The 71,797-nt window shown below is 35.0% G+C and overlaps 7 protein-coding genes across 7 annotated transcripts; 3 read left to right on the forward strand and 4 right to left on the reverse strand.

The window, feature by feature from the left end:
- Positions 1-13,476: 13,476 nt before the first annotated feature.
- Positions 13,477-21,681, reverse strand: LOC116130780 (protein transport protein Sec24-like At4g32640). Its single transcript, XM_031416474.1, has 14 exons — positions 20,764-21,681; positions 20,400-20,636; positions 20,098-20,172; positions 19,766-19,864; positions 19,515-19,626; positions 18,698-18,825; positions 17,868-17,987; positions 16,770-16,850; positions 16,337-16,414; positions 16,095-16,187; positions 15,405-15,459; positions 14,907-14,983; positions 14,798-14,803; positions 13,477-13,704 (listed from the first exon to the last, which is right to left on the reverse strand). The coding sequence occupies exons 1-14, from the start codon at positions 21,625-21,627 to the stop codon at positions 13,477-13,479; spliced, it is 2,253 nt and encodes a 750-aa protein (XP_031272334.1). The 5' UTR covers positions 21,628-21,681.
- A 1,957-nt stretch (positions 21,682-23,638) lies between these two features.
- LOC116130846 (BTB/POZ domain-containing protein At1g21780-like) lies at positions 23,639-25,830 on the reverse strand. Its single transcript, XM_031416535.1, has 4 exons — positions 25,565-25,830; positions 25,321-25,466; positions 24,802-24,917; positions 23,639-24,608 (listed from the first exon to the last, which is right to left on the reverse strand). Exons 1-4 carry the CDS (start codon positions 25,675-25,677, stop codon positions 24,003-24,005), a joined length of 981 nt encoding a protein of 326 aa, XP_031272395.1. The 5' UTR covers positions 25,678-25,830; the 3' UTR covers positions 23,639-24,002.
- Positions 25,831-29,310: 3,480 nt separating this feature from the next.
- On the forward strand, positions 29,311-31,816 carry LOC116130875 (V-type proton ATPase 16 kDa proteolipid subunit). Its single transcript, XM_031416571.1, has 3 exons — positions 29,311-29,617; positions 30,045-30,330; positions 31,420-31,816. The coding sequence occupies exons 1-3, from the start codon at positions 29,539-29,541 to the stop codon at positions 31,550-31,552; spliced, it is 498 nt and encodes a 165-aa protein (XP_031272431.1). The 5' UTR covers positions 29,311-29,538; the 3' UTR covers positions 31,553-31,816.
- A 1,750-nt stretch (positions 31,817-33,566) lies between these two features.
- LOC116130877 (acetyltransferase At1g77540-like) lies at positions 33,567-35,049 on the forward strand. Its single transcript, XM_031416573.1, has 2 exons — positions 33,567-33,906; positions 34,721-35,049. The coding sequence occupies exons 1-2, from the start codon at positions 33,646-33,648 to the stop codon at positions 34,790-34,792; spliced, it is 333 nt and encodes a 110-aa protein (XP_031272433.1). The 5' UTR covers positions 33,567-33,645; the 3' UTR covers positions 34,793-35,049.
- A 1,282-nt stretch (positions 35,050-36,331) lies between these two features.
- On the reverse strand, positions 36,332-40,039 carry LOC116130836 (F-box protein 7-like). The gene is made up of 11 exons (XM_031416522.1): positions 39,944-40,039; positions 39,701-39,784; positions 39,408-39,520; positions 39,090-39,206; positions 38,910-39,006; positions 38,689-38,762; positions 38,150-38,203; positions 37,926-38,030; positions 37,675-37,733; positions 37,351-37,561; positions 36,332-36,718 (listed from the first exon to the last, which is right to left on the reverse strand). Exons 1-11 carry the CDS (start codon positions 39,951-39,953, stop codon positions 36,659-36,661), a joined length of 984 nt encoding a protein of 327 aa, XP_031272382.1. The 5' UTR covers positions 39,954-40,039; the 3' UTR covers positions 36,332-36,658.
- A 5,288-nt stretch (positions 40,040-45,327) lies between these two features.
- Positions 45,328-49,194, forward strand: LOC116130876. The gene is made up of 3 exons (XM_031416572.1): positions 45,328-45,473; positions 48,473-48,669; positions 48,748-49,194. Exons 2-3 carry the CDS (start codon positions 48,487-48,489, stop codon positions 48,952-48,954), a joined length of 390 nt encoding a protein of 129 aa, XP_031272432.1. The 5' UTR covers positions 45,328-45,473; positions 48,473-48,486; the 3' UTR covers positions 48,955-49,194.
- Positions 49,195-59,793: 10,599 nt separating this feature from the next.
- Positions 59,794-61,806, reverse strand: LOC116130865 (pentatricopeptide repeat-containing protein At5g44230-like). The gene has a single exon (XM_031416560.1). The coding sequence runs from the start codon at positions 61,645-61,647 to the stop codon at positions 59,941-59,943; it is 1,707 nt and encodes a 568-aa protein (XP_031272420.1). The 5' UTR covers positions 61,648-61,806; the 3' UTR covers positions 59,794-59,940.
- Between the last annotated feature and the right edge of the window lie 9,991 nt (positions 61,807-71,797).

Below are 71,797 nucleotides of genomic sequence, written 5' to 3' on the forward strand. Positions count from 1 at the left end.
CCACTTCCCCACTATCAATCTATTAATTAATTGTACTAATATTCCTAGTCCTTGAGATGGTGGGGACGAATATTAGAAATGGCATTGTTCTTACCCAAAAAAGAAATGGCATTGTTGGGACAGCAAGAAATGTTGAAAGCCAAAAACATTTGTTGAAGTTTCTATGAAAAGAAAAAAATGTAAATTAAAATAACAACGACTAAACTAATTATTATAACTTTATATAAAAGCTTAGATCATAATTCCACTCAAACTAAATACTCAGATTCATCACAAATGAAAACAAATTAATTCTACGTGGATAAGATTAACAAAACTAGACTTCTAGTAACATACGCCATTATAAAAATGTTATCTAGCTCACTTTACAAAAGTAATTAGGACTGTTGTGGTTTTTGTTTTCTATATATATTAAAACCCTGGCACTTTTCAGTCATCATGAACACACGAACACATTCTTATCATGTTAGAATATCCTATAATTAAGAGATGTTAGAATATCCTATAATTAAGAGATTGATATGATCAATATTCTTAATTATAAGATATTATTTCTTTCATAATTATATGATATTTTCTGTAATATTCTGTAACTAATTCTTTTATTCATTCCTTGTAAATGTTCTTGTATCTAGCCTATATAATATTGTAGAAGGAAAATGAATGAAATCATTAGAAAATTATTCCACAATTGTGTTTCTTGACATGGTATTAGAGCCTCCTTCAATCTCCTCTTCTTTGCCCTAGTAATTGAAGTTTGGTCTTTTGTTCACAATTGTTGTTTTTGTTCATATCATTCTACTACGAAGTTTTTTGTTATCTTTACCGCTGTGGGTGATTTAGAAGAAAGTAGTAATGATTCTCTAAAGAAGAATGAATCTACTACTATATTGGTTGGATTCCATACGTACGAAACTTCTTCTCTAATCACTTCGGAATGACTTGATGGCACCAATTATGTTGAGTGGTCTTTGAACTCTCAAAATAAGATCCGTGGGTAAAAACATTGGGGTTTTATTTTGGGTACTACGGCCACACCAAAAGATGTTCATTCGGAGGAATATGAAGCATGGGAAGATGAAAACTACTTAGTCAAATCTTGGCTCCTTGATGCAATGACAAAGGACATCAGATCTTTCTTCCTTCGGTTGGCTACGATGAAGGAAATATGGGAGGCTGCTAAACAGACATATTCGGTCGACTAGGATGCATCGAAAGTCTATCAACTACACTGCGATGTAATTTATGTCTGCTAGAGTGGAGGTTTTGTTATTTCTTAGTTTGGCAAACTACAAAAAATATGGCAAGAACTTGATGATATTGATGACTATACTATGTAGTGTGCCAATGATATTGTGAAATATACGACTAAGGTTAATTCTCAATGTGTGTATATGTTTTTAGCTAGTCTTGACCTCAATTAGATGGATTTAAGGTCGCGTACTTGCTACCAAACCACTTCCAGATTTACAGGTTGTTTATGCTATGGTTTGTGCGGAAGCTAATCGCCAAGATGCTATGCTTGGAGGAAAAATTGGAGAAGCGGCTGTAATGGCCTCTCAGAAAATGCCTACCTCAAAGAAGGGTAGGAAATGTAATCATTGTAATGGTATGGGTCATACAATAGATACATGCTTTCAAATCGATGTATATCCAGATTGGCATCCAAAGGGTAAGAAAATGTCTCAAGTCCATTTGTTTTAGTATTTTGGATAGGATTTTTGATATTTTTAGAGTTGGGTGGGAATAAAGAGGTAGGATTTAAAAATTAACAAAAACAACCCTTTAGGTTTGCTAATTTATGAAACACCCCAATATATAATTTTTTGTAAAATGACAAAAGCACCCCCACCTATAGTTGCCAGATTCTAGCCACTACCATCGAATCTAGCGTTACAGCGCACGACTGATCAGATCTGGCCGTTCGTGTGCTGATATGGCCTTTTCCAGCCAGATCCACCACAGATCTGGCCAAAAAAGGCTAGATTTATGGCCATTTCTGGCCATCAACGATGGCCATATCTTGGCCATCATTGACGACTAGCTATGACCAAAAATTTGGCCGTGGATTTGGCCGAAAAAGATATCTTGGCCATCATTGACGACTAGCTACGACCAAAAATCTGGCCGTGGATCTGGCCGAAAAAGATAGATCGGTATACTACCGGTCAGATCTAGTCGGTAATGTGCAATTATACCAAATTCCAACCACCTTCCGAGGGTGGTGGCTGGAATCTGACAAATGTGGGTGGGTGGGGGTGTTTTTGTTAATTTTTAAACTTTCTTTTTCTGAGGGTGTTTAGTTAAATTAATAAACTTAAGGGAATTAAAATATAGTTGAAGAAAATATAATAGCATTTTGAGGATAATGAAACAAACAATTATTTTGAGGATAGGATTGGAAATAGGATATGGAATAATGAAATAAATGGACCCTCAGATGTCTTCTAGACATTAATCCAAAGGGGAATCTAGCCACAACTCCTGGATTTACTGCTAAGTCAGGTATGTCTTTGTTGTAGATAATCATGCAAAATCTTACAGATATTGCATGATTAAGTGTATAAATCTATAATAAGATATTAGGATTATAATCAATATATATTAAGAACAAATCTGTAAAATAGGAAGTTAGATTATTCATTTCTTAGATTAGATTATTTGTTTCCTAGATTAGTTCTTTATTTTCCTATATATTGATGTATAATTTATCAATACATACATAATAAAATTACAATAAGTTCTCTGTTTTTCACATGGTATTAGAGCAATTCTAGGTTGTTTCTCAATTTCGTTTTCTTTTTCTCTAGCCAAGTGAGCATTATTTGTGAGTCACCCTAGAGAGTGACCTTTTTTTTCTCACTGCCTACCTAGGAAGAAGCCCCTCCTGCCCATCGACTATTCGTTAAAGTCCGATCACTGGATGAGCACATGTGAGTCTCATGTGCCATCTTTTTCATCTATTGCAGTCTCTACGCGCTAGCACGTGGAGGCATGTGTGACAAAGGACAATGCTCTGATCACCCTTCTCAGCTTTGTCTTGATATTTTCAGCAAGTCTGTGTGATTAGTTCCTCAGTATCTCAGCCATGTCAGATCAGTTTTGTTGATTTCTATTAGTATCAGATTTCATTCTTTGAAGAGTTTTGTTGGCTATTTGTGTTGAGGTCAGTTTGTTAATTTTTGTCTGTAAGTTGTGTTGTTTATTTGTGTTGAGATCAATTTTCATCTTCTTAGCATGGTTGATAAGCTTATAACTAATATGGTTCCTGTAATGTTAAAAATTACGGAACATAAGCCTAATGGGTCTGATAACTATTTTGATTGGAGTAAGACAATTCGTCTTTACCTGCAAAGCATTGGTAAAGATGATCATCTCACAAAAGATCCATCTGAAGATGATTCAAAGCAAACATGGTTGAGAGAGGATGCCTAGTTGTTCTTGCAGATACGAAACTCCATCAACAATGAGGTACTTGGTTTAATTAATCACTGTGAATATGTGAAAGAGTTGATAGACTATCTAGATTTTTTTGTATTCTGGGAAATGAATGTTTCTCGTATTTTTGCCGTATGCAAAGCCTTTTATCGAGCTGCGAAACAAGATAGGTCTCTTACAGTCTATTTTGTGGACTTTAAAAGGATATATGAAGAACTTAACGTCCTTTTACCGGTGAGTGCTAATGTGAAAGTTCAACAAGCTCAACGAGAGAAAATGGCGGTTATGAGCTTCCTAGCCGGACTCCCTTCTGAGTTTGAATCTGCTAAATCTTTGGTTCTCGCCAATTTTGAGATCACCTCCCTCTAAGACGTATTTACTAGGGTTCATCATACAGAAAGCCTTCCATCTGTTCAGTCCAGTAGTGCTCTTGTAAGTCGGAATAATGACACTGGGCGTTCATATAACAGGAGAAATAATAGAGGAGGGGGTTCAAATAATCATGATGATTAGAGTAAGAAGTCAGGAGGGATTGTGTGCTACTACTGTCATGAACCCGGTCATACAAAGCGCACGTGTAGAAAGTTGTAAAATAAGGTCCAGAAAACTCAGTCAGCTCATGCTGCCGCTATTGATATTTCTGAGAAGACGGTTATGATTTCAGTTGATGAGTTTACCAAGTTTTCTCAGTATCAAGAATCATTGAAGTCTTCATCTACTTCCATCATTGCTCTCGCTGAGTCAGGTAAACCAAATACATGTCTTATTTCCTTATCCTCTAAATGGGTCATTGATTCTGGTGCCACAGATTATATGACAGGTAATCCTAGTCTCTTTTAAACATATCAGTCACATAATTCCTCGTCTAATATTACTTTAGCTGATGGGTCAACTTCTTTTGTTCTTGGGTCTGGGTCTGTTAACCCTACTCCGTTAATTTCTTATCCTCTATATTGAGTCTACCATAGTTCGCTTTTAATTTAATTTATGTGAGTAAACTCACTCGTGCTTTTAAATGTTGCATTTCTTTTTTCCCTAATCACTGCCTGTTTCAGGATCTTATGACGAGGTAGATTATTGGTAAAGGACATGAATCTGGAGGGCTTTACATCCTTGACGCATAGGTGCCCAGAACTATTGCATGTTCTAGTATTTTGACCCCTTCTGAGGTGCATTGTTAGTTAGGACATCCTTCTTTATCATTGTTCAAGAACCTATGTCCTCAGTTTAATAATTTATCTTCGTTAGATTGTGAGTCATGTCAACTTGCCAAACACCATCGTCTTCCTTCAAGTCTAAGAGTCAATAAATAGGGTAGTCTCCCGTTTGAATTAGTTCATTTAGATGTTTGGACTCTCTGTTCTATTATGTCTAAATCTGGATTTAAACATTTTGTTACCTTTGTTGATGACAACTCTCGTGTAACTTGGCTTTATTTAATTAAAAATCGTTCTGAGTTGTTTTCTCATTTTTGTGTCTTTTGTGCTGAAGTTAAAACTCAATTTAATACTTCTATCTAGACATTAAGAAGTGATAATGCCAAAGAATATTTTTTGAGTTCTTTTCAGTTTTATATGAGTCAGCATGGCATTCTTCATCAATCCCCTTATGTTGACACACCATCCCAAAATGGAGTAGCCGAGAGGAAAAATAGGCACCTTCTTGAAACCGCCCGAGCCCTATTATTTCAAATACAAGTTCCTAAATAGTTTTAGGCTAATGCAGTTTTCACGGCCTGTTTTCTAATTAACCACATGCCTTCATCTATTCTTAATGGTTTTACTCCTTACAATGTCCTCTTCCCATCTAAGCTTTTGTTTCTTATTGCACCAAAGATATTTGGTAGTACTTGTTTTGTTCGTGATGTTCGACCCTAGGTAACAAAGTTAGATCCCAAATCTCTTAAATGTGTTTTTCTAGGTTACTCTTGCCTTCAAAAGGGATATCGATTCTATTGTCCTAGTCTTAATAGATATCTAGTGTCACCTGATGTTACTTTCTTAGAAAACACCCATTTTTTTCCTACTTCGTCTACCTATACAAGTCAAGGGGAGGATGATGACTTACTAATCTACATTGTCACATCCCTATTGGCTACTCCTACCCCTGAGGCTTCCCCACCTACTGTTCCTCCTCCGGCACCACCTCTTGTTTGTCCACTACCTCTAATTCGCATTGTCTATTCTCATCGATAGGAACCTCCTGTACCAGTCAATTCGTCGTCAAATCCAGTCTCCAGTTATCTCGACACCTGTATTCCTAGTCAGGAAGACCCTTAGAATTCATGTCCTGCCTAAGACTCTTCGTTGTTGGATCCGACCTTGAGTGATCTTGATCTTTCTATTGTTCTATGGAAAGGTAAACGTTAGTGTATTTATCCTATCTCTTCATTTGTTTCTTATGATCACCTATCATCTTTTTCTTGTTCTTTTGTGGCATCCCTAGACTCTGTCTCCCTTCCTACAACTGTTCATGAAGCCTTATCTCATCTTGGCTAGTGTGATGCTATGATAGAAGAGATGAATGATTTAGATGTTAAAAGTATTTGGACCTTGGTTGACTTACCTACTGGAAAGAGACCTATTGGATGCAAATGGGTGTTTGCTATTAAAGAAAATCTTGATGGGTCAATGGCTAGATTTAAAGCTTGTCTTGTAGCTAAAGGTTATGCTTAAACTTATGGAGTGGAATTGGCTTTTGTTCGCTTATTTATCTCTATGGTGGCTACTCATTCTTGGCCATTACGTCAGTTGGACATCAAAAATGCTTTTTTACATGGTGACCTTCTAGAACAAGTTTATATGGAGCAACCACCTAGGTTTTTTTGCTCAGGGGGAGTATGGGAAAGTTTGTCGTCTTCACAAAACGTTGTATGGTTTGAAATAGAGTCCACGTGCTTGGTTTGGAAAGTTCATTCATGTATTTGAAAAGTTCGGAATGACAAAGAACAAGTCTAATCACTCAGTCTTTTACAAATAATTGGCAGTTGGCATTATTCTTCTTGTCGTACATGTTGACGACATTATCATCACTGGGAGTGACATTATAGGGATTTCATTACTTAAGTCCTTTCTTCACACCCATTTTCATACAAAAGATTTAGAAGTGTTGAAGTATTTCTTGGGGGTTGAGGTAACAAGGAGCAAGAAAGACATCTTTCTCTCTCAAAGGAAATATGTACTTGACTTATTAACTGAGACAGGAAAATTGGGAGCTAAGCCATGCAGTACGCCAATGTTTCCTAATTTGCAACTTACCAAAGATGGTGAACTGTTTGAAGATCCGAAGAGGTATAGAAGACTAGTTGGAAAGTTGAACTATCTAATAGTCACTCGTCCTGATATTGCGTTTTCTGTCAATGTAGTAAGTCAATTCATGTCTTCTCCTACGGTTGACTATTAGGCAGCGTTAGAGCAGATTTTATGTTATCTGAAAGGAGCTCCAGGACGTGGTATTTTGTACGAAAATCATGGACATAATAATATTGAGTGCTTTTTTGATGTGGATTGGGTGGGTTCCAAGATAGATAGGAGATCCACTACAGGCCACTGTGTTTTTGTTGGTGGAAATTTGGTCTCATGGAAAAGTAAGAAGCAAACTGTTGTGCCCCGGTCTAGTGCAGAATCGGAATATAAGGCTATCGCCCAGTCTATGTGTGAAGTAATATGGATATATCAGTTTTTGACTGAAGTTGGTCTTATGGCCTCTTTGCTAGCGAAATTGTGGTGTGATAACCAAGCCGCTCTTCATATTGCTTCTAATCCTGTATTTCATGAATGAACTAAGCACATTGAAATTGACAGTCATTTCATTCGTGAGAAAATACAGTAAGGTTTAATCTCTATAAGATATGTGAAGACTGGAGAGCAATAAGAGATGTTTTCACTAAAGGTTTGAATGAGATTCAAATTGATTATATTTGTAACGAGTTGGGCATGATTAACATCTATGCTCCATCTTAAGGGGGAGTATTGTAGATAATCATGCAAAATCTTACAGATATTGCATGATTAAGTGTATAAATCTATAATAAGATATTAGGAATGTAATCAATATATATTAAGAACAAATTTATAAAATAGAAAGTTAGATTATTCATTTCCTAGATTAGATTATTTGTTTCCTACATTAGTTATTTATTTTCCCATATATTGATGTATAATTTATCAATACATACATAATAAAATTACAATCAATTCTCTGTTTTTCACATTCATTTATTGGAAATATGTCAGAGTCATGAAAGTGACTCGATTTTGGTGATAAAAAAAGCCTATGTGCGATTAAAATGAAATCATATAGAGGCAGTTAAGAAATTTATGAATTTATTCACGAAAAATTGCATCCTAATATTTTCCTATGAATTTAGCATATTTGGAATGAATTTGGAAATGGCATGAGTTGATATTCGGTTGTGGTTTATGGATTAGGCGTGATTTTGTCTCATTTATGCTATTCAGGGGGTAAAATGACATGTTTCAAGAGGTTGATTTTGTCACTTTTCAATCATGTAGGAACTAAATGGATATTTACCACATTTTGTATAAAAATGAAGCGAAAGGTCACAAACAAGAGGCAGTTGCCAAAGACCTTCACCCATCACTGGAGTTTGGTCACTGGTCGGCGACCTTTCATCTTCCAGGCCGACGACTCTTCGCCTTCTCACACAGATTAGTCACCCATGTCAGTGACATATCACCGTTTCCACGTAGTGACTCTTCACCTTCCATTGGAGTTTGTACCATTCTTCGGTGTCGATTGAGCTCCTTTTGCACTGGCCATCACCCCATCAACTTCCCCTCACATTTCCACCGCCGATCTCCCTTTTTTTCGGCGAGATCCATCACCTTGATCCGACAAATCTTTGACTTCCCAACATGATTTTGCTCCCTTTTTGTCGGCCTTTTATCTCGCCAGGACTTGATCCGAACTCCCCATCACTTGAGATTTCCATTGGTACCTTCGGATCCCATTATACTACCATTTGCCGGAAGACCCACCAGAAAACTAACATTTCTTGGTGAGTGCAATTGTTCGTATTTCGGGCTATCTGTTGGTTGTTTTTGCTCCTTCTTCACATCATCTTATTGTCGGTTACTTTCTCTTCACCATGACCAGCTTTGTTTCCACCATTCCAGCCTTTGTCGACACCACCATGAGCGGCTGAGCTCCTAGTTGCCTGTTACGGTGTAGGGAGATCAGGATTGACACTCATGGATCTTATTGGCAATTCTTGACTAGTTAGATGAGCCTGAATGTTGGATATTTGGTTAAGTTTCTTGTATTCAGATGATATTTGTTTTCGTTTCAGTTTGTTTGTGATGCTTTAATATTATTCTGATGCTTGACGTGCTGAATTGATAATGTCCATTGAAAACGTTTGTTGACATATAACTTTTCGCATAATTGAATGTTGGTTTGAGATTATTTAATGTTGATTATGACTTTAGATTGCTTCGATACTGTGCAATCAAGATGTATTAGCGTTTAATATCATTTCTACTAGGAATGCATTTGTTATGTATTTAGTTGATTGGATGATACAAGTTGATAGGTTGTACTTGTCAACGTTGTACCAACTAGTGGTGTTTAAGGGTTTAGCATTTTTCGGTTAGTCGATGATAGTCTTTAACCAATCGATCTATAACTAAGACGATGGGGAGACAAGATAGATTATACCTAGATTGCCAAGAGATGTTTTTATTGATTTGCCTAGCCTTGTAGGTTTAGGAAATTGAAGAGCGAGGAGAGGAATTGTGAGAGTTGGTCTTGAGTCAAACCGAATCTGTAACAGCAACGCTTTTAATACTGTGTTTTAGTTAGCAATTTATTTGATGCTTTTAATTTTCCTGCAATTAATTAGTTTCTTTAGTTTTAATCAATCAATTTGCCAAGTTCTCTTTCGTTAACTCAAATATACATTAGGTCATTAGTCTTGCTCTCTGTGGATTCGACCCTGCTTACCACTAACTATGGTATTTAGGTTTAATTTTTGGCCATGATGACCGGTTCGACAAAATAGTGATTGGATAATTGACTTTGGTGCAACAGACCGTATGACATGTGATCGTTATAGGTTTAGTTACTTATCCCCTAAATGTTCCAAAACTACCATTGCCAATGCCAATGGCGTATCATCTTCAGTTATTGGAGTTGGTACAGTCCCGTTATCCCCCACCTTAGCTATCAAAGATGTCTTATTTGTGCCATCATTAAACTATAACCTTCTCTCTATTAATCAATTAACCAAATCTCATAATTGTATTGCTCTATTTTTTCCTACTCATTGTGTTTTTTAAGACATCCATACCAAGGAGAAGATTGGCTATGATAGACAAAACAGAGGATTGTATTATCTGGAGGATGGGTTCCAACATTCCAACAGAGAACGGCAAGCTCACTTGCTAAGGGAAGATTTGATGAATAAGAAAAAAGAGTAAATTTGGTTGTAGCATAAGAGACTAGGACATCCCTCTTTTAGCTATCTAAGGAGATTATTTCCCTCTTTGTTTAGAGGAGGTCATTTTTCGGATTTTAGTTCTGAAACTTGTGTAATGGAAAAAAGTCATCGTACTATTTTCCATTTAAGTGATAATAAAGCAAATATACCTTTTTCATTAATTCATTTGGATGTTTGGGGACCGACACCAATTTCTACTCTTAATGGGATGAGGTGGTTTGTAACTTTTGTTGATGATTGCACTCGAATGACTTGGGTTTATCAATTAAAACATAAGAGTGATGTCTGCTCGGTTTTTCGCTTGTTTCATCAAATGGTAACTACTCAGTTTGGTATTCCAATAAAATTCGTTTGTTCCAATGATAGGGGAGAATACTTNCAATGTCATCAACATAAACAACCAAAAGAATGATGCTAGAACTAGATTGCTTATAAAAGATAGAATGATCATAAGCACTCCTATGTAAACCAAACTGAGTCACCACTTCGCTAAACCTCCCAAACCAAGCCCGTGGAGATTGCTTTAAGTCATATAAAGGTTTCCTCAGTTTGCATACCTTTCCTAACTCCCCCTGACCAACAAACCCCGGAGGTTGCTCCATGTAAACCTCTTCAAGAAAATCACCATGTAAAAAGACATTTTTTTACATTAAGTTGGTGAAGAAGCCAATAATATGAAGTTGCAAGTGAGATGAATAGTCGAACAGAGGTCGTTTCAGCCATTGGGGAGAATGCCTCAGAATAATCAATACCATACGTCTGGGCATAACCCTTAGCAACCAACCGAGCCACAATCCCATCGGAATTAGCCTTCACTGTGAAAACTCAATTGCACCCAATGACCTTTTTATTTTGAGGCAAATCCATTAGAACCCATATATCATTATGTTCTAGAGCCAACATCTCTTCTTCCATAGCCCTTCGCCACCCATCATGAGTAATTGCTTCAGACACAAAGTTAGGCACAGACACAGAGACTAAAGAGGCAATAAAAGACTTGGAAGATGAAGACAAAGAGTGATAGGAAACAAATGAGGAGATATGATAGATACAAGAGCACTTACCTTTACGAAGAGCAATGGGAAGATCATGGTCAGAGGTAGGACGAACTGGATCCGAGGGCGAGGCAGTCGATAGAGGCAATGGATCAAATGTTGATGCAGGTGTCTCATGGTGCTGGTGAACCCTGCGAGAGTATACTTGGGTGATAGGAGGACGAGATGGTAGAGGACTATGATGGGTAATGTTGTAAACAAGAAGATCATCAGGGGGTGCTTTAAGAGAAGTAGATGGAATGGAGGACTCAACATATGGAATGGTTTCAAAAAAGGAAACATCAACTGAGACAAGGTACTTACCTAGGATAGGAGAAAAGCAACGATAACCCTTCTGATATCAGGAATAACCTAAGAATATGCACTTGAGGGATCTAGGTTCAAATTTAGATACATGAGGTCTAACATCTTGAACAAAGCATGTGACCCAAACACTTTAGGAGGAAGAGAGAATAAAGGCTATGATGAAAAAAGGATGGAGTACGGGATTTGACCACCCAAAACAGAAGAAGGCATGCGATTAATCAAATGACATGCAATAGAGATAGCATCTGCCAAAATTCTGTAGAGACTTTCATGTGAAAGATGAGAGTACGAGTGACTTCTAATGAATGACGATTTTTTCGTTCAACTCCATTTTGCTGAGGTGTATAAACACATGATGATTGATGAATAATACCTCTAGTAGACAGAAAGGAGGAGAAAGGTGCAGAAAAGTATTCTTTGGCATTATCACTTCTGAGAATTTTAATAGATGAAATAAGTTGATTTTGTATTTCAGCATAAAAGGTATAAAATATGGAGAACAATTCAGAACGATTTTTCATAAAGTACAACCAAGTCACACGTGAGAAATCATCCACAATAATAATAAAGTATCGATATCCAGACTTAGACAACACAGGGCAAAGACCCCAAACATCACAGTGTATAACATCAAAAGGGGTTGTGGCTCTTTTGTTTATCCTAGGGCTATAGGACACTCTGGTGTTTTCCAAACTGACACGCCTCACACTCAAGGTGTGATGTTGACCCTACACTAGGACACAACCTTTTCAAAATGGGAAGGGGAGGATGACCAAGGCGACTATGTAATATGGGTAGAGATGAATCACTGGTACACGTAACAGGTTGAGGGACAGGAGTGGAGACATCATCGAGCATATACAAGCCACCTGATACACGGCCCCTACCAATAATCTGTCTCGTCCCAAGATCTTGAAATATACAATGAGTAGGAAAAAAGTAAACACCACAATTCAATGCATTAGTAATTTAACTAACAGATAATAGGTTAAAGGGAAACTAAGGAATGCACAAGACAGAGGAGAGAGACATAGATTTCTTGAGATAGGCAGTACCACATCCAATAATAGGTGCAATAGACCCGTTAGCTAAGGTAACAGAAGACAAATTGGGAGAAGGTGTAAATGAGGAGAGAATACATGTATCGCCCGTCATATGGTGGGTAGCACCAGAATCAATGACCTAGTTACTACTAGAAGTGGACAAACAGACTACAGGATTACCTAACTGGGTTAATGTAGTGGTAGTCGATGGGATGGATGACTGGGAGCAACAATTCTGAGTGAGGCGAGCATATTCTGCTGCAGAGATAGTAACCTGTGATAGGGTGGATAAGAGACCATCTTGAGTTGCAACATGAGCAAACTCTGAATGCCTTGCATATTCAAGGGCTTGCTATGGAGCTTCCAACAAGTCTTTTTTACATGACCCTCAGCACCACAGTAAAAGCAAGTACGAGGGCCATTACCACAATTGTTCCCAGTATCATGACTTGTCCCTTTGTTACTTTTGCCATCACTAGGCTTCATGCTAGCTAGGGCCGCATGATCTACATTAGGATCCTTAAGGGTTTCTTTGTCCTTAGAAACTCCTTGATCTTCCCCCTTACTAACTCCGAGAAGTTGAGCAAAGACATCCGTAAGAAAGGGAAGTGTCTCACTAATAAGAAGTTGTGTACGAACTATCTCATATTCCAATCTCAACCCAGCCAAAAAACATTGCACTACCACTTGTTTTTCACATCAGTAGGGACAAGAAACATAGCCCTTTTTTCTTCAAAGGCTTGTTTTATCTCTGTATAATATTCAAGCAACATCTTCTCTTGCATATTTGCTCGATAGATCTTCAATAACAATTCATGGGCATGAGACAGGTCTTGTTTACCAACATACAAGAACTCTAAATACTCTCATAACTCCTTGACGGTATCACAATTACCAATCACATGATCCACAGACGAATCGAGAGTGTTCTGAATCTGATTGAAGAGCTTATCATCTTCCATGAGCCATTTTTTTTTAGTTTTATTATCACTTTCTGTTTCCTCAAGTGGATCCTCGATTAAATAGTCTCCCATGTCAATGATGTACACATATCGTCGGATAATCCGCTTCCATTGAATATAATTCTTTTTTTCCAATAACTTCCGATCAGTGATTTTGGTGGAGGAAGTGACGATTTCAGTCACCATCTTCTTACCGTCCTCTGCCATATTGTCTAGCAATTGACAATGTCAAATAACTCCCAACTCCACAGATTCACAACAACCTCAACACCGAACAACCCAAGCAAACACAAAAGCTTCCCAATCTCAAACAACCAGAAAGAGGCTAGCCAAAAGGATTCACAACAACTCCAAGCAAACACAAAAGGATTCACAACAACTCCACGCTTACCGCACCAAACAACAACAGAGAAGAGAGAAACCAGAGGAGAGATTGCAGCCTACACCAAACAACAGAGAAGAGAGAAACCAGAGGAGAGATTGCTGGAACAGAACCAGCATTTGCCGGAAAGGGAGAAACCGAGAACATAAGTTGCCGAAAAGAGAGAAACAAAGGCCAGATGTTGCTAGAGATAACAGAGGAAGTCGGGGTTCCTCGAACAGGTTCAGACGTTGCCGGAAAGAGAGATACTAAGGGTAGACATTGCCGAAGAGAGAGAAACCATGGACAAAAACGTTCAGACGTCGCCGAAGATCGCCAACTGCCGGAAAACAGAAACGAAGAAATGGGTTTAAGGGTTCATGCGTCCCGCTCTGATACCATGTTTTGTTTTCAATTTTTATTTGACTTAATTCTCTCAACAGTACAACCTAACAAATATATATACACACACTACAATTACATATATACCCTTGACTATATATACATAGTTTCCAACAATAAGAAACAGGAACCCTTTTTTATTTTTAAGATTTAAATACATTAGAACATAGTAACCATACTGTGACTATTTGCAAAGCACAACTTAATATAAACCCTAGGATTGAAAGCAAAAGCTAAACCTGCCATGACAAACTAAGATGCAAATAATGCAAAAGAAAAGCAGTCTAGAAAGAAGTGTGGCACAATAATATAATCATAAGCATGGAATTCATTCAACACAGACACAGAATATGAGGCCAAAAGTTAACCTAACACAATAGACACTAAACGTGAGCGAGTGGCCATGCAGAAAATTAACTTCAGTCAGCAGCTGAAAATTAAAACCTTTTTGTAGGTATGAGTTTTTAGGAAGGGTGAACCACCCAGCATATTCAAAAGGAAAAAACAGCCCCATCAGGCATATCGAAGCGTATTGGAAAAACAACAATCCAGTAGGGTGCATTAAGTCAAATTTCTAATGCAGTAATTGTCCTAACAAAATGAGCACATTTGTCTTATTCTTTAGTCCTAGGGTATATATGTGAATGAAACGGTAGATTTAGGGATATTAGCAAAAGGTTAGAAACAATGAAATGAAAATATACATAGTAGCACTAACAAATGAAAATGTCTGATTCCCCAACTGCACATTAACAGGAACAATCACCCACCTTTATCTGAACAAAACAACCAACTTCTAAAGAAAATGCAAGTCAACACAGTACTACAACTCCAGGAGAAACAGGCATCAAGAGGAAATAAGTATGAACATGTGTATACCTTTTCCCCCACTGAGACATTAGTTCTTGCTTCGGATTCCCTTGAAGAAAGAGTTCCAACACCAGCTGATGGCAAGACTGAACGCAAAATGCTACAATGATCAGAACACACAGGAACGTACTAGTATGCTTTATAATAATATCATCTAGTTGATAATTCCCAGACTTCCAATGATGATAAGTGGAAGACATGAGAAACTTGCATGAGCATTTGTGATAAATATATATGAAGGTTCCTCTATAAACATATTGTTCCAACTTGAACAAAAATAAAAAAATAAAAAAATAAGAGCCAGATGCAGTTCAATTTTGATGACAAACCAGCAGCTACTCCACAAAATATATTAAACTGGAGACAAAGTGTTGTTCTTCCCTTTTCTGTTTGTCATATATGTGAGCAAAACCAATCAAAATAAAGAAGGGGTGATTCACAACTGATTGCACTAGACAACAAGATCAAGTTAGAGTCAAACAAATATATATAGGTTTATGAGCTTGCCTGACTGAAATACAAGAAGCTTCCCTCCAGTACCCTTCAGTGCCAAAAAGCCAGCCTGAACTTGGAACAAAGTTAGAAGGTATTAACATATCCATATGATGAATAAATAAATAACTACCATAAAAGCCAAACACTCTTCCTAGCTTTGGAAACCTAAAAATCTTTCAGCATCAAACATCCAAGTACCAGTAAGAACCTAAATGACATCAATCTAGAATTTAAGTCTAGCCCTGCCTAATTAAACTTCCAAACCTACCCACCTTTCCAACACATTCACAATCCTTGATCATATTGTCCGACTATTTCCTACCTCTTAGCTACTAGTTTTCTCACATAAAAACCCTTGATAATCTCCTTTGCTGAATACATCTGTTAAGCATATTATTTTAAGCAGAGGTGCTCCTATATAGTAATGGAATTGCAAGGAACTTTTGTAAAATGAACTAAAATTGGTTCACACGAGACTTCATTGTTTGGAATAGATTGGTGGACCATAAGGTGAGTGTCTAAGTGTGTGCACCTCCATGTTGCCTGTGCCATCACATTCAATGGAGCTGCACACTGTGATATAGTTCATAAGCATATCGCACCCCCATTGCCATGGAACTGTTAATAGATTCACTTCTGCAATATGCCAAGCACACAAGAAGTACCAGGAATATGGATTATAACTGGACAAAAATGGCATACCTTGATTGCTGCACCAAAGGCTGATTCCACACTTTTATTGTTCTCAAACATCGTTGGGATGTTCTCCAACAGCAGCTCTAAATGTTGACGACACTACATTATCAAAAGAATAATCAAAGTTACTAGGAGACATTCAGAATTTCAAAAGATAAGAACAGAAGCCCATCCATCATTGTTTAAATTCGAATGACGATATATCTAATCTAGTAATAGACCCTAAAGGACTAAAGTCTAGAGCTTACCTCAGAAAGCTGAACAATAACATCTGTTTGGAGAGGGGTATAAACATCTTCTACATCAGGAACAATAAGCATTAATGGCTGCAACAACAAATGGAAAATTAAAATAGTTGGAAACATTTTTCAAGTGATTCTGCAGCAAGATTACAAGTCCTTGCAACCATAAAAAATCCCAGCTTTTGGGCAGAGATATTAAATAAAAGAGAGCTTCTTGACAGACCCGTTTTCCCCTCTCCCCTACAAGGGAATTGTGCTTAAAAGAATAGGAAAAAAAAAAAATGGCAGTTCAGTGTAATGGAATGGGATTCTTATCCCCCTCCACAAAAAGTCATATATTAATCTCATCAAAAAACTATCCAGTATCCTTTCTGTAAAATAAAAAAGAGAATGACCCAATAACTCTAGAAAAAGGCAAAGTGCCCAACTAACAGTTCACCTGCTGTAATGCACGTTTTAAATTGTAAAAATGAATTGTGGAGTCAAATGTAGCTACTCCCACCAATGTCCGAGGACCTTCCTGAAAGAATTGATCATAGATACCAGTCACCACAATGCCAAAGTATTCCATGTGTTGAATTCAAGAGATTTTCAACAGAATGAACCAAGAAAGAAGATAAAGAAGATACTTATGTAACAACCAGCAATTCAACAGACTGTAACAGGCATCCAATGAAGAAATAAATAGAAAAGAAAGAAAGTGAATTTGCAGCTATGCAGAAAAGATTCTACTGGAATATCTATCTTACCTACATTATTTCTCAAGCATTTCTCAATGGTTATGCAATAGTTTAAACACAGGTTGAATATAAGAGTGAAATTCAGGATCAGCATAAATCGAATTTGGAGACATATCCAGTAACTTTGGGATATGAGACAATAGTAACAATTATTAAATCAAAGAGGTACATTACTTTTTACATGGGTCCAAAGTCAGACCTTATAATTTCTAGTAGACAAGAAATCTGGTTACAATATGTGCAGTGTATTTTGGACAAACATATTGCAGCCTTATTTCTGGTCCTAAAAATACCTTAGATTCTAGCTAAGAAGGAAAGCTCAGGATAAGACTGCAGACAAGTCAACTTTTCTAGTTCTAATAAAAGGAATGGAACTCAAGAAGTTGCCAATTATCCACGACTTCATATTCAGATAAAGTATTTTCCACTTAGGCAAAGTTATATTAAACTTTAGTTGTAGAACAGAAACTGGGCCTAAAACTGTTTTATCCATTAGGTCTGCATAGTTAAAAAATATACAATAACCTCTTCATACTTTTGTAGCTAGCAATAGTGAGGAAGAGTTAACCCTAGGCCTTCTTTTAAAAGGTTTCCTTACAAACATTCAGTTAAAGAACTTGCACATATAAAAATAACCATTAATCATCACAATTGCTTGTGCAGGAAGAAATATCTAAACAGAAATATGGCCACAAGTTGTGAACACCAATTAAATTGAGCAGAGGAAAAGAAAGTGCACCAGAAATATACTTACTATACAGGAAAAAAAATATCATAGTAATGGGAATGAAACTCACAGTAAGATCAGAAATAACTTGATTAATTGCGCTGCAAGCTGCAGCAGTTGCACCAGTCCGTATGGCAATCATGGATACATCAATGAGAAAAAAATACACAACTGGCATTGGATCACGCACCTGGAGAGGAGGCATTTAATGAAATGAATCACTACTGTGATTAACTAAATAAAAAAATAAAAGGTTAAAAGACTTTGATAAGAGGTCTCAATCCTTTCACAATAATAGAAATGTCAAGTAATCACTTTGCACAGGAGGAGGCAAAGATCAGCCAAAGGATGCAATTTTACTAACAAAATCCTGCAAGCAAATCTAGACCATAATCTATATTTCTCATAAGTAAAACAAATCACATAAGAAAAAGTTTTCAGGTTGAAGACCCTATCACCAACAGAAGATCAATATGTGCTCCATTGACGAAATCCAAACAGTTTTAGATCTAAATTCATTTTGTTCTTTATATTCTCTTACACATATAATATTTATCTTCAAAGATATATGTATACTCACGTACATACAACAAACAGACCATATATAAACACACTAAAAAAATAAAGCAAATAAAAATATAAGTTCTGGTACAAAAAAGGGGAAGAAAAAGGAAGATAAGGTTATAGAACAAATTGATTGAATACATATTAAAAAAAAAAAAGGACAAATACATAAAAGTCCAAAAAGTAACATAAGAAAGTGTTTTCCGTAGGTGTCCTGAAAGACATTGGAGACAGCAAGGACCCAACAAAAAGGGTGCTGTCCGAAATGATAAGAGGAGAAAAATCATATGACCAATCAAAAAGGTCACAATTAAAACCTGAAACCTGTTAACTTACCATGTATTCCTTTGAAGCGACAAATTCAACAGTTCCTTTACACAGTTCAGGTCTCTCATCAGCATCCCTACGCCGACCATCTGGACCTAGATTGCAATGGTAGTCACGGGGAGTCTCATCAATGAACCCTGCAAAGTAAATTTCATGAGCACACCACTTCAACTGATATTAGCTACATGTTTGAAATTCCAGAAATGCCAATAAAATTGACTTCAGGAGTAATAAATAAATCCTTGCATGAAATTGTCTCCTGGACATTAGTTATTGCAACAGGAATGTATGATAAGCATACAACACTATCCTCTACAAAAAACCCATAGTAAACAACTAAGCTATTGCACCCACATCATTAACACTTACGTCATGGATGGCAAGTCAAATGCCCCAACCCAAGTTTCGCTGAGGAAAAACATTTTAGCTACATGTTATAAATTCAACAAACACTAAATACTATTGACTTTAAGGAATTACAAATAAATCCTTGAGAGTAGTTACTATCTGGATATCAGGAATTGCAACACTAATGTAGGACAAGTATACAACATCATGATATATGACACTTGATAGCAAATAACTAAGTTATTGCACCCATCTCATTAACACTTAAGTCACAGGTGGCAATTAAATGACTTCCAAGAGAAAATTAGCAGTAACTAAGGAACAAAGCAGGGTTGACATTCCCAAAACAGGATTGGAAGCATTGGTGAAGAGAAAAATGAAATCCAAATGCAACACAGATTTCATATACCAATAACAAATAATTTGTAGCAAATTGCTTAATACTTCAACATAGAAATACAGTAATATTTATACTAACCACATAAGTTACAGATGAAGTGCCTCCCCTGATCAATGAACTTCATGAAAGGATTTATATAGCCCTTGCAACGAGAGCATCGAATTGGACCACTTTCTCCAAAGTCCACAATCTATGAAGCAAGAAAAGTTGTATTAAAGAGAAGAAATGCATTGGTAGAGGTAATTGTTATTTCATTAACAAACAAATGCAGTAATCACCGAGATTTTAATCTGAACAAAAGTGATAATCAGGCAGCATTCATGCATTACCTGTACAGGCTCTTCAGATGGATGGGGAAGGGCCAATGGTTGGACCAACAAAGCCAGCGGCATCCCTGATGTTGCCAAAAGGTCAGCTGTACATGGGACCTATCATATTAAAGGGAACATGACAATATTATTAATGAACTCAATGAAATTAATTACTGCACACAAAATAACAGTCACCCATATTAAAGGGAATTTTACAATATTATTAAAGATCAGCTGTACGTGGAACCTATCATAGCTCTTTTATTACATTCAATATATGAGATCATTTAAAAAAAATTACAGCACACAAAACAACAATCACCCGTGTATATTAAGTATTTGATCAACACCTGATTCATCGTGCACCTCATGTAACGCGGACTGCAATTCCCAGTGTCCATGGCAATGAAGTCACTTGTAGCAGGCTTTAAACAAATAATAAGGAATCAGAGCGTCCAATGGAAAAAATGCACTATGGATCTCACACAAAAGCAAATTAATTAAGTTACAGCAGCAAAGAAACCAGGTGAAAAGAAAAAAGAAAAAAGAAAGGAAGAGCTAAGTCAAAGATAAAATTTCAGAACATATATCCAAATAGCAGATTAAATCAAGTAACTTTTTTCCCTTTTTTAAGAATCAGTAGATAATATACCGGGGGAGGGTTAGCCTGATTTCCCTGACGGGTTTCATACATGATAACTGGAGAACTTGAATCGGGCCTTGGAATTTGAGTAGGATCAACCTTTGATTGCCCTCCCCAGAAAATTCCGGCTTGGCCCACAGTAGGCGATACAGTAGTCAATTGACTTTCTTGTGGTGGTCCTGGTGGAGGTATTCCAACCATTCCTGGTGGTTGTGCAGCACCAGGAACTGCAGGAGGCAGAGCTACCTAAAACAATTCAAAGGATCCCACATCCATATTATCAATTAAAGTGAGAAAATTACAAATGCTGACATTCTCAAACCAAAACTCAACTAATAAAAGAATAATGCTATTCTGAATTTTATATAATTACCTGCTGAGGTTGCATTGGCCATGTCTGAGGTTCGTAGAGTGAACTTGGAGGTGGTGGTATGCCTTGAGGAGCAGCTGAAAACGGTGATTGTGACTGCATGGGAGCACCTGCTGGAGTTCCTAAAACAGAGCGCATGCTAGGTGGCTCAGGGGTCTGAGACGATTCCAATATTGTTAGAGGTACAACAGGTCGTTGTGGAGCATTGCTGGCTGGAGGAAACTTGGGTCCACCCGATGCTGGTGGTCCATTACTCGCTGGACCTAGTGGTGCAGGCCAAGGGGGCCTAGCCTGGAAGCCTCTTAAAGGGGAAAAAGCCACAAAACTTGGTTGAGCACCTGGAGGCGGCATAGGTGCAGTCATTCCACCATCCGAAAACCCCAAAGACTGGAAACCACTACACAATGGCAAACCAGAAGGAGGGACAACTGGAATGCCGGAGGAAGAGGGGAAGGACCTCGGAGGCACTGGTCTAGAACCAGAAGGCAATGCTTGACCACCAAGTGAACCAGTAGGTCTTACTGGAGGCATATTTTGAGGCAGTGTGGATGGCAAGGATCCCGAAGGAGATGCTCCAGGTCTCGAAAGCGCCACTGGTGGTGGGCCTGGCCGGGACATTGGCTGGGAAACACCAGGTAACCCAGGAGAAGGTGTTTGTTGGGAAAAAGGAGGTGGCTGGCCAAATGGGGGAGGCCTTGGACCAGAATTGGCCGTCGAAGAAGGCTGATTTAGGTTCACACTATTCAAATTATCGGCTAATGTATTTGGATTGTTTTGAAAATCAGGTCTGTAATTAGGTGGTGGAGGTGGAAATCGCTGTGAAGTGTATCCAGGTCGAGGTGCCCCGGGAGGCACGGGAGATGCCATAGTTTTTAATCAATCTAACAACAAGAAACTAAATCGAAAACGTAGTATCCCAATGCTTCTCGGATATATTCTCGTAACACACTACAATATTTCCAAGCCCGCAGGATTCAAATCTACAAACAAGAGAAAAGCAAGCAAACAACTTAAATCATTTCAAAAAAAAAAAAAATTTGACAATTCTGATAATCTTTATGACCGTAATAACATATAGTACGCAATGCAGATTCTAATTATTTAAAGAACATGACCAAATCAAAATAATGATAAGAATAAAGACGTGATCCATCAAATTTGATTTTAAAACAAAAGAGTTGTGCCTTGATCAGAGAAAAGTTTAAATCAGTCAATTAAAGGACAAATTACCGTGAAAAGGAAACCTAAAATTAAGATTATTAGGATTTTAGAGCGGGAGAGATTGGATAAATTAGGGTTTTTAAAATCAGAGAAGCGAGAGATCGATGCGAGCAGAACTGGGAGAGAGGGAGGGTAGTTTTTAACGTTGAGAGAGAGCGTTAGTATGTGGAAGGAGTTTAAATACGTTTGTGCGTGTGTGGATTTTTTTTAATAATATATTATTTAAACAATTTGAATCTATTATATTTTAAAATAGATTAAAAAATGTTCTAAAAGTATGAAATCATTTTAGGTATAAATTAAAAAAAAAAATTAAACATTATTTTAATTTGCTTTATTTAGAAAGTATTTAATAGCTATTTACGAAAACACATTGACATATATTTTATAAAATAATTTTACAAACAGTATTTCCTTTTCAAAGACAAAAAGGATTGTTTTTGTCACGGTGACTAAGATTAAATTTCCTTATATGAGTTTTTTAAAGAAAATATAAAATTAATAAAATTAAATTTACGTTTATATAAATTATCATCTAAAAATGAAATTAATTAAATAAGGAGGATAAAAATGATTATCTCTTAGGATGCGTTTAGTTCAGGGAATGTTTTATTATTAAAAATGTAGGATTACGAGATAGATTATCTTAAAAGATTACGAGGAAATGTTATATTAATATGTTTGGTTAGATTAGTGGATATAAATAATTAAGATATTTGGTTAGGAAGAATAAAATATTATCGACAAAGGCTTTTACTAAATTATCCTTCCTTTTTAATACCATTATAATATTATTATTATTATTTAAATAAATTCTTTTAACCTCCTATATTTGAGAATTTAGCTAAAACATCCCCAACAACAAAATTTAAATTTTAACAAAATACCCCCAGCCACCTAAGACCACCATCGACCACCATTGTCAGCCATCGGTGTCAGTCACCAAAATGGTGCAAGACCAATGAGATCAGGCTAGCTGTCTATCGTTTTGGCTGTTTTCAACTAGATCGAAGGCCGAAAACAGTTAGATCACTGTGGATCTGGCCGAAAACGACCAAATCCATGGCGATCTAGCTGTTTCCAGCCAAATCCATGTTAATCTGGTTGTTTTCGGCCAGATCGAAGGCTGAAAACAACCAGATCATCATGGATCTGGTTGGAAACGGCCACAAATGACTTATCTATTATAGCCGTTTTCGACCAAATCCATAACGATCTGGCTGTTTTCAGTCTTCGATCTAGCCGAAAACAGTCTTATCGACGCACGGCCGACCAGATCTCGCCAGTTGTGAGTCAATTTGACGACTATTGCCAGTGGCCGACGATGGTGGCTGGCAACTGACAGTGGTCTTTGGTGGCTATGGGCATTTTGTTAACTTCTAAACTTTTTGTGATTTAAGTGTTTTAGCTAAATTCTAAAATGTAAGGGGTCTGGACTGATTGTTATTTGGTAAACATTGGAAGACAATTGTGTCTGAAATGGTATTTTATTTATGGCAAAATGGGTATAAAATTAAGATTACGCTGATAATCTTTATATACTGCCCCCTAAGATGGTAATCTTATTACCCCCTATATAACCCACAGTAATCACTATTGGTATTGAAAGATTACCAAAATCTTTTATTAATCAACAACCAAACAAAGGAATGTCCAAAATTAAAGATTGATTATCGGAGTTATCTTTCCAGAGTAGACACACCCTTAAAGAAATACTTAGGCAGCCCATTTGAGAAATTGGCAACCCCAAACTAAAACATGTGAAGGAATTCTGTTCTTCAGCCTTAAGTCTGCGCTCCAGCGCTCCTTGCAGAAGGACTAAACAAAAGACGAGAACATTCATCCATATTCCATGACACACAATTGTCAAGTCCAGAACAAAGTTTTACATCATTTACAACACTCAAAATCTCACAGTTAATAGCTAAAAACTCATTACATATCTAGTTAAGAAGATTTCACTATTCTATACAAACTCTCAGGCTGAAACCAAATCCCAAACAGAGAACGTACAAGGCAAATTATACCGGTTTCCAAACTGTAAGCACTTCTTGGAACATCTCCAGCATCAGTTCACGGTCTGCTTGCCTGAAAAAATTATTGATTTCGTCCCTAACATCGTATATCTTGCCAAAGTCAAACAAATACATCAAGCATCCTTTCTTCAACTTGTTCAACTGGTATAGCCAGGCTTCCTGCAGCCTCTCGAGGACATTCGCTGAGTTGATGTCTTCCATGAGACTATCCTCACAAGCATCCTTTAAGTCAGCAATGTCGTATTTGTTCGCAGCCCCCAGCAGTGACAGCCTGTGCTTCCAGAAATCCTCTTGTTTTATGGTTCCATACACGTAACTGAGAAGGGCCATGCAAGATTCTACCGACATGTCTTCTATGTTAATTATGGAGGATTCTTTTTCCTTGAGATTATGATGGAACATGCTCTGGAAAACAGGAGAACTCGCTGCCAGAACTGCCTTGTGAGCTTTTAGAGTGCCATCAGCAGCGTGGATGGCAACATCAGCATGGATGCCTTCATCAAGCATGCGGGAGAGGCATCGAAGAGTGCTTTGGGATGAGACACGTTGCATCAATCCATCACAGGGCCATATAGAACTGGGCAACCCACCCTAAGTTTCGACATGAAAACAATTAATTAACAGAAGTCTTATCCGTGTTCAAACGCATGACGTAGTAACATATAATAGTGTGAAAGGCATTACTTATAGATTCATGATCCATTTAATACCAGAAAAATAATTACTAATATGCATTTATATACACCGTCATCACCACCGCTAAACTGATTTTAGAGGAACTCACATTCAGAGGACAGACTTTCAGGTCTAGAAAATCAACATCGATGATGAAGCGCCCCTGGAACATAGTATCAACAGGCCAGACAAAGTCTTCACAAGTCCGAAGCAATCTCTCATGAACTGCAACATAAAACCAAAATAGCATCTACTATCAACAGCTAAATCTGCAAATATCAAATTAACTTGCCATAAGCCATATATCATGTTAAAACTTTTTTCAAATTTGAATTTGTTCTACAGCGCTGATGAATCACATAAACCAACCACACACGTCCACAACCTCATCCAAATAAAAAATATGGAAACAATTTAAGCCAAACAATTTAAACATTGACAAAACTTGAAGGGTATGTGATCTTATCACAAGATCAGATAAGAAAATTATCCCTATTATCCTCTCCAATATCTTTTAACCATCCACTTGGGGGAAAAAAAAAAAAGGTAATCAAACGATTATGACTCCCAAAAACTCCTCCACACATCCACGTACAGTAACAATATACCAATCTATAAATAAACAAACCTGGAGAGATGTAAGGTTTGCGGTTAGCGCCAGCAATAGAAACTCGAAGAACGAAGCTAGCAATAGGAGGTTGTTCTTTTGACAAACGGGATGGCTCCGGAAATAAACGTATATACAGATACCGATTTTTCTCCACAGACAAGTGCCTAATCAATCCCAAAATTCAATTATACAAACAAACCCAGATATCAAAACAAAAAGCCAAAATCTTGTATATATAATGTTACTGTGGTGAACAACTTACCAGTTCCAGATACCGACCTTGAAAGCGTCGGATTTTTTGTAAGAGCAAGGTCCAAAGTTTTCGATTCTCCATTGTGCTAATCTCGAGATTGTCTCCACTCGAGAATCCCCCATTTGTTTGTATTTTTTCTGAGTTGCTCTTCTTCTATCTCTGCAAGTTCTCGAGTGTGGGAACTGGGAGGTGAGGGAAAAGAAGGAAGAGAATTTGGCGTTGAAGTTGTTTGACGCACTATTGAAGTAAAAGCGCTTTTACGGGACCTGTCTGCCAAAGCCAAGTCTACCAAATGTGTTTCCTTTTTCTCACGTCTTTTATTAAACAATAATATTTTTAAAAGATTACACTACGACGGAGTTATCAACAGGTTATATTATTTTTTATTTAAATTTTATGATTTTGTAGTAAGTTTACGAGTTTGAAGGACAAAATTACATATGACTTGAATTAAAAAGAGTGAAAAATTAGAAAATGAAGTAGGAAAATAGGATATTATATAAATAGTTGTGATTGCGGTGGAAGGACGTGTAAAGTCAATAATGGTAATTAGAAATGAATATTCATGGATGATGAAGTAGATTCGCACTTACCCTGTATTTTACTAATAATTTTGGTACCTTTCAGATTCAGGTATTACTATATTTTTGCCGCAAAAGCACAACCGACATTTTGTAAATAATCTAATTTCACACCAATCGGCCACTTGTTAAATAAAAGCACAGTTTCATTTTTATTTATATTATTTGAATTTAAATCAAGTGTTTGCTTCGGCGGAAATTGGCAAATGGGCTCAACGGGTACCCACCAAAGCAAGTGATTTGCCCACCTTGTTATTATATTTACATAAGACTAAACGACTTTTTCCCACCCAAGGTTTGCCTTCATAACATTTTTCACCCAAAAAGTTTCAAAATTACCACTTTTTCACCCAATGTTTATATTCAGTTAATACCCAAAATACACTTCACTTTCTCAACCGACGTATGACAGGTTATTAGAAGCTACGGTAAGAGGGTTTTTGTAGAGTAGAAGTTAATGGATTTAATGGTGGTAACCGATTGAATATTCGTCATCAAAATCAGTTGAAATCAGCTAAGAACAAGACCCTAGCTTTGCTATGGCCGATAATCGCCGAGAAATTAGGTGTTGGAGTGAGAAGGCTTTTGTATAGAGGAGACTGGAAGTTCAAATTGTGGTGCTAGAAATAATTTTCACCGTCAGAATCGGCTTTGAGTAGCAACAGAATATTAACTTTAGGTTAAGTGATATTATTATTTGCCAAGTGATGTATTCATTTATATGGTATTGATAAAGTAAAACCTCTCTATAGTGATACCCTATATAAGAATAAACTTTACATAGTCATAAAAAATTCTAGTCTCAATTTGGGATAGTTATAAACAAAATTAAACTTCCCATTGTAATAAATTATAATTTTTCTAATTCCCGTCTTAAGAAAAGTTGTCTCCATATGGTAATAATTATCTGTATATTACCAAAAAAAAAAATATATTTTATGTTACATTAAATGTTTAAGATGAAATAAAATATTTATCTAAAGTTGTTTGAGATAATGATCAATTTCCAACCAATTCAACAACACAATACACTCCAAAAATCAAGTAGAAATTAGGTCAAATTAAAAACATGAACTAAAGCACACTTACTTGCAAATTCAAACCAAGACAAGTAGAAGCACTTCAAGCCTAAAAGATTACTCCAGCAGCTTGAATCAAATCCCTTTGCCAATACTTGGATAAAAAATGTACACTCAATAACACACAAGTTCTCTCAAATAGATAAACTAATTTCTTATATTTTCATAAACTAATTGTTACAATGAAATAGTTGTCCTTATATAGACAAATGCAATGATAAACAAGTAATTGACAAATACAACAAAATGGAATTAAACTTAACTAATATTACAAGCCATTCATTCAAAAAGTAAGGTCATGTCTATTTAATGCAAAGAAACATAATTTCCTAATTCTATGATCTATGTCTTTAACCACCTCACTAGTTGAAATAAGTTTACTTCATTAGATCAAAACTTGATCAATGATCTTAATTAAATCTACTAATAAGGGTATAAGAGTTTGGGCCTTGAGAATTATGCAAATGGACCCAATAAGGGTTCACGTGGATCTTCCCCTTTGAAATGAAACTTAGGCTAAATTGGACCACTTCAACACTTGGGTTTCTTTCTTGGTGGGCTTGAGCTTCCCTTGTTGAGCTTGGGCTTGGAATGACTTGTTCCGAAATGTTTGAACTCTCTCCCTCCTTGGAACTTGCTTGGGCCGAATTTCCTCCACTGTTTTCCACAATCGAAGTGTTTTAGGACTTGGAGTGAAATTCTTCAATTCAACCGAATTAGCAAGTGTTTTAGGACTTGTAATTCCTTGTTTAATCATGTTTACAAATATTTTAGGACTTGTAAACGTATCACTCAATTTGGTATAGTTATAAACAAAAATAAACTCTACATTATAATAAATTATAATTTTTCTAATTCTTATCTTAAGGAAAGTTGTCTCCACATAGTAATAATGATCTGTATATTACAAAAAAATATATATTTTATGTTACATTAAGGTTTAAAATGAAATAAAATATTTATCTAAAGTTGTTTAGGATAATGATTTATGCTTTTAATTTACGAGTACATAATAACTCGCTAGCATAGACACTTTCTTGTTAAAATCAAAATAGTTTTAGCTTTTCAAACATGTTTAGAATTTCATGGCACGAAACTTTTTTGTATTTCCGTACTATCATTCTCAGAATTATTTTCTTTTTCTTCTTCTCTAATTACAATGATGATTTCTTATTCAGTCAAAGCATACACGATGTGTTGCTTATTTGAATGATTGAGGAGGACATTAATATCCATTTGATTAGTGCAGTGAAATTGTCGAATTTGATAACTCAATTCTACAATGACTCTTCTATTTTTCTCATCCATTTCATTTGTAACTTGCAATTCATCAACATCGGAGATTCTAATTTTGTAGTGCTTCAAGCCATTGGCAATTGTCTGTGGTTTCACATTAATTGACTATACATCAATTGCATTTAAAATTCTATCAATGATACTTATCTTTGTTGGTTCCAAGACATGATCATCTATCTATTTCAAAAGATTAGTAAGACTATCTAATTTTATGTCATTTTTGGCATTTGCTCTTTTTAACGATATTAGTAAAACTTTTCTATAGTTATAATGGTAAGACTATCTAATTTTATTACTATGAGAATATTATAATTTAATATAGATATAGTTCCTAAAATTAGATAGTTTTACCATAAAATTAGACATAAAATCAGAAGAGTTTTACTAATCTTCTCATAGTAATAAAATTAGATAGTCTTACCATTATAACTATAGAAAAGTTTTACTAATATGGTTAAAAAGAGCAAATGCCAAAAATGACATAAAAGAACATATTATTTGGAATGATAAATTTGGTTTCCATATATTCATTTACATGTTTTTAAATATTAATTGTTTTTTGCTTGTATTTTGTCAGTTGTAAATTAATAATGTATGGTATCGAATATCGATCTTAACAATTTGAAATTACAGGAGGCCTCCCCCGAATACTGGGAAGCAAACAAAAATAAAAATAAAATAAATAAGAGCGTATCAGTACCTGCCAAATTGCCAAGTCATAGGCTCACAATATCAGATCTAACATATCACGCCTGTTATTCCCTCTCTCACTCTAAAGGGCACTCTCGTAAAACCACATATCTACAAACTCTTGTGACTTGTGAGCCACTCTAATCAATTGTCACCGACCCCGATTCCCGATCTCATCTTTTCACCCATCAAAACTGAAATATAGTTGAAAAAAATAAAAAATAAATAAAAATTCTACGCAATTCTGGAAGAGAACTCTGTCTGATCGACGAATCACCGAAACCGGCTGCCAGCTAATCAGATCTACGTAACCAAACAAACAAACACAATCATCACCATGTCATCGACTTTTAGCGGCGACGAAACTGCTCCCTTCTTTGGCTTCCTTGGAGCCGCCGCTGCTCTCGTCTTCTCTTGTAATTCCTCTCATACTTTGTTTTCTAATCATATATTGCAGGATTCTGTTTATCGAAAATATAATTTGTTGCTTCTTAAAAAGACGAAAAAAGAAATAGATCAATAGTTGCATTTAACTAATTAATAAAATTAATCTTTGTTTTGTTTTATAATTTATTATTGATGCATATGACGGAAATTTTTTAATACGGAAACAGAAAGAAGGTTGTATATTTATGACAATTAAGGACAATTTGGTTATATTAGTAATTATTCATTTATTTTTAATGAAAACATATGTAATACCTGCAAGATTTTTTGTGCTGGAATTTGTTTATTGTGGGGAAAATTTTATGAATATATAATTTTTTTCTGTAAGAATTCATATCAATGGTTAAGTTTTCAATTGTTTATTGTTGATTGTTGGTTGTTGGATGGCTTTTATAGGCATGGGAGCGGCATATGGGACGGCTAAGAGTGGGGTTGGAGTGGCTTCAATGGGAGTGATGAGACCTGAGCTTGTTATGAAATCGATTGTTCCAGTGGTTATGGCTGGAGTGTTGGGGATTTACGGATTGATTATAGCTGTTATTATTAGTACGGGAATTAACCCCAAAGCAAAATCTTATTATCTGTTTGATGGCTATGCACATTTGTCGTCAGGCCTTGCTTGTGGGCTTGCTGGCCTATCTGCCGGGATGGCCATTGGCATTGTTGGTGATGCTGGAGTTAGGTAATGCATTGTCGGTTTGCTTGTGTTTTTTTTTTTGGCTATTTTTTTACGAGACGTTCTGTTTATGGGTTAATAGAACTCCAAAATTTCAATTTTGTCTCTTGGCTTGGATGAAGCAAAACAGATTAGGTTGGGTTTTAATGATGTTTCCTGAGATTTGGCTGACATACAAGCAAATCCATTGGTTCAAGATTTGCCAAACTTTGCTTAGAATTTTGATAGTTATAGATATTCCCAACTAAATTAAGTCATATTTGCCCTGTAGTCTTATAAAATTAATCAGAAACCTTTTTTCTGGGGTAGTCTCTGCATAGTTAGTTCCAAACCCAGCCAACTTGTCTGTGTTTAAGGTGATTGAAATATACCTTTATTGGGATGAAATTATCTACATAAGTGGAATCGAGTATATTAGTAGATGAGGTTAAAGTGTAAATTGTTTTAATTACTTGCTGATAAGTAGATCAACTTGTACGTTTTTGAATGTTAGGTTGTTGAGGGCTTGAGGTTAATGAGCTTTATGCTTTCTAGGCATGTTATTTTGCAATATCTTACATGTAATTGATGTTAGATTCAAACACCTTTCCTTGATTATGTCTTTATGTTGCTTTTATTATGGGATATACTATAAATTTGCTGGGATTCATCACTTCCCTACTTGCCCTTCTCTTTCCATTATTTAACTTGATGAATTCGTTGTCTTGCGGCAGTGACCTCTTGATTGCTATGCCAATTTTCTTACACACCCATCATTGCTTATTTGATTTATTGCTGTTCGTTTTTAAGTCCTATAGACTTTTCTTAAATAATAGTGATGTTGAACTTTTTGTCGGATATACATTATTAATACATTAAATTTTTCTTTGAACTTGGGGACTTTAAATCCTTTGGCTATTTGGCCTGATTTTTCTTTTTCTTTTTTGTTTAAATTTTGGCCACTATTTGTTTTACTGCTTTTATATATCAGTTCCTTCATAGTTGTGTTTAAGTTGTGGTTATGGTTGTTTATTTGTAGGCTGTTAATTTGAATTAAGTTGAATGCTTTTATCATACTGATGAGAATCTCTTGAATTCTTGTTGGGGTTTTTTCAGGGCTAATGCACAGCAGCCTAAGCTGTTTGTGGGTATGATTCTCATCCTCATTTTTGCTGAAGCTCTTGCTCTCTATGGACTCATTGTGGGGATCATCCTGTCGTCCCGAGCCGGTCAATCTCGGGCAGATTAAAGCAGTTCAAGTCAGTGATTTTGTGATGTGCATCTAGTATGATTCGAAATTGCAGCTGTATCAGTTGAAGTTGATTGAGATTGTGTTTTTCTTTTATCTATTTCCAAATTATATTTGGTTTAGTTGATAAACTCTTGTATATGCTGGATCTGGTTCACTATCATGGAATTGTACTCTTTTGTGACATACTTTTCTTTCCTATGAACTCTGATTACTTGAGGAATATATATTGAACCGGGAATAACCAAATTCAGTTTGACTTGACTTTCTCTGTCTCGCACTCTCAAGTATACATCCATATGGTATCATTGATGAGGGCATATATATATAAGTTGCACTTTATCTCTAATCAACAGCAATGTCTGTTAAATGTCCCTTTTTTCTTTTAAAGTGATTTCATTTCCATGCTTCTTGTGAACAATATTATGTTTAGATACGAATTAGATTTAGGTAGCTTAATGGATCTTCTGTTTATAATAAATGATGGCAAATGCTTTCTATGAGGTGTTGAAATTGGGTGCTTCTTTGACTGGCTACTTATGATGAACGCGTTTACCATTATATATGTGTGTGGAATGTGTTTCCCTTTAACGATTATCAATATTTATGGTACCATGATGGTGTCAGGATGTGGTTATGAAATACGGGTAACATCCAAGTGAGATTAGGTAGTGGGTTTGGCTGAAGATTTTATGGCTTTTGTGCTTAACTTGATGCCCACCTGCATTTTTCAAGTCCTCCGGGAAATGGGACTGATTTCGTTGAAGCTCGATCAGGACGGATAATTTTCGTTGTTACAAGTTACAACATTGTCATATGGTGCTAAAGAATTTTAATGTTTAATTAAGCAGGCTAATTAATGACTAATGGGTTTTCTTATTGAGTTGTTTGATAACTAACAATTTCCATTATCTCTGAGTGATTAAGTGGTTTAATAGAGATTCTTAGATATATTACTCAAGAGATCTTGAGTTCGGATCCCTTATTTTTAAGTGTTAACGAAGTTTTTATTAATTCTAACCATTCCATTCACTATAGACCAATAATGAAGAATAAAAATAAATAACTAACCATTCCATTCACTATAGACCAATAATGAAGAGAGCGTGTAAAACACGGTCCAATTAATGATGTCATGAGTGCTGGCCTGCCGTATACGAAAATATTGTTTATCTATGAATTTCAGTAATAATTTCCGAGAAATGGTTTCTAAAATTAATGGTACTCTGACAAACCTGGATTGGTTTAATCGGTTGGATCAGGATGGGGCCTTCTCTGAGTGAGGTTATCTTTTCAACTGTTTTAAGTTTAAAACCTAGCCAGTTAATTAATATGTATCCGTCCTTGAAGGTTTCAAATCCAACAAATACACCTTCTAGCCAAATGCAAATCAATAATGACCTTCCCTTTTCTGGCAACCTTCCACCTTCCCTTGTTGTCAGAAACCACCTTATGACTTTCTCCGAGATTGTGACGCTTCATCTCTCACCGCCACACTATGTTTTATCGACCAGTGATTTTTCTTCCATTTTTCGGTGTCGATCGGCCTTCTCCGACATCAATAGGCCTCCTCAGCCATCGATCTACCTTCTCTGAAGCTCCCTTATCGTCTTTCACGAAGATCCACAGTCATCTCACCAAAAAAAGCCACCGAGACCATTTGATTTTCATCACCGATCTGCCATTTTTCTGGTAATGCCTCAACTTCCTAGCTACCGATTCGTCCTCCCCATCACTTGATCTACCCTCTTTGGTGTGTCACCGCCGCTCTCCCAGTTGATCGCCGATTTGCATTTGGCCAAGGGTTGTGTTTGCTCGATTTCAAACTAATAGGGTCTGATGGTATTTATCAAGGGTATATTTGTTAGATTTTAAATCTGTCAAACCATTAACCGGTTAAACCGTCAGTTTAACCAGTTGAACCGTGACCCAGTCATCTGAACGGGTCACCCCCGTCGAGTTTTAAAACCTTGCTCTTACCCACGAGAATATCAAAAATTAATAATAAATAAAGACCCTACCTTACTTATTCAAATAAAAGTAAAACAAACTCAATCTCAATTTCATACAGAAAAGAAGGTAGAGAGAGTGAGATGGCTTCAACCACAACAGAGACGGCGAAAGAGGCACCGAAGATCGTGTGGAACGAGGGCAATAACAGGTTCGAAACCCAAGATAAACTAGCTTACATTCAATACGTGCTGAGAGAAAACGGGAAGGTGATGGACTTGGTCCACACCTACGTCCCCTCGTCTAAGAGAGGCCTTGGTCTCGCTTCACACCTCTGCGTTGCTGCTTTTAACCACGCTAAATCACACTCTATCTCCATCATTCCCACTTGCTCTTATGTCTCTGTATGTTCCTTTCTTTCTTTAATTTTCTTTTCTGGGTTTGTTAGATATTTTGGTCTTAATTATATAATTATTGTTATTCTGTTTCAGTTCTCTTTTTTCATTGGTTTATAGAAATTATAAAAACTGGCCACTTCTGAAATCAGATCAGATGTGCCTCAGCTATGATTTAGGAAAATGAATATTTAGGGGGTATTGAATTATTTGACTTATATAGTAAAGTGATTCAAAGGGTTTTCTACTTCTACAACCCTACACCGTTTGTTGGAGTACAAGCTTCAGGGTTCACATTGAAGCTAAGATGCTTCAAATTGGATTCTTAATTTCTTTTTCAAATTTTTCTTCTTCTTATTAGTTCTGCATATAATCAAGGCACTTTTGCATATTTAAAGTTGATTGTACCATGCATATGTCCACTGTTACCATAATTACTAATAACATATTGCTGGTTTGCGGTTGCAATTGAAGAAATAAGACCCAACATTTGGTACAGAAGACAAATGTTATTTTACCAAAACTTTTTGCTCTGTTGTGTGATAGAGTTGCTAGATTTTTATTGATTGTTTCGCTGTCATATAATTAGACATGTTATATCATATTGTTTCCTTTAAAGTTCTCTGGTTAATTGCTCATGCTAAGTAATCTTCTATTAGGTAATCTTCTATTAGATGATTTCATTTAATCATCTAAGTGACATTGCTTATGATCATCGTTTCCATTCCAACGAAATGATCCATCACATGCATCATTATCTTCCTCCAGTTGAATGGATTTCAGTTTTAGATTATTTTTAATTGGCATTTTCAACTTTTGACAGGACACTTTTCTTCCTCGGAACCCATCTTGGAGTTCTCTCGTGTACTCAGAAGATCCAAAATCTAATATATGAATACAACTTAAGCATTTTCACTGTGTGCATCAATGGAATTGTTTACTACTGAGTGAGAGGTTGTCTTGCCTTTACATTTGTTTTTAGTGGCTTGTGTTAGTTGCTGATTCTTGACTTCCTACGAATGAAGGTTAATTTTACTTCTGGTAGATTATATCTTATGAGGCATTCAGGCTTTTCCTGTCTCTGCTATTGTTTATTCTGCTACTTCACAATTTATAGAAATACAATACGGTAAACTGTTTCGTGTGTTGAAATTCTTTCTCTATACTGGAGCACAAAATAGTCGTATTTTCTAAAATCTATATGTAAGCTTGTTCAGGGTAACAGCCTTTTAGTAAAATATGCTCCCTCACTTGAATGTGAACAACATCTCTCATTATCTCATTGATCACTTTGACCAGTTTTGAGGAATAAAAAACATGAGTGCACTACATGCCTTAAGAAGACAAGAACAGCTGGTCCGATCATTCCCTTAAGTATGAACCTGGGAATCTAAACGTGCAATGATTATTGATTTAAAGGCTCCATTTTCAGGTCTCTGAATTTAGGTGTAGTCAAGTCTTCAAGGTATTTGTTCTTTTTTTATAAAAAAATTTTGTTCAGTACTATTATGGAGCAGCATCTCCAAACCTAAAAGTTTACGAGTGCAACGAATGGGGGGATAAGGAGCATTCTTCGGGGTGCAACTTAAAGGATAACTTTTCACCAGTATTTCGGTATCATATTAAACAACATGGAGAACGCGTAACTCTTGATTTCATGACTTACCTTGAGTCTTGACTAGTAACTTGGATGGATATTCATACAGGAAGAACCATTCTGTGATCAGATCAGCCGGAACTCAAGTTATTAAAAATGAAAATCCGTGGCATAAATAAATTCATTTCCGAGCTGGCGGAATCAAATTAGCTGCGCCTATTTGACTTAAATCATTTTATTTGGGGAGATTCCAGGTGAACTGGGTTGTTCGACCTATGTGGTTTATGTCCACATTCATAACACTCCCTTTTTGGTTTATGAATTTGGGAAGGTAGAAGCTTGGAAAAGTCAGGCACTACAGAACAAAATATAGCATTTGATTGGACTATGAGATTTGCACTCTATGTTTGGTTCATCACACTGTATTATGTTGTAATGTATTGTATTTGCACTGTATGATACAATATACTATTAGATTGCTAATTTAAATTGATTATAACCTAACACTAATATTATTACACCAAATATAAAAGTATGTGTTTCGTATCATGTATTCTCAAATAAGTTCCTTGTATTGCAGTTTCCAGTAGGCAGGTGTAAGCTCATTCAGCAATTGATAGACATTCCCAAGCGAGAGATAAGCGAGTTTTACCAGAATATTTGGAAGGATGAAGTATGTAATTATTAGAAATTTAGAAAACCAGAGTGTCATGCAGGATTTTAGAGTGTCTGGCAAAAGTGGGTACTCAGCACTTTCAAATACAAATTTCCAAAACCAGTCTCACATCTGTTTTCCCTTTCACGGCATCCCGATATCCCAAATTTCCTTCACATATATTATACAATTATCACGTATCATATATCTGAAAAGAACGGCAATCTGTAGCCACTAGCAACTAATCACTCAACAATTCATCCATCAATGAATGAATTGGAACAGTGAATATTTTATATTCGATTACAAAGATTAAGAAGCAACAGCAGCTGCAGAAAAAGAAAGAACACAATGACACCAGCACATTATTCTCCAGACGACAACATTCAAAATCAAAATGTTGATTAACCCAACATCACCTTTTTACATCTACACATACAATACAATAACCCAACTACTTCGGGATGCATTTCATATTTACAGTAATTGGTGCTTGGTTGCTGGCTGTATCACCCAGGTACAAAATAATCCATCTTTTCCACAGGCAGATTCAAAACTGATGTTTCCACCTATATCAGAAAAAAACAAAGGCTCAACAATAAATTTGGTAATACGCTAAATAGTATTTGGATCTAAAACACCAGTGGTTTTTCTTTTTTTTTTTTTTTCCTCCTTCTTCTTTTTATAACTATGCTATATAGGTTAATTAACAAAAATCTCTCTTTTTCTCCATCCCTCAACCATACAACATTCCTCCAAACATATAAACAACTGGGTTGAGGTAGCATATGCATATTAATTTTTCACTAAGTCGCTAATTTCTGACATGGGACTTCACACATACACTCCAAGAGTCGCCTATTGTGTGAGTTTCCATACCAGATTGTACACTCTCTTCTAGGCTAAATCATCAGCTTTGGTACAAATTGCTACGAGGATTAGAACCAGGAAAAAAGACGAATGAGAGCATTGAATTACACATATGACAGGTGAAGGGAAAACTATGCTTCATGGGGTACCAGATCTGCCCTTGGGGGTTCTATATAGCTTGACTCATGCAATTGCCTATGAAAATTCAAATTATGATTGTCAATTTACTAATTAATGCTCAAGAATCAAGCAGCAGGAATTTATTGCAATCTGCGAAAATTTTCCACAATGATTGAGGCTTGAGGGTAAGATCCAAAGTGAAATACAATACCTCTTCAAATGGAACAAATACAAAAGGTGTCAGACCCCTCTTGTGCGAGATTGCAGGCACATCTGGGTTGTGAGTTTCATCATCCTGCCACCCTTCAACCACTCCAAGGATGTCCTCATCAGGGCCACCAACCTCATTATCATTTACACCACTTGTAACAAGTGAGAGTAAATCCATCCGATTGTTAGCCCCAGCAGTTGTTCCTCGTAATCTAAAAGAGCAAATCCATCCCAGGTTTAAGATCCTCGGAAACAATGTAATCTCCAAAATGTTGTAAAACTACTTTTAAAAGACAGAATGTTCAGGCCCCAGCCAATATAATACCTTAAGCGGATTCGCAACACCGTCGGACGCATTCCAGGGTACAAAACAGCAGCCTCCACCTGCAATAAGTACCCATAAGCATTTTCAAGAGACATATCAAGCAATGGAAAATAAACTGGAAGATAAAATGTTTGCTTGAAAGCATGCATTAGATCAATGTCAGCTGATAATGGAAGCAGAATTGAAAAAAGGAAATTTGAAATTTGCAAAATATATATTAGCCAGGAATCAAGCATATAGCATAGGCTAACCTTGTCATCAGACAATGTGTAATGACCACCAAAAACAGAGTCTGCTGCTTTAGATGCACGGAAATTCATGAATTTTACCACATCCTTGATCTTTTGAGAAGAATTCTAACAATTGCAGATAAAGATAGAAAAAACAAGGCAATCAGATTAAAAAGAAAAAAAAAAAAGAAAACAAACAAGATTTCTTCTACACTGCATCAGTTACTATTTGTTTAGATTAAAACCTTGTAAAGAAATCTGCCAGAAGGAAAGAATCTCAAGTATCGGAAGTAGCATACCTGCAAGACAGAAAAATCAGTAAGAATAATCATGTAACAAAACTCTTTTCTCCCCCAATTACCTATTTCCCTTTGGCCTTATGCAACTCTGACAAAAAAAAACACAATGAAATAGAGTAACATTTTGCACCAATGCTCCATCTACACATCATTTAAAAATTCTTATACATTCAGCCCAATAAAAGGGAAAACGCATGTAGATCAGGATATATGCAATAATGATATTCTATAGTTTAAATGCTTAAAGCTGCTACCAGATAGCACACTAATCAAAACAAATGGGAGTAGAAACTATGCTCAATGTAGAACAAAATGGTCTATAACTTTCAATCTGATAGATCTTACTTTTTCTCAGTGCTTGAAGTTTTCATTTCTTAAAACTTCTTTGGGTTTACCACAGGCTACACTTATTAGTGAAAGAAATTACTTCCAAAATTTGTAGAAGGAAAATTATGAGGCCATTGATACAGAATTGAGAGTCATACTATGTGAACTGGATTGGTAATCTTCCACTCAGCAATTCCTGCACGAATATATGTGTTCCTACTAACATAGAGACCTAAGATAAGAAAACAAATTAGTTTCTTGAAAATACGGATCACAAGAGACTAATAAACATTGCTCACTTATTAAAGGTTAATCGGAGTACATGACTACAGAAATACATTTTGTTCAGTTTGTAATAGATAAACTAAGAAGATTTTACCATCAATACGGAGCCTTGGTCTTAAAAGCCACATTTTCCTCCACGAACCATCATATTTTGATTGCAATAACTTATAGTTTTCTACCACTCCAGCACGCTTCACAGAAGAGGTCCAGTTTCAGCTTTGAATAATTTACAAATAATAAACTAAGAAATGTTCATAGCCACTAACAAGTTTACCTGCCAGGCCTTTAAGCACGCATTACGCCAAAACACAGGGTTACGAATTGTGTACCTCCATTTTCGACAGACACAAGATGCCCTTCCCATGTCATACGGACTCATTCGTGCAAAGACCTGTATATGAATATTTATCATTCCTATTCACCTGCTTAAAATAACTGAAAGGCTTCACCCATGGAAAGTAGTAAAACAAATATAATACAGAAAGACATCCATCAAGTCAAATTCAATAAAAACCATTATGTATCACTTGTTATCTACTTGTAAAATTCGCGATAATTGAAACTGAATAAATGAATTCTTAAAATGCAATACCTCAAAAAGGAGCTCATCGGGCAAGCAACGGTGTATAAATGCCGAATCAATATAGGGTTTTCTACTTACGCTTCCAAAAGGCGCAACCGGCCTCACATTAACGCCATAAAGATCTAAAACAGAATCACCGGAAACAAAACAGTAAGAACTAAGGCAACATAAAATTAAGCGGTAAAATTAGAGAATCAGGAGCATAGCATACCATAACAAGATTCATAAAGCACAAAAAAATGTAATAACTAAAAACAAGAAAGAGAACTAAAGATAACAGAATACACTAGCTATAATTGTACCGAGCCATGGTCTCTTAGTGACGAAGTAGTGTACGGTCTTCAACCGAGCTGATTCCAGCTCGGCAGGAACTTTCAAGGCGAAATCTGCATTAAAACGAATTGAATTTATTTCGAAGAAACGATTTCACGATTCAAAGTATTGAAAGGTTAAAAGTGCGCAAAAAGTTGGGAAAATCAATCATTTAACGTTTAATTAGGGTATTCCAACAGAAGAATCTTAATTTTTGGTATAATTTTCAGTACCTGAAGCCATGGCAATGGAGATGAAATGGCGGTTCTTCGTCTTCCTTGGGGGAAAATAGAAGGAAATAAACAGAAGAGTTTTTTTATTTATTTTAATTGGCGTGTTATTACCAAACGCCGACTATCGCAATTGCAAACGATACTCGCTGACTTGTGGGCCAATGGTCTGGCTTTGGTGGGGTCAGATCATCTCATTTTCTCGGCTACTAAAAAGCCACGTGAAGTCCAGCTGACGTGGCCCCAATATAACCGTGATTTTTTAGTCCTGAAGGGCTTTTTGGGTCTCTAAGTTCCGCTTATGTCAGCTGAATGATTTTCTTGCAGTTGCTTGTAGCTAGATTATTGTTTTTAAGGTTAATGTATAAACACTAATATTATGTAACTTGACCAGTAAACAACTGACCTTGCTAGATGTATGATTCGGATTCCAACTACTGTTTAAAACTATACTGGTAAAATGAGCTGCTCTGTTTTCCTCTATTTATTTTGTCCCCAGTTTCATGCAAAATTTTGTTGATATTCTGCATTTTTACACGCTGATTATTTTGACTTAGTTGAGTAGTCGTTAGCTGAATCCGCGTTCACCGAACCAATATGAAGAAGCCTGAAATAGACTTCCAATTTTACAGATCAAGAGTTATGGTTGTTGAAGGTTTATTTGGCTATGATGGTTGTTTTCATGCAGTTTCCAAAACTCAAGTGATGGTACTCATAAGTCTAGTAGACAACAAGCATCCAATAAACCCCACAGGATTGGCCTAGCGCTAACGATCAAGAAGATTTAATCTACTCGTTGACTTTTCAGGTTCAAACTTTTAGGTCATATATCACATTATGACTTACTTTGAACTATTGAGTTTATAGAGTATTCAATGGACTTCGAAGATTAATTGAGATACACGTAAACTGGCTAATATCACATTATTATTATACAATCGAAGTCCATATAAGGAATAAAATGTAGATTCAGAAAATAATCACTCAAAAAGAATATAAACAGAAATTTTGCCAAAAACAGGGGAGAAACAGAGGAATACCATAGATAAATTTGTATCTCATTTGATCAAATTCTAGCACAATCCTCTTATTTCTATCTCAGCACTTCGGTTCACTTTTGGTCAAAGTGCAAACCTGTGCAAAAATAGGCCAATAGAAAGTACATTAGAAATACAATTCATCAAAGGGATGAAATATGAATTGAATGTCTGATAAGATTATAAGAATGATTATGATATTACCAGAAAAAAATAATAATAATAATTTGATCTAGTGCATTAAAGCTCTGCCAAAGCAGAGCTCACCACATCGTAGATAAAAATACAAATTTTCATTCATCTTGCCAGTATCATAGTTTACGCCGTAGCTCGGACTGTGATTGCTTTTGTACCATCACAAGTTTATCTACGATTCAGACAAGAAAGGATCGAACGAACTGCATTTGATCTAAGAAATGAACAGAGATTCACTCCATTAATTACTACATTCAATCGCCACTCTCCTTAAGTATATTCGTCTTGCTTTTTTGTAACTATATTCATTTCTAACAGCGGCTTCAGGCATTAAATGGTTGTTAAATTTTTCACTCAAACCTGAAGACGTTGAGGATAGTTTTCTCTTGACATGAAAAATTGTAAATTATATCGATTTTGAAATACAAATTCCAAATTCATTTTCCCTCTCAGCGGTCTCTGACTCTTGATCTTGCAATTTGCCTCCATCAGTACTCGTTTTCTATTCTCCAATATTTCACCAAATTAAATTAACGATTCAAACTTTTTATTTTATACTGTTATGCCTAAAAAATCAAGACTGACGTAAGTTTACATCAGTAAGCACTAATTAGAGTTCAGAAAGGCTTTGTACCGTCTAAGAGCTGCCACGTCACCCTAGGACAGAAAGAATATCATTGTCATCAACCCAATAGATTCAGGTTTTATCTATGAGTGAATGAGGACCACACACATGTCCAAGCCCAAGATAATTTGAGGATATTTCCTAAGTTATCAACCAATGGGAGGCAAGGAAGGGTTTGCACGGCACCTATCTACTTACAGATTTATAATAATTACCTTGAATTCAGCTACTATAAATAGAGGACTCCCCCTCTCATTTTCGGGATCTCTAATCTCTACTTTCACAACAATTAATAACAAAGATAACTTACGAGAAACTGACTGACTTGATATTCTCTTTGAATACTCAGTTATTGTACATTTACTCGTTGTTCACTATATGTGACCTCTTGTAAACTCTCATATAAAAAATAAACAGTGGACATAGGAATCGCTTTAAGCATCCGAACTACTACAAAAATTCTCTGTCTTATTTATAATTCTGTCTTTGCATTCAATATTATTGTTTAACCTTATCCTGACTCTTGAATCAATCATATCACGTGCAATTTCTAAGAATAACTTAACGTTTTATACTTGTGAGTCGTTGGTGTCAAAATCACACATCAACACATACCTTCACCAAATGCTTCCATGTCTTCAACAAACATATCTTATTTTCTGCGCTTTATTGAAATTGATCAATAATCAAAATATATCATCATTTATGATATATACAAACTATTTTAACTTAGCAAAACTATAAAATTAAATTAAAATTGGTTACTTTATAGTTTTCTTATGTTAAAAGAGTTATTTATTCCTCGAAATTCATGGATATATCGAGTTAAAAGAGTACTCAAAATTTATTATGTGATCATTATTTATGGATTTTAGAATTTGGATCCCTTTGTATTAGTTTTTGAAATAATATGATGATATTCGTATCATCTCGCCAATATGTTAGGTAAACTAGTACTATACAGCCTGCTAGACTGAAATGCCTTTGTTTCTTATTAAGTTATTTATGAGGGGCTGACATGACCTTATTAAATTACATCCAGATCTTGTTTATAAAGTAAATTTTCGAAAAAAAAAAAAAAACTAATCATATTAACCAATCCCAAGCTTTAGGCGGGGTCCTGGGTAAGTCCGACCAGGTTTATAAAACCCAGGCCTTTTCATGGGCCTAGGCTTTGAAAAAACCCGGGCTCAACCCTAGTGAGTTTAGCGTGGGCCCGAGGTTTTTACATCGCTACCAACTAGGGATGGGTGTTTGCCTCTGTCCCACGGGGGATTCGGCTTGAATGGGGCGGGGAATCCTCGAGAATGTCGGGAATGGGGTTGGGGATGGTCCTTCAAAAATCCCCAACCCCACCTTGGGGGCGGGGAGGGGATTGGGGATTGTGCAATCCTGCCCAGACCGACCCCGTCAATCCTACCCCCGTGGAGACCCGCCCGGCGCCCCCCCCCCCCCCCCCCCCCCCCCCCCCCCCCCCCTCTTCCCCCCGCGCCACACATATTGTTCTTAGATTGAGAATTTTATGTTTTTTTTCCTTTACGAGATTATTTATAAAGTTATAATTTATATCATAGTTTTAAATAATATATCTAAATTTATAATATTTACTTTTATAATACTTTCGAATATTTGTATTAAATTTATCAAAAAATAATTTAAATGAGGGAGTCTAATAATTAAATATATGTATTGTGAAATACATGTCCCAAAAATAAATTTGATTAGATTATTACAATTTATAAAACCAATATAAGAATATACACGATTGCTTACATTAACAATTTACAAATTAAACAAATTAAATTATCATTTTAATTAATTAAGTGATCAATTAATTATGATGTTAAACTTAATCAATGTTGGGAACTTAGGATAATGAGATTTGTCCCCAAATGGACTAATTTTATAAGTTATAATGGAGATGTTGCTTTATGAATTAATTAATCAATTTACCTAGTAAATTATATCAAGATTGAATATAGTTATATTAATTATATGAAAAATTAACTAATTAACTAGGCCGAAACATGCATACAAGTGAATAATTAATCAATTTACCTAATAAATTATATTAAGATTGAATATAGTTATATTAATTTTATGAAAAAAATATTAGTTAACAGGATTAACTAAGCCTAAACCTCTATACAATTAAATAATTAATCAATTTACTTACTAAATTATGTTAAAATTAGATATAGATATATTTATTTTATGAAAAATCAATTGATTAACAAAGTTGACTAAGCCTAAGTGGCTAAACCTCTATACAATTAAATAATGAATCAATTTTCTCGTAATTATGTTAAGATTGTATTTAGTTATATTAATTTTATGAAAAATTAATTAATTTATAGGGTTAACTAAGCTTAAACCTTCATGTAATTGAATAATCAATCAATTTACCTAGTAAATTATGTTCAGATTGAATATAATTCTATAAAAAATTAATTAATTAAGCCTAAACCTGCTTACAATTGATTTATGGTAAGAAATTTGATAGAATATGCCAAAAGAGTTAGGAAGTTACACAAATAATTTTGTAGAATATAGTAGAGCTATACACATATTTGATTTTCACTCCCAGTCTTAGCATTTGAAAAATTAAACACCTTGATTTTGGCACATTGTGTCTAATATTGTATTTGAATTTGAGTGAGTTCAGTTGAAGTTTTAAACCCATATGTTATAATGTAGCTACGCCCTGTAGTCTAATATGTTTCCTTAATTGTTGTAGTTAATATCTCATTCCATTCACTTATGTTATATAGCTCTACGGATGTTATTCTGAAGATAAAATTTGAGGTAATTAAATTGAAAGGCCAAATAAAAATTAAAACTAAAAAATTCCTTAAAAATAATCTCAAGAACATAATAATAGATATATATGTGAACCAATTAAAAACTTTTACTATTTAATATTACTTATAATCTGATACATCCAATTACAAATCTTTTTTCCCTATTAAATTGTCTTTTTGCGAAGAATGATTTGAATAGCATAAAAAAAAAGGTATAGATAATAATAGAGTGTCAAAAGTATTTGTGACGAATACAAAATTAAAGTTAATTTTAATAGTCTAATATAAGAATAATTTGTCATTATAAAATTTATCAAAAAGTGAGGCCTTTCAAGTCTTAGTCCGATACTGATTGATCCACTCTTTTTAAATCATAAGAGTCGGTGTAATTTGTAATCCAAAAATAATTCTCAAAAACTAAGATAGGATTCAAATTTTGTATGTATCTTAGTATTCTTAATATTTGAAAATCTGTTAAATATAACATTAAAAATTGTTTCACATAATAAACAAAATAAAATTGTGAAAATGATTTTTAATTGCTTTAGATTTATACTAATTTTTAGGATTGTATGCCAAAAAAAAAAAAAAAAAATCTCTTTTTGTAAACGTTGTGACTCATTTCTACTAAATGCATTTTGGTAAATTTTGTTATATTTTTTATTTTTATAAAAACAAAAAACTGTAATTAAATTCAATGCGGAAATAACCACCCGTCAACAGCCATTAATAAAAAAGGAAGTCCAAAATGTAATTGTCACTTGACAACATTTTATCAAACACCTCAGCCTCGTCTCTCTACCTTCACCAAGAAACTAGCGGGAAGAGTAAAAGGTCCGAGAAAGTGGCAAAAAGTGGTCGAGAATTTCTATACGGTAAAGTTTACTTCTTCAAATCAAGAATCTCTTTGTTATGCCCACTGATTTTGCATCATGGCTTTCTTTTTCATAAATTTGTATCTTATTCAATCATTATCCATCAAGTTAAAGTTTACATAATCATGGCTTCTTCAGCACAATCATTATCTTTTACTTGTTTTTGTTTTAGTTTTGGTTTGAGTTTGTGTTTGTGTTTTTGATTTCTGCTGTTTTGGTCACTTGTGGAAAGGGTTACTTATGATGGTTGAGTTGTGATTTTGAATTTCAAGTTTCTGGGTGAAGCTAAGGAAGTAAGGATTAGGGTCATTTTCAGTGTTTGACTAGAAGAGAAATTGTTATAGGGGAACATTTGTGCTTGGTTCCTGCTTAGTTCTTGGTTTTATGTACAATTGTTGGAGCTTTCTGGTTTCCTCTTTATCACTACTAATTGGCGGATGCTTTCCTTTTCCCACTATGCCATGACATGTGTTTGAATAAGTTGTTGTTGCATATCATTCATTTTGGAAATTAATGTGAAATTCGCGAAACTTGCGATGTTGTGTTTAACTGCTTAAGGGTACAGTTGATGCTGGAAGTATATAATTTGACATGGAGACAATCGATTTGATTCTAGAAAGAAGGGAAAATGGGAAATAGTTACCAAGTCTTGATACATCGTTTTTGCAAAATAATCAGATGGATCCTGAATCATAAAGCTTCAGGTCCTTCTTGGAATATAAATGGATATAATGTATAGAATGAGCTCCTGGAACTTTAAAACTGCTTGCCATGATGGGGATAGTACAAATACATGACAATAAAGTATCTATGTGTTTCTCAATCCGCATTTTCACTTTTGTGTGGATTCTGAACTTCCTTTTTATTTATTTCTAAATTCTTATTGTTACAATTGTGCAAGCTTTGGCACTCTATTGATAATTACGAGATTATTCATTTTTTGAGATGATTGATGAAAGTGTGTCAATCCATAATACGGAACACTTTTGAACCATGGTTTGCTCAGTGCAGTTATTTGATTTTCTTAATTCTTGGATGGAACCTATGTCAACAAGGTTTTTGTGATTGGATACTGATTACTGAAGATTTTCTGATGTGCTTTTATATATTATCAAGGACAAATTACGATTTTGTAGATTGCTTTTCTCGTTGGAGTCTATTCAATCTAAACCTATTAGAATTGAAGATCAACATGAACAAGAGCAGGACTGTTAGACGAGGCCCAATTAAACCTGTAGTTGATGTATTTTCTGGTAGATGATTCCTGTTTGAAAGATAATTAAATGACTTTCTAGGACTTTGATTTGGCATTTAGCGACCAAAAGTAGTTGATGTTTTTATCGTTGTGCTGCTTTAAGTGGCAGATGTGATGTTTACTTCCTGAAGTCTTGTTTTGGCATCAAAGTTAAGGATTCCAATTCACACTGTTGTTGTTACTTTGATAGTCATGATCTTTTTATTTTTTTTTAATCGCATTTTTCCACTTAATAATTTGTTCTATTTGTGGAGAAACTATTGAGGCTAGTCTGTTGAGGTTTACAGCCTTCCTTTCATTCCTAAACTCTCAATACTTCTTGGGATTCATCAGTTCAGTTTTATAACCTTTCAGACCTTGTCCCATTAGTTTTTCATCTAACAGTAACTTCAACCCAATATCAGCAAGCAAGAACAATGTCTAAATCAATGAACAACCTGCCTTCTTCTCCCTTCACTTTTGGTAATGGGAGTCTTCATTAGAATGTCATAGCTAGACCTCAACTACTGAGGCTATTGATGATCAATTCAAGACATTGCATATTAATTGTTTAATTTAATTATATGATTTTACATTTTTTATTTTTTTTTGCTTCAGCTGGACATGCAACTCCTATAGAGCATCTAGCATTAAGTGTAGTCATTGCAATTCCAATTCTTGGATCTTCTCTAATGGGATATGGATCAATAAGCTTGATTTATGGCTGTATTATGTTATTTGATTTCTTAAGAACTATGGGGCGTTCTAATGTTGAAATTTTGCATGAATTTTTCAAGTCCCTACTGATTCTTCTATATCATCTCTATACCTCCACTTAAATATTTTCATTCTCACAATCAAGTACCATGGATTAATGCATTAGAAAGGTTCTAAGTTTCATATATCTTACAATTTTATTCATCTAAGTTTAGTTTAATTTTCTAAATATGCAATGATTTGAATTGATCATTATTGGCCTCTATTGTTTTTAAGAAACAATTTGTAATTGAATGATGAGAAGAGAATTTGTGCTTGAGTAACTTCTTGTACCTTCTTTATGGTGAGGATTTCAACAAGTCTTCATTAGATGTCTTCGCTAGACCTCAACTCTTTAGATTCAAGCAAATTATTTATTGGGTTTGTTGAAGAGAAACTTTATTCACAGCTTTGATTTCTTGACTCGTCATTGATTTTGTTAGGATCTTTATATTTCTTAAAAGGAGCTTTACCAGTCGAGGATGATAAATAGAATTTCTCATACGAGAAAAAGAGAAGATGTCAAATAGAGATTTGATACCCCATTAACTGTTGAACAAGCTCTTTAAAAAAAAAAATTAACAAGGTTTTTTTGGTTTTAAAAGCAGATGTTTATTTCTTTTTTAATTTTCTTATAAAACTAAAAAGAAATTTACAAAGATTTCTTGTATAAAGTGATATGACAGAAAATGAATGAAAGAGTGAATACAAAAAGTCAAACTTATCATATTCACTCTTTTATTCATCTCCTGTCACATCACTTTGTATAAGAAATTTTTGTAAATTTCTTTGTACCTCTAGCATTACCCTTTCTTTATAGAAGTCTTAATGGTATTTTGGTCCTTTAACAGTCAAATTCTTTTTCAAGAAGTCCTAGTGGTATTTTGGTAATTTGACAGTCATGAATTCTTTTCCAATAAATCTTAATGGTATTTTAGTCCTTTGACAGCTGAATTAGAGTCCAAATGTTCTAGCTTATGAGGTTTTTTTTCCTTACTGTCTCTCTCAGGTGTGTGCTATGTTATGATTTGGGGAATTGGGGGCAGAATGTTTCTGAGGTATTTTTCAACGAAGCCAAAGCCAAAGATGAAGCCAATAGAGCTTAATATGCCGCCGGAGCAAACTGAGACCATCACAAGGGTTATATTCAACATAGTCAAGGAACATGGTCCTCTCACTGTTGCTGAGACTTGGGAACGCGTCAAGGTCTGTGAGAGTGTAGTCAAACTGTTTGATTTTTAATGTGCTTCTTCTTATAACCATAACATTTGCTTAACTTTTCAGGAAGTTGGATTGAGAGGATTGACAGGCAAAAGCCACATGAAAATAGTGTTGAGATGGATGAGGGAGAGGCAGAAGCTCAGGTTGATATGCAATCATGTAGGGCCGCACAAGCAATTTCTGTACACAACTTGGTTTACAAAATCAAACAACATCAAGCAGGCAAAATCAGTGAGTCATTCTTCACAATCTCAACCCAAGCTGCCTTGACCATTACAGAGCTAATAAAAATACATGACATATTGACAGTCTAATGGTGCTTTCTCTTACTCTAGTGTAACATTTTCCATGCTTGTTGAGCTACTTGTTTCGTGAATGTTCGCTAAGGTCGCATTGGTTATGCATGATTGTACATAGGATCTCTGCACTAAATAGATGAAAGGAATTTTATCAGTTAAGGTATAATTTTTTCATGAATGATAGAAAACGGCTACAAGTTTCAAATTGTTCAATTTATGGACGTTTAATGGTGATTTACTTTATAACCAAAGAAAATGACTTAGATACCCTTAGATGTTTATTTCTTATTAGTTTTTTAATTATACATTTATAAAATAAAAAACTATAAAAAAAGAAAAACTCCAAAAATAAAAAATAAGCACGGGTTCAAATCTAATTTACTTTTTTTTTTTTTTTATATATACTAATTAAATAAACAAAAAGCAGGGAAAAAATGGTTTGAATCTAAGTTCTTAAAGTAAAACTAACCAAAAAATTTGAAAAATTAAAAGATTTAAACAAAAAAAGAAAAACAAGTTTGAATTTTAATTTAATCAGGAAACAAAAAATTTGAAAAAGAAAAAAGAATAATCAGTTTAAATATACTTTAAATTTTTTTATAAAAAACTAAAAGAAATAAACCAACAAGTTTAAGAAACCAAAAAAACAAAAAAGAATAGCAAACGGCGCCCCAGCACCTTTGGAATTTAGCCTTTTAGTTCGCTTGCTTTTTTTCAAATTTTCAAAATTTCAAAATTTTAATTTTTTTTCTAATTTTTAAGTTTTATTTTTTATTTTTAGTTACATATGTCAGTTTATGATTGGGTGAAATTTTAGTAGTTTATTTATTTTTCCTTTAATGACTTGTACAACTTACAATACTTGTAGTTTTTGTTAAATGTAACAGCTATTTCCTTTAATGTATCATTTGAAACTTGTATCCGTTTTTTTTAATTTCAAGAAAATATTCTAAAGGAAAATAAGCCCTTTTCTCCCACAAGTTAAGATCAAGTTATTTTAATAGAAATTAAATCTGATTTAAGAAGTTAATCAAGTCTCATTATACACGTAACATGTTCAAACAAAAATGTTTAAATTTTCAATTAAAGAGTAAATATTTAAATAATTAATTAAAACAATCAAATATCAAAAAAATCATTTTTCAGTAAATATTTGAAGAATCGAACATTTATTTGATAGTTCACTATATAATTAAACAATTAACTGAATTATTAAACAATAATCTTATTACCAATATATGAATAAGTAATTTTAATTAATTAGTAAATATGTAATATATTTATAATTTTTGTTATGAATACAAACATAAATCAAGTTATCTTTTTAATAATGTACATAATTCAAAGTTTACTCATTCCTTTATTTTTGGCGAATGTGCCTGTCCATTGGGCTTTTGTGTCTAAATTTTGAGCCCCCACTTAGAATATTACTGTGTGCTTTCTAATTTTGAAATTTAACCAAGCAAAACAAATAAAAAAAAAATATTATTTCTTACCCAAGCTGTCAATCTTAGCTTGTAACCATGAATAATGATGGAATGGAATAACTTTTGTGTGTTTTGGACAAAATTACCCTCAACTTTAAATTATCATGTGTATATTTATCATAATATTAAATTTAGACAAAAATAACTCCAAAATTCTTTTCCATAAACAATTTAAATTTAATTCAATCTTATAAGTCAACCTAAAATAATATTACTATTTTTAGTTAATAAATTAAAATTTTCATTTTCTATTTAATTAAGAGTAAAAATATTCTTTTTAAAAACCGATCAACTTGGCCAATCGACGACCGACATCATGTTTATGGTGTCACTACCGGTACGTGAAGGTTCTAGAACCATTGATTTGTTGATATGGGCATCTAATTGATGCTTATATATGTTTAAACTCTATTAAAAATAATTTACATTGAGTATGTTTTATTTTCTCATTTTTAAAATATTGTTTTCAACAAACAATTCGTTTTCATTTTCTAAATACATATAGCATAAACTATCACTTTTAAAATATTTTCATAAAACACAACATGAATTTAAAAAGGAAGAGACCCCAACCCCAATAACACTATGTTTATATATTTATTTAATTCTTGAAATCTCACCTGTTCCTCCTTGCTAAAACGAGTAATGAAGTTGGAAGATTAATCTTCACCATTAGTGCATATGAATCAAGATTTTTAAGGATCAAAATTTTTCTAATGTTTCCTTATAATTGCTCTTTATACCCAACAATAGTAGACGTTTATTGTTTCAAAATTCCTTAGACTATAATTAAAATATCTAAGATGCTTCAATTTATCCATTGAATTCAATAACTTAAATTGAAATATTTACAAACAATTAAATGCACATCTTAAAATATGTTCCCATGGCAAAATTGTAAATAGTATTTACTTCTTCAAGCCATTAACAAATTAAATTAGGCAAAAAGGCTTCATTGCTTCTACAATGCAATAAAGGAAGCCTCAATTATTGATCTCAATTAAACAGTTAAATGAACTATTCCTGACTTTCCTTGGAGCTCATCCCCCATGTACATTTTGATCACCTGCATTTTTCATTCTCTATTTTATCAATAATAATTGTAAATTTTATGTGTACATAAATTTTATTTCCTTGGAGCTCATCCCCATATGATGTTGCAGTAACCAACTATTGCAAATCTTTTATCATCCTGAGGCATGTTTACTTGTGAGGAATGGACAGTGGACTCCCGTTCCACTGTTTACTTCAGTCCAAAATGGGGAAATGATATTTCTCTTAGGCCAAGAGTAGGAATACTATTGAAATTCTTTTTTGTCCCTATTAAATTTTTTTTTTTCCCCAATTTCTCTTTGAAACAGCTGATTCACAATTTAATTATTTTTAGAATTTAATAATTATTATTACTATATTAATAATTAAAAATATTGTAAAACTTAAATTATTGTTTTAACCTATCTCCTTAATCTCTACCACAGCCAATAACTAAAAATGTTGACTGGCGATTGACCGTTGTCAAAATTTTAATTTTTTAAATTTTTATTCAAATAGAAAATAATATTTTTAGTTATTAAATAAAATAACAATACTATACTATCCTTTCCCAACTCTTATCCTAAAAATAGTATCCCAAATGATGTGCAAACTTACTTGACACTTCCACATCATCAATAAACTTAAATATATTAGATTCTCCAAAACAATTAGACTTTGATTTGGACATACCTCTTCTATTTCTTACGCAAAAAATTAAAAATCTAATCAAATTTGCGTAATTTCAATTGCGAGCATTACATTCTTCAAACTAAAAATCTAATGAAAAAATCGAAATCAAATTTAAAGGCAACTTCAATTGGCTATATTTTTCTATTCCTCTGGTATTTCTTACGCAATTAAATTTAAAAAAAAAAAAAAACTAATCAAATTTGGGGCAACTTCAAATAAAAGTCAATTTGACTTTTAGAATTTCAATGGGCTCAACTACCCGACTAGAAAATAAGAAAATAAGTGCTTGAACTGTAATGAGAAGCAATTTGTTAATTACCGACACTCAAAAAGAAAAACAATGCCTATTGCTCATTCCGAGAACTTCTACTAATTATAATAGGATTAAAAATTACTTATGAATCTCATTTCTAGACTTATAATCCTTAACACATTAGCTTAATGTAAATAATAGGGAATGGATTGCAGAGCTTTACACAGTGTGTGTGTATAATATTATATTATCTTATTCTTGTTTAAATTTATGCTTCGTTGTTTTTTTTGTTATATCTATTCACAATATTGGTGCGTTTGTTTAGTCATTTGAAGTAGTTTTTTTAAATATTATTGTTAGATAGAATTGGGTGATTATTACGAGGTAAGTTTGAAAATTAAAAATAGTTAACACCATGTTTGACTTACTATTTTTATCTAGATTCTGGATCCTATTCTCCAAATACACGTTTGCTTACTATTCCAAGATATTACCCTATTTTTTTAATTATTTTTAGACCCCATAAGGTTATTATTTCATCAAATACACCCTAAAAAAAAGTTTAAAATTATCAAAAACACCCCGCAACCCATACTCGCCAGATTCCGGCAACCACCGTTGGTGGTAGCCGAAATCTATACAACGGCCACCCTGCCGACCATAAATGGCCGGAAGTTCACCAATCTGGCCTTTTCGGCCAGATCCACCACGGATTTGGCCGAAAGGCCAGATCTGGCCTTGAATGACGGCCAAAGAAATGGCCGTCGTTGAGGTCAACGACGGCCAAATCTTGGCCATCGTTGACGCGAAAACGACGGCCATATCTTTGGCCGTCAGCGACGGCCAAAGATGCCGTCGTTTTGGCCTTTTTCGGCCGTCGATGGCCACGCAGGCCGTAGATCTGGCCTTTTCCCGCCAATCTGTGGTGGATCTGGCCGGAAAGGCCATAACGACTCGTTACAACACAATCCGCCGTCTGTGTCGTAACTAGATTTTCCGGCCAGATTCCGGCGGTGGTGGCCAGAATCTGGCACTGCAGGTTGGTGGGTATTTTTGTCAATTTACATGTTGGGTATTTATGAAATCAAAACTTAGGGGGTTTTTCTATAAATTTTTAAATTTTCCTCGTAATACTCCCTATTCAATTATCCATACTATCCCTAAAATCCTACCCAAAATAACAAACCAAACGCATACTAAATAGTTTAGGATATGATTTTGAGAATAGGAAAACAAATATGTATTTTGATTTGGAATAGGAATATGATAGGGAAACAAACACTTTATTTAGTATTTGGAGTAGTATTTTTGAAATATTATTGTTAAATAGAGTGGGATATGATTTGAAAATTACAATAATTGATATTTAAATAAAATTTTAAGAATAAAGAAACAAATATACATTTTGATTTGAAATAAGAATAGAATAAAGAAACAAACGCACTATGTACTACATACTAACCTAGTAACATTACCAAAATAAATAAAAAATAAATAATAGTTAGATTACTTATAATGCATATAGCATATTTAAATAATATAATATATAAAATTATCAATATTTATTACATGGTTATTTAGCTCATAAAAATATAATAGTTAGAATACTCAGGATTGATATAACAATATTTAAATAAATATAATACATAAAATATTTCAATATATATTACATGTTATTTAGCTCATCAAATAATAATAGTTAGAATTACTCAGGATTGATATACACTTATTTAATAATAATAATAAAAATATTCAATATATATTACATGGTTATTTAGCTCATCAATAATATAGTTAGAATTACTCAGGATTGATATAACAATAATTAATAAATAAATATAAAATATTTCTATATATATTGCATGGTTATTTAGCTCATCCCCTTTAGCGGCGTAGCCTCTCTACATATCTAAAAGAAAGAATAAGTTTAATCCTGAGAATAATCCACAAATAATTCTTGTTTCAATTTTCTTGCTTCATTTTCATCTGCCTCTTCTCTCAACGCTCCACCGTCTCCCCCACGACCTTCTCTTCAGGTTCCCGGTAACTTCCTTTACAATAGCTTTACATTCTTGAATTGTTTGCTGGGTTTTAGTTTAATTTGGTTCTATACTTCTGTAGATTAATATAATCCTGATTCATTGCTTGTAACTATTCAATTTACTGATTCATGAATTATTATTTTTCTGTTTTAATTTAATTTTTTTTCTGGGTATGAGTGACATATGTGATATCTAAGCAAGGACTTTTTTTCCTTTTTGGGGAGCTGAAATATTAAGGCTTTGTTGTTTTGAATGCTGGTTGTGCTAATTGAGAGCCAAAAGTATAGTGTGTGTTGGACTTGAGAGTGCTTGGGAACTGCCAGAAGTGCTTTTAAATGTTTCAAAATGGCTTTGGGTTAATTTTGTGGAGCTGGGTTTGAAATTGATTTTGGAAGTGTTTTTTTAGTAGAAGTGCTTTCATAAAAGCACTTAAGTGTATCTTTCTGAAATGTTTATTAAGTGTTTTTTTAAACTCACTTTACTCTTAAGAGCTGTTTGTTGCCACGAGATAATAGAGAATTACTAGTGCTTCTCCCAAAGCACTTGTTAAAAGCATTTTTATTGGTTTCAGCTAGACACTACATGACTTACAGCTTTTAGCTTTAACTATTTACAACATTTTCCAGGGCACTTCCCAAACTCCCTATGGTTATCTGGCAAAATTGTGGCTCTTTGTAGTTGATGTTTCACTACTTTCGTATTTTGAATTGCAGTTAAAAAGATTTCACTCGGTTAATTTCTGAAATTTGAGTTTGTGTTGCAAAAGGGCAAAAGCATGCTGTTGATGTTAGGGAGATTATACTGCCGTCCTGAATGGTCTCTTGAATAGAATGTTGGGTTCTGTTTGTTTCCTGAAGTATTGTGCTCAAGCTAACCTATATACAATACAGTGATACACGTTAACGAGTGGTCTTCAACTTGTTTCTTGATACTTTCATACACATATCAGTAGTAACATTCTGAGTTTAACTTTGATTTATGCAGGTTTCCTTCACCTCAACATGATGGAAAAGGTATACATTATTTGATACAAGGACTGTTAGTGTTTGAGATAGGGGTCAATTTGGAATGATGTAAAATGAAGCAAATGAGGGTTCCAAAACTTAGGAAATGAAATAAGTAGGGTTATATGTTTTAATTGACACCATGTATCTTTTATCTGAGGCATAAGGGGCTCTGCCACCGGGAACTTATGCTCAAATTTACATATTTGCTTTATTTGCTGGGAAAGGCATAGCCTAAAATCCACTCTCTCATCGCAGATATTATGATTACAGTGCTAGCACCGATCTTTCTTGTTAGGTCTTTAGGGTGAGATAACTACTTAGATTCTAGTTTATCAAGGGGAATAAGTTCTTCTAGCAGGCATGTTACGTGATTTTATCTTCTAGATTTGAAAACTTTTTTAGTTGGGCGTTGTCTGGCAAAAAAAAATTCACCATTGTAAGAATAGGTTATAAACTTGACTTCGATGATCTTTGAATGCCTTCTACTTGTGAGTTATGGACAATGTTGGATTGATTTGATTACTTTCGTTTACAAATGATTTCTGACTCTTTGTTCAGAGAACTTAGATTCTTGTTCTCTCTGATGTAACTCTTGGCAATTATGTCGCTCTTGATATGATTTTTATCACGGTTTAGAATTTGACATTGTAGCATAATTGTTGCAGTAAAGTTCCATTTTAATTGACACATTTCTGTACTATGGATGCTACGGAGAGAAACCAAGTCTAGGAATTCAGACTGTATATATGTAGAGACAACAAATCACGGTCAAATAAAGGTATTGTTCTTTGCTAGAGCTCGAGATTTAACCGGTTTAAGTGATTTGCCACTGGAAGTATCATATGGTAGTACAACTGAAGATTGCTTGAACAAGCTTGTTGCAAAGTTTCCAAGCTTGGAAGAGGTCCGTGGCTGCATGGTTCTTGCTTTAAACGAGGAATATGCAAATGACTCGATTATTGTTAAAGACAAAGATGAATTGGCCATTATCCCTCCTATAAGTGGTGGCTAATTATTTGCATTCATAAAGAAAATAGAAGAAAACGAAGTTGATGACTATATATATTTATTTTATGTTCAAAAGAAAAACAAATGACCTTAAATAATTTTATTCTCTCGTCAGTGGAGTTATTTTTTTATATTAAGTATCAACTATTCATTTAATTCAATCGTTCTATCAATAAAAGAAGTGTAACATAAATTGGTTGAATTTATATTAAACAGCAAAAGGAAACAAACTTTTAGATAATAACTTGATTCAATGGTTCGTCATTTTTACATAATAACAACGAAAATATTGTAATCATGTGATAATTGATAAAGTGATCTTATATCAGATTAAATATAAATTTGCAGAAAATAATATATTACTTTGAATTATATTAGGTGTTTAATTGTGAATGGTGTGTGGTAAAACAACTAGTACATTTTTGTGTTTGAATTGAAAGTCTACCTGCTGTTGCAAATCAACGAGAGAGAGAGAGTTTATTATGGTGATTATAATATGCAACAAGAGTTTATTATGATTTTTGCGTTTGTAATAATGTTAAACCATGACCAAAAATCCACCAATCACCGTTACTATTACATATTCAAAAAATATACCAAACCATTTTTAATTGTAATAGGTCACTTGCCAAACCATAACTTAAATGGATGTTTAATTGAAATAAGCAAAACTGTTGAACCACAACTTAAATAAAAATAAAAATCTAATAAGATCTAACAAATCTAAATGGTTAGGCTTCTTGATGTTTATAAACATCACATTGTTCAACAAACATCACATTGTTCAAAACATATTGAATATTCAAAGTTATTAGCAATATAACAATAATTTGCAAAAATATTGTCATTAAAATACACTAAAAGATTAAATGTTTCTGTACTCTCATTCAAAATTGAATGGTACGTCCTATCAAAATCCTTTGGATGCTCATCTTCAAATTCTAATACTCTTCACATATTATTTTTTCTAAAAATTTCCAAGTCATGCTCTTATCTGAATTCCAAGTTTAGACAAATCTTTGTGCATAAATTTTTAAACATTTGTTTACAAACTGTTTCAACAACATCCAATAAACACAGCCGCGCAACGTGCGGGCTTTCCATCTAATTAATGTATAATCCCGGAAAAAAAAAAGATTGATGTACTCATTCACAGAAATTTAGAAGAACTGTATCTAATATGATATATCATATCTTGCTATAGAGAATGCAAAGAAGTTGTAGCCTTGAAAACTCGATATTTCACTTGCTTTCTAGTATCAGACCTGATCTTTTTCTTGATTCATAAAATGGAATTGCCCCTGTTTTCTGTTAAACTATTCATTTCATAACTGCATTCGACCACCTCTACAGTTTTACTGCCAGCCAGAGTTGATTGAGCATAATCTGGAGAAGTTCTAACGGGGAATTGTCAATTAACCATATACATAAACCATAGAAATATACTCCAAACGAATATAGAAAAAAGTGCATATTACCCTATCATTCAAGTGAAATATGTCAATTAAGGAAGCAAAATGACAAGACAACAACCAATTTCTAAAAGAGACGAGGATTTGCATAATTAGAACAAATTTGTAAGGGGTTTTCAGTTCAAACAGTCATCAGCGTACTAAAGTGCCAACTGTGGCTCAAGGGGAATTCAATCTTACATTCTCCAAAACAATAGGGTTATCATATAAGGATTCTAATAAAATTACATACAAAAGATATGAGATCTAAGGAATTGAAGCAGCCCCCAACAAATACGAGAAAAGCCATAAAAGAAAGTCCAAGTCTAAAATAATTCGAAGATAAAAGCAATCCCAGATGCTCTAGGAAACATATACACAGAAAGTTCATAAACCAGAGAACCATGTCACATAGCTTCACTAAATTAAGCCAGTGAAACCATAAACCATATCCACTTTCAATCAAAGATACCAAGCATTTATGTGAATTGCTCTACCCAAACAATCAAAAAACATTTCATTAAATCTTAAAAGTTTATCGACACCCTGAAACAAGTCAAGCATTAGCAGAATACACAAACATATCACCAAAAAAAAAGTACACAAAAGCAATTATAAACACTGCAGAACACCCAGCCTTCATCCAGCAAAAAACTAGTAAAAACCTACTGGACCCACATCAGAAAATGAGCTAATGAAGACATAAATTAAAGTTGGCTAAGCAAATAAGCAAGAAGAAAGATCATAAACATGGAGATATTTTTCACATAGCATTCTTTTAGCAAGTATATCATCAAAGTAATGGTGTAGAGCCTCCAATGCCTCCTATTACAACCTTGGAAAGAATACTATAAGGTATTACAACCTTGGAAAGAATACTATAAGGAGAAAGAAGGTTTAAGTCTTACAGAGTATCTCTATTGACCAACTAAGATGATGTGCACTGCAGACCTGTGAACAGACAAAGCCAGAAAAAAAGCTCACAAAGATGGTGATATTCATCATATGAACTAGTTTGTTACTCCTAACACATAGTCCATAGAACACCAAACTTACCAAATTACCAAAATTGGTTTCATTCGAATTCAAGCTTCTTGCCTCAGATGACTTCCTGGTCAGTACTTGCATGATAATGAGACTTCAGTAACACAAGTGAAACATGTGAAAGTTCATTCCAATATTATCCTAACAGTCTCTATCCAGGAAAATGTTTATTGCTTCCATGATTCCAACTCATTTGCACATTTATCTGGAATATTTTTTTTTTTTTTTTTCTTCAACATACTGGTCAAGATAACTTGATCTAGACTAGCAGCAAACAAACATTAATATTTGGAAGCTTAATGGTAATGGCCATTTCAGGAGGCTGAATTGTCTAAAACTATAACTCACTCTTTCTTTGTTGGACATGATAGTGTTAATTCGTTATTAAAATTTTATAAAAGGGATTCTCACCATTTTTAATTCAATCTTTTAGGAATTTGATTTTAAACTTTCCAGACAACCTCTTTTTTCTTTTCCTTAAATAGCCTATAGTACAAATATTCAAACTTTTCTTTACTTTCTAATAATCAAGGAGGAAGTTTTTGCATATTATAACCCATTAAATGAGATAAGTATGAAGCAAAACTGTATATTACTCTTAGTAAAGGAAAAAAAAAACTAAAAGAACATGTATGTGACACTTAAGCTTGAGCATACCCATATGATAAGCAGCCGGTTCGGTTGGGAACCCAAAGTCATATTAGCTAGATGTAAACTGTTGGGATAAGGTCTGAAAGGTTACAAGCCTGGATTGATAAACCTAAAGAACTATTTGAAAGTTTAGGATCATTAATTTCAGATAGCATATGAACTTTATTGTTTCCATATAAAACAAATGAAGAGACTAAATTTCAAAAAGTATCATACCCTTTCAAAGAGTTTTAAAATTGAATAAAATTACAATTGACAAAAAATGTGTATAAGAAAATCCGACCTTTAGTCACCAGAAATCACCACATGAACATTTACCATCTCGGAAATGGTGGAATCTCATGTTATCTCTCACAATAATCTCTCTCCCTGTGACTTGAGATGCACCACACATAAATATGTGGCAATCTTCGCATATTCTCAAGTTCTTCATAATTCTTATGATGCAGCCAGCACTTGTTGTGAGCACTCCAAATGCCAGTGCCAACTTCTCACTGTGATTCATTAATATACGCTTCTTCTCCTGATCAGCCACATCATAAGGGACAGAACTGAGTTTTGGCTGGTATCCATGAGCCTTTAATCTGTTCAAAATTTCCTCCAACACCTGCTTAATCTCACTAGATCTAGAATGCGTCAAGTCACCAGCAAGGAACTCATGAATTACTCCTTCGTTTCCTTCTACCCAACTAAATCCAGGATTCTTTATAAGACCCTTCTTTTTCAACAGCTTCCTTACCCTTGAAACATCATCCCACCTTCTTGCTGATGCATATATATTAGAGAGTAAGATGTAGTTTCCAATAGCATCAGGTTCAAGCTCAAATAGATGGCACGCAGCAATCCCAGCAATGTCCGGATTCCCATGAATGTTACATGCTCCAAGAAGAGCTCCCCACACCCCTCCATGGGCCTCCACTGGCATTGTTTGGGCCAGCTCAAGTGCTTCCTCCAAGCGCCCTGCTCGACCTAAAAGATCAACCATGCAAGCATAGTGATCTGCAGATGGAGCAACACCATAGCATTTCTCCATACTAGCAAATAGCTGCCGGCCTTGTTCTACCAACCCCACATGGCTACAGGCTGTAAGCACTCCTATAAATGTAACTCTATTAGGCTTAGTCTCTGTTTGTAACATCTCATGAAATAACTGCAGTGCTGCATGAGCACGACCATGCATTGCTAACCCAACTATCATTGAACTATAAGTAAACACATTCCTCTCCTTCATCTCCTCGAAAACCCTATATGCATCCCCTACACTCCCGCATTTTGAGTACATATCAATCAACGCTGATCCCACAACAACATTATTTGTAGGCCCAAATCCTGATCTCTCAGCTACATCACAAATCCAATTAGCATACTTGATTGCACCCAGTTGAGCACATGCTGAAATAACACCAACCAAAGTAACTTCATCTGTTTCAACACCTGAATTTTGCATGCTCTCAAAATATTCTATTGCTTCTCTAGGCTTAGCATTCTGTGTATAACCAGTGACCATCGCAGTCCAGGCCACCATATCCTTTAAAGGCAACCCATCAAACAATACACTAGCAGATTTCATATCCCCACTCTTAGTATATGCAACAATCAACTCAGTCCAAGAAATCACGTCTTTCTCAGGCATTTCATCAAACACCTTATGCCCACAATCTAAACACCCACATTTTACATACATATCAATCAAGGTATTACCAACATATAGATCAGACACAAAACCACCAACCAAAATCGTCTGAGCATGCAACTGCCTACCCAAATTCACATCAAAAATCTCACTACAGGCCTTAAAAAGTGCTGAAAACATAAAAGAAACCGGGTCAATACCTTCTCTCCTCATAGAACCATACAACGAAACTGACTCCTTCAAGCGTCCTTGTAAAGAATACCCACGAATGAAAGCAGTCCAAAGAAAAGGGTTTCTATATTTCACCTGCTCAAAAATGAGACGAGGATACGAATCCATGGGAATATTAATTTTAGTGAGCATGCGGATTAGTTTGGTGAGCACATAACCACATTGGTCGAGGCCTTTTTGAATAATTTGAGCATGTACTTGTTTAATTTGTAGGAGATTATAACAACCATCAAGTGTGGAAATTAATTGGTTTTCCAAGATTTTCTTTTCACGTGGATATTCAGAGTAGGAAACGAGAGCTTTATCTGTTTTTATTTGTGGAATAAATTCTCTAGGGATATAATATCGGGAACTCCCTGTAGAGAATTTGCGTATGAGAGCCGCCATTACAGACACAGGAAATTCAACCGACATGCCTTCCCAAGTTTCGAATTGAGAATATAACCTTAGTGTAATTAAAGCAGCAAAAAGGGTTAGGGTGAAAAGATTTAAACGTTTGTGGGTTAAAGTACTATGAAGAAGTTGGTTTATAATTTGAAAGGCAAAACACATTCATCTCATAAACATTTGGTTTAGGGAATATTGAATTACTGGGAATGTTGGATTACTGAAAAGTTAGATTACTTTGAATATTACTAGGAATCTTTAGAAAAATATGTTTGGTTAATTGGTGGGTATGTTATATTAATATGTTTGGTTGGGAGGAATAAACTAGTGGATATGTTATTTAAATTACTGAATTGTCCTCTAATTAAATACTATTATTATATTATTTTTTAATATTGATTTTTATTTGGACTATTATAACCCCCCTACATTTAAAAACTTAGCAAAAACAATCCCATAATAAAAGTTTGGAAAATCAACAAAGCACCCCTACCAACCCTACCACTGCCAGCCGCCGGCAACCTAACACCGCACGGAAGGCAGAAAATGACCTCCATGCACCGTATGGCCATTGGCCAGACGTGACAGATCTGGCTATCAATGACCAGATCGATGGTCGTTGACTGCCAAATCTGGCACGTTTCGACCATTTTCGGCCAGATATCTGGTCGAAAATGGCCATATCAGCGCACGACGACCATTTTTGGCCTTCCGTGCGCTATTCCGACGGCGGCAGGTGGGTGGGGGTGGTGGCTTGGGTGGGCTGCAATTTTTTTGAATTCAAGGGTAATTTTGTCCAAAAAGTTAATAAATTGGGGTAATTTTTTCCAAAAAGTTAATTAATTGGGGTGAAATAGTAAAAGCTATATTCATGTAAATAAATTTAAAAATAAGAGTATTATTGTCCTAAAATTTTATTAATAAGGGATATAATTGTAACAAAAAAAGATAATTCTGGTAATCTTAGAATACCTAAGAAAATGGAGGTAATCAGATTACCTCAAATATTACTAATAATAACCACTATTGGTATTTGAAGATTACCGGTATCTTATATTACTTGACAACCAAACATGGTAATCAAGTAATATAAGATGACTTAACCCCAGTAATCCCACATAACCCCCAACCAAACGCCCACTCAGTTTCTCTTTCTCAAAACACGATTCAAACACCTTCCTCTCTCTCATTTTTTCTTCCAATTTTTTGCCATTTCTCAATTTCTTTGCTCTTTGCATTTTTGCCATTCCCGGTTAAGTTACAATGGCTGAGATCCTCAAAGAAACCGAAAAAAACCCATCCATTCCCCAAATTGTAGGGACTACTGGTTCTACCAAAAATGGAGAAGAAGAGGTTGCGGTGAAGCAACTTTTGATGACTGAAGTTGCTCCACCGGTAGAGGACACCTCACTGGTAGAGGAGATGACGCTGACAAAAGACATCTCGGCGGTAGAAGAAGGGATGACAAGATTCGAAATTGAAAATGAAGAGGAGGACGCAAGCGCAAATTCTAGCGATGAGGTGGAAGAAGAGGAAGAACAGGTAATAATCTATATATTTTATGAAATTATTGGTTGTTGGTGCCAATTTAGGGATATTTGGTTGGTGTTTATTGTTAAGGTCATTGCTACATTTTGTCGAGCAGTTGGAGAGCATCAGAGGAGTGGGTGTTTTGGGCTTCTAGAGGACCGGGGAAGCAAAGGGAAGCAAAAGGAGGCCTTAGGGAGGTTGTTTATGGCAGGTTGGATGGCTTTTGTTGGCAAAGAGAGCGGAATAGGGGGGCTAGGGGCTTGCCCTGCATATTATAGGGCTGTCCAGGTGCAACCGGCCCTGCAGGGCTTGCCCTTCATCATCTCTCTTGTACATCATGCTAGCAAGAAACAAGAATCTGTGAAGCAAACAAGAGTACATTTTCTTCCTCTTTATTTTAGTCATTTGTTAACATTTTTGGTTGATTGTGCATGGCCATTTTAGAAGTACATAATTCAATTTTCCAAGGTAGATTATTGCATGTAATGCAAACAAGAAACAAGAACCTGACAAGCAATAAGAGTTAGTTGCATACTCCTTCCAAGCCTCATGGTTCATGTCTTTTTTATCTATTATGATGAGGAATTTGACATTGATTTTTCTACAGGATTGGCGATTTTTTTATTAATGGTTCAAAAACTTTGAAGCAACAAAAGGAGGAAGAAAGGAAGGCATCTGAAGCTAATGGAGATACAAAAGCATGGAATAGATTTAGTTAGAAAGGGTTGGCAGGATCTGTTGAATCTTTAGAGTAGGGACTGAAAGTGTATTTAGTTGAGACAAAATGCATGTTTTAGTAGGTTGTTATTTTGGGAATTGTTCCAGATTTCTTTATTGTATTTGCTTCTTGTTAATCAATATAATTTTCTTAGTTTTTCTCTTAATTGATTGTTTGGTGAGTGAGGATCTTGGTTGACAAATTTTTAGGCTGTTGTTTTCTCTTAATTTGTTGAACACTTATTAGTGAATTAGAAAACAATTTTAATGGTTTTGATGAGTAATTTATGAGATTATCAAATTAGCCTTGGTCGTTTAAGCGATAAAGGCTATCGCTTAAGCAATCAAGGCTTATCTATATTGGATCGCTTAAACGAGAGTTGACATCACTTATGCGATCATGTACGTAAGGATTATATAGACACAAATTAGCCTTGGTCGCTTAAGCGAGAGCTACATCGCTTAAGCAATCGTGTACTTGAGGATTATTTAGACACAAATTAGCCTTGGTCATTTAAGCGATCAAGGCTTTATCTATGTTGGATCGCTTAAGCGAGAGTTGACATCGCTTAAGCGATCGTGTACTTAAGGATTATTTAGACACAAATTAGCCTTGGTCACTTAAGTGATGTGAGCTATCACTTAAGTGATCAAGGTTTGTATATACTAGATTGCTTAAGGGATCAAGGTTTATATATACTAGATCGCTTAAGCGAGAGCTGCATCGCTTAGACGATCATGTACTTGAGGATTACTGACACAAATTAGCCTTGGTTGCTTAAGCGATGTGGGCTATCGCTTAAGCAATCAAGGCTTATCTATGTTGGATCGCTTAAGCGAGAGCTAACATCGATTAAGCGATCGTGTACTTGAGGATTATTTAGACACAAATTATTGTTGGCCGCTTAAGCGATGTGGGTTATCGCTTAAGCGATCAAGGCTTATATATGTTGGATCGCTTAGGCGATCGTATGCTTAAGGATTATTTAGACACAAATTAGCCTTGGCCGCTTAAGCAATGTGAGCTATCGTTGAAGCAATCAAGACTTATCTATGTTGGATCGTTTAAGCGAGAGCTGACATTACTTAAGCGATCGTGTACTTGAGGATTATTTAGATACAAATTAGCCTTGGTTGCTTAAGCGATGTGGGCTATCGCTTAAGTGATCAAGGCTTATCTATGTTGGATAGTTTAAGCGAGATCTGACATCGCTTAAGTGATTGTGTACTTGAGGATTACTTAGACATAAATTAGCCTTGGTCGTTTAAGCGATGTGGGCTATCGCTTAAGCGACCAAGGCTTATATACGCTGGATCACTTAAGCAAGAGCTGCATCACTTAAGCGATCGTGTACTTGAGGGTTATTTAGACACAAATTAGCCTTGGTCGCTTAAGCGATATGGACTATCGCTTCGCTTAAGCGACCAAGGCTTATATATATTGGTTTGCTTAAATGAGAGATGCATCGCTTAAGCAATCTTGTTTTTTATATGGATTATTTGACAACCCCATATTAAGTAACGTTAATGTTAACTTGGGACCTTCACAACATCACAAGATTCGGGAGAAAAGAAGCAAATTAGCCTTGATCGCTTAAGCGACATCGGTTATTAACACATATTATGGCCATCTATGGAGGATTATTTGACAACCTAATTCTGTCAACACATATTAAGGCCATTTAAGAAGACTATTACCGTTAATTTAAACCTTGGACGTTCACAACATCAAAATATAACAGCTACGATATGTGACTAACAACCCTATGATACATGGAGAAATGTCATAGCACACTAGTGTGACATGTTAGTAGAAACGTACCTCATTTCACAAATATGTATTTGAGAAGGATATAATTTCTCACTCATTCCACATTACGGAATATAATTTATCACTCAAACGTTCACAATATCAAAATATTGAGGAGAAAAGAAGCAAATTGGCCTTGGTCACTTAAGCGACAACGATAGCGATCACGACTTATCTATATTGGATCGCTTAAGCAAGAGCTAACATCGCTTAAGCGATTGTGTATTTGAGAAGGATTATTTTAAGTACAAAAGCAATTTATCATTGATTGCTTAAGCGATGTTAGCTCTCGCTTTCGCTTAAGTGATCCTATACAGATAAGTCGTGATCACTTAAGCGATAGCCTACGTCGTTTAAGCGACCAAAGCCAATTTTCTTTGAACTTGACTATTCCTTCTCAAATTCAAGATCACTTAAGCGATGTCAGTTCTTGCTTAAGCGATCCTGTACAAATAAGTCGTGATCGCTTAAGTGATAGCCAACGTCGCTTAAGCAACCAAGGCCAATTTTCTTCGTACTTGACTATTCCTTCTCAAATTCAAAATCGCTTAAGCGATCATGTACATATAAGTCATGGTTGCTTAAACGATAGTCAACATCGCTTAAGCGACCAAGGCTAATTTTATTTGTACTTGACATTTCCTTCTCAAATTTAAGAAAATTAGCTTAAGTGATGTCATCGCTCGCTTAAGCAATCCTATATTGATAACATCTCAATATTGAATGAATTTATATGCCCAATAACATCTCAATATTGAATTAATTTAGTAGCACAATAACAACTCAATATTGAATGAATTTATATGCACAATAACATCTCAATATTGAATTAATTTAGTAGCACAATAACAACTCAATATTGAATGAATTTAGTAGCACAATAAGAGCAATAATTAAGTAACTAGAAGCATCCTTACTATCATCTATTCAAAACTTCAAACAAAAAGATATCCAATTGTCAACATAAAAAATTGAAAACAACAAAGCATTCATAACAAGTCCATGAGATGAAAAAGGTAATCTCATAAAGTACTCATCAAAACCATTAAAATTGTTTTATGATTCACTAATAAGTCTTCAACGGTTGGCCTTGGCAACTCTCTTGATTTCATTCTTTTTCTTGATGGCATAGCTGGAAATACAATGATATAAAATCAGTTTAATGCACCACTAAAGATTGACATACAGCCAAGAGAAACTAGTGAACAAGTAAACGGAACAACATCTAGCCACTCACCAAAATATTCAACACCCAAAACAACTTGTCCCATGTGTAATAATAGCCAAGTGCCTATAATGCAAGAAAAAATAATTATTAATCGATATATTAAGGGTTGACAGATTTTAAAAAACATCTGCAAAGTCGCTTAAGCAATCCGGTGTATCGCTTACTAGATCGCTTAAGTGATCTAATATATCGCTTAGTGATCTGGTATAAATAAGTCTGATCGCTTAAGCGATCTGCTGCCATATACTAGACTTATACTAGATCGCTTAAAGGATCTGCTGCTATATACCAGACTTATACCAGACCGCTTAAGCGATATACTAGATCGCTTAAGCGATCCATTAGCTCCATAATACATTTTCAGTCATCTTCACTTGTAATCAGTTCTACCACCCCCAGCTACCCACAATGCAAGAAAATCATCAACAAATCTTACTCCTTTCAACTTGCATTACATCAAACACAACCCAAGAATATAAACCACTAGATCGAAATCATAACCCAAACCCAATCGATCATTAAATTTTTGTAAATAGAAATATAAAATGCAAAGGAGAGATACACATACCTGGATGAATTGTCAGGAGGAGGAAGAGGCAGATCTTTGGCGGAGAAGATGAAGGTGTTAATGGTGGAGGAAGAAGAAGGTGTTAATGGCAGAGGAAGAAGAAGACGTGCACGAAGAAGAAGATGCAGAAGAAGAAGAAGAAGAAGATGTAGACACAGCTTAGAAGAAACAACAACCAGGGGAGTGATGTGTTAATGGCGGGAGGAAGAAGAAGAACGTGTTTGGGTTTGTTTGCAAGAATTTTGGCTCTTTGGGGACATATTATATTTTTTAAAAGATTACACAATACTTCATTAATTCTAATTAACCACTAATCATGTTTAATTAACCTTAATCAATAATAAGGCTAGAGCTGGTCAAGGACCAGTCCCAAGCAGGCCCGGGCCTAGGCCCATGAGAAATTTTAGGACTCAGACCGGTCCTTAGGACTGGTCTTATGGGCCTGGAAAATTTATTTTAATATTTTAGAGGCGAAACTAAATTTTGTAGGGGGTTGTTAGTATTTTTTAAGGGTAAAATTTTATAAATTTTTCAGGGCCTGGAAATTTTTTTTTTCTGTTAAATTTTGTAAATTTTTTTTTAACCCCTATAATTTATGTTTATTTCAAAATTTATAGGGGGTTTTAGGTAATTGTATAAGGGACTAAAACAAAATATTTAAAAAAATTTGGGCCCAGGCCGGGCCTTGGAGGAGGGCCCAGTGGAGGGACTGGGCCCTTCTCCTTAGGTCTGGTCTAGGACCGGTGACTTTTGGACCCAGTCCCAAATGCCCACCTCTAAATAAAGCTATTTACGTAACACTTTCAAACTACATAGTCTTTTAATTAAATTTAAACTTGATTTGGTCTTTTAATAATATGTTCCTTACAGACAACATGCTCACACTTAATACAACTAAGCTTGTATTAAAGAGAGAAATATTTAAGGGAGAAGCATGAAACAGAGCTTTTGCATAATGTAAAAATTAGGGATAAGTTTAGGTCCATGAGGTTCAGGCGTCAAACTTTCCATAAGCGAACCTGCAAACAAATGTAACATGTAAAATCATTACATACCCACCAACATAAATATAATATAAATCCACAAAAATATTAAGGATACACAAAAGAAGAAGAAAAATTCAAGGTGCTAAAACATATAAATATTATGATCATCAAGAGATAAAATATATCTAATAAAATTTATAAAAAAACAAAATTTTTGGTCTTATCCGCCCATTCATCAAAAAAAGCAAATAACAAGTTCAACTCGTTTTACATGTTAGACATAAAATTTTAAATTAATTTTTGCCTTTTTTAAAAATTCAAAAACAAATTTTGATAACCGAATGTGTATTGTAAAATTTACAAGCGTATAAAACGAAAGTTTAAACAAACATAACCCAATATAGTCTAAGTTATCCATTGAATGTAAATTGTCTTAATGATATAAAAAGTAAATTGAGGGGTAAAATGATTATTTAACATAAATCAATTATTAATATTTGATGGGGGTACACATGTAAAATCAATTTCCATATGGGCAAAACTTTTTGTCTCATCTAATTTAGAGTAAAGGACTTTTTCCCAGCCTAGATTTGCCTTAATGACACTTTCCCACCCAAAAAGTTTCAAAATACCAATGTACTATCCAAAGTTTATATTTCGTTACTTCCCAAAATACACTTCCCTTAGGGTTTGCAATTCGGCAATGAACGGAGAGCAAACTCAATTCAAGCTGTTGAGGCTTTTGAAGAAGGGAGATTAGTGAGTCTTTTGGTGGTGAGTGGTGACAGGTTGGATTTTGTTGGTCGATATTAGTTAGAATTTGACTTACGAGGGGCGGTTGCGCGTTCCACAAATTGCTCGATTATCGACGATTGGTAGGATCGGTGGGAGCAAGGTTTGAGGGATTTTGGTTAGTGATGATCAGGGAAGAGAATGGTGGTGATGTGAGGTCACAACTAGAGGTGGTAGCCAAGCTAAGTTGCTCAGGAGTGCGCTCTGGCCAACTCCCAAGTTAGATTTCAGCCAATCTCCACCACCAAAATCCAACCTACCATCACTAAAAGACTCATCGACATTCCCTCTTTAAAAGCCCCAATAGCCTGGACCGACTTTGCTCTCCATTCGCTACCGAATCAAAAAGTGTATCCTGGGTAGTAAATGAATATAAACTTTGAGCAGTAAATTAGTATTTTGAAACTTTTTGGGTGGGAAAGTGTCATTAATGCAAACCTCGGGTGGGAAAAAGGAATTTACTCTTTAATTTAATTTAATTTGTTTAAGTTTTTTTATGATTGATTATTTAATTTAAGAGTGCAATTTTTTACCCATAGTAGAATAAAGTTAAATTAATTAATGAATTAAGCTCGCTTGTTTTAAGGGTTAAATAGAATCTGGGTCTAAAAACTGGGGAACTGATTTTTAGTCCCCTCGTAATTTATCATTGTCCCCCAATTATTAAATACACTTGTTGTATATTTTTAAAAAATAAAATTCTTAAATTTACCAAAAATAGCCCTTAAATCTTTATTAGGTATTTTGTTTATATCTCTTTTCCCAAATTTTAAAGTTTAACTACAATTTTTGTTTACACCCATTTTCCTTAATTTCAAACTTAATTAAGTTTTTTAGTTAAACCTATTTCCCCTATTTAAACTTACTTGGGGTTTTTGTTTACACTCATTTTCCTCATCTCACTTGACGTAATGGGCCTCTCAATATTGTTCAAACTTGTTATGCCTGGAAAAGTCCGGCTGACGCAGAACCCTGTCAGCGCAGGTGGTCAAAGCTTAGACAAATCCAGTAGCCGTCCAGACGTAGCCACGTCGCATGATGACATGAGCGGCATGCTCCTGACAGTGCAGTGGGTGTGCGCCAGGCTAGCGAAAGGCTGGAGGTGATCCACGTGTCCAATCCCTGCGAAACTCGAGTAAATTACTCAAGCAGGTGAATAACAAGGCGCAATGAAGGATTTGCACAACAATATGACCCATTCACGGATTTAGTAATCATTACGTGATTTCATCCCACTATAAATAGAGGGCTCCTCTCCCGTTTGTGGGATTAACGAATTTCTCTCTGTAATAGCATACTTATTTTCTCTTTGTAATCACTTGTAAGTCAGCTCGCTGAACGCGACCTGACCTTAATATATTAATACAATATCAGTGGACATAGGAGTCGCTTGTTTAAGCATCCAAACCATTTTAAACATCGTTATCCATCTTTTATCCATTCTCATCCCCCCATTCGCGTGTGTTCGCTGAGTCCACTCAGCATTTCACACGTGTGTTTAGTTGGTGTCAAAATCACGTATCAACAGTTTGGCGCAAGAAGGAGGGCCTGATTTAGTATTCGTCCTTCATCAGGAGAATCTTTAACTAACTGGTCCTACAACAGCAAATGACTCGCAAATTTGAATCTGAGCGACCCGATCATGGTGAGGAAGAAGTCCTCCAGGTGCAAGAGGGTACTTTTCCCGAAGTCCCCCCAGTTCCACAAAACCTCATGGGAGATATTCCTTCAAGCTCACAGCTTGACCCAGTTGTCATGAGCTACTTGGAGAGGTTCAACAATACTCTCCAAATGGTCAACTAAATGTTGGACCATTTGGATAGGGCTACACCACCCGAATCAAATCACCACTTAAAACGCTTGCAGGTCGCATAAAGGTACAAAAAAAGGCGATAGCTCATGCCGCGCACACTGCAGCGCGTCAAAGGAAGGGTAAGCAAGTGGCAAATAACAGTCCTAAAGGCTCCAAAGGGTCGGCAAACACCGACCACGTCCCAGTTAGAATACCTGTGGTGCTAAGGCTCAGTGACAGGTCACATCCCAAGCTGTCCCATACGACATCGCATGAGCACTCCCACAAAAGTGCTGGGTGGGGTGATTCTTATTACCGCCAGAATGAAAATTCCGATCATCATTGTGCGGGAGGTTCCCACACTTCGCGGGGCGGTTCGTACCACTGTGGAGGTCATGAAAGTTCCCCGCACCATTTATCGCCATCACACGGCTCTATCCAGTGTGTGCCAAGATTGGCCGAAAATGCCGAT

This window comes from Pistacia vera, unplaced genomic scaffold (assembly GCF_008641045.1).
Source record: "Pistacia vera cultivar Batoury unplaced genomic scaffold, PisVer_v2 Contig225, whole genome shotgun sequence".
NCBI lineage: Eukaryota > Viridiplantae > Streptophyta > Magnoliopsida > Sapindales > Anacardiaceae > Pistacia > Pistacia vera.

Bases quoted from the DNA above. Each gene is read 5' to 3' on its own strand.
- LOC116130846 (XM_031416535.1), bottom strand. From the start codon at position 25,677: ATGGGGGATTCTCGAGTGGAGACAATCTCGAGATTAGCACAATGGAGA. The intron at 25,467-25,564 runs GTAAGTTGTTCA...GGGATTGATTAG, and splicing joins AAGGTCGGTATCTGGAACTG to GCACTTGTCTGTGGAGAAAA. The intron at 24,609-24,801 runs GTGAGTTCCTCT...GTCGAAACTTAG, and splicing joins TGAAAGTCTGTCCTCTGAAT to GGTGGGTTGCCCAGTTCTAT.
- LOC116130836 (XM_031416522.1), bottom strand. The intron at 39,007-39,089 runs GTAAACTTGTTA...TCTTCTGTGAAG, and splicing joins CGTGCTTAAAGGCCTGGCAG to CGTGCTGGAGTGGTAGAAAA. The intron at 38,204-38,688 runs GTATGACTCTCA...TCTGTCTTGCAG, and splicing joins TTACCAATCCAGTTCACATA to GTATGCTACTTCCGATACTT.
- LOC116130875 (XM_031416571.1), top strand. From the start codon at position 29,539: ATGTCATCGACTTTTAGCGGCGACGAAACTGCTCCCTTCTTTGGCTTC. The intron at 29,618-30,044 runs GTAATTCCTCTC...TGGCTTTTATAG, and splicing joins CGCTGCTCTCGTCTTCTCTT to GCATGGGAGCGGCATATGGG. The intron at 30,331-31,419 runs GTAATGCATTGT...GGGTTTTTTCAG, and splicing joins GTTGGTGATGCTGGAGTTAG to GGCTAATGCACAGCAGCCTA.
- LOC116130780 (XM_031416474.1), bottom strand. From the start codon at position 21,627: ATGGCATCTCCCGTGCCTCCCGGGGCACCTCGACCTGGATACACTTCA. The intron at 16,851-17,867 runs GTGAGTTTCATT...CAATTCTTTCAG, and splicing joins AAGTTATTTCTGATCTTACT to GAAGGTCCTCGGACATTGGT. The intron at 14,984-15,404 runs GCAAGCTCATAA...TTTTGCGTTCAG, and splicing joins GCTTCTTGTATTTCAGTCAG to TCTTGCCATCAGCTGGTGTT.
- LOC116130865 (XM_031416560.1), bottom strand. From the start codon at position 61,647: ATGCTCACTAAAATTAATATTCCCATGGATTCGTATCCTCGTCTCATT.
- LOC116130876 (XM_031416572.1), top strand. From the start codon at position 48,487: ATGATTTGGGGAATTGGGGGCAGAATGTTTCTGAGGTATTTTTCAACG. The intron at 48,670-48,747 runs GTCTGTGAGAGT...TTAACTTTTCAG, and splicing joins AGACTTGGGAACGCGTCAAG to GAAGTTGGATTGAGAGGATT.
- LOC116130877 (XM_031416573.1), top strand. From the start codon at position 33,646: ATGGCTTCAACCACAACAGAGACGGCGAAAGAGGCACCGAAGATCGTG. The intron at 33,907-34,720 runs GTATGTTCCTTT...AACTTTTGACAG, and splicing joins CCACTTGCTCTTATGTCTCT to GACACTTTTCTTCCTCGGAA.